Source organism: Populus alba, chromosome 1 (assembly GCF_005239225.2).
Source record: "Populus alba chromosome 1, ASM523922v2, whole genome shotgun sequence".
NCBI lineage: Eukaryota > Viridiplantae > Streptophyta > Magnoliopsida > Malpighiales > Salicaceae > Populus > Populus alba.
The window spans coordinates 2,408,007-2,478,145 of NC_133284.1; the positions used below are offsets into that span (position 1 = coordinate 2,408,007).

The 70,139-nt window shown below is 34.7% G+C and overlaps 7 protein-coding genes, 1 long non-coding RNA gene and 1 pseudogene across 13 annotated transcripts in view; 4 read left to right on the forward strand and 5 right to left on the reverse strand.

Annotated features, from left to right (window-relative positions):
- Positions 1–1,477: 1,477 nt before the first annotated feature.
- Positions 1,478–5,328, forward strand: LOC118028789 (uncharacterized; annotated as a pseudogene).
- Positions 5,329–5,438: 110 nt separating this feature from the next.
- Positions 5,439–12,349, reverse strand: LOC118028797 (calcium-transporting ATPase 4, plasma membrane-type). Of its 2 annotated transcripts, XR_004684094.2 has the most exons (8): positions 11,851–12,349; positions 9,375–9,429; positions 7,348–9,290; positions 7,109–7,267; positions 6,837–7,008; positions 6,223–6,521; positions 5,714–6,140; positions 5,439–5,602 (listed from the first exon to the last, which is right to left on the reverse strand). XR_004684094.2 is itself a non-coding variant. In XM_035032499.2 (7 exons), the coding sequence occupies exons 1-7, from the start codon at positions 12,022–12,024 to the stop codon at positions 5,826–5,828; spliced, it is 3,117 nt and encodes a 1,038-aa protein (XP_034888390.1). In that variant the 5' UTR covers positions 12,025–12,349; the 3' UTR covers positions 5,439–5,825. The 2 variants fall into 2 exon arrangements, 1 of the variants encoding a protein (XP_034888390.1); XM_035032499.2 differs by having other exon boundaries at positions 5,439–6,140.
- A 4,708-nt stretch (positions 12,350–17,057) lies between these two features.
- Positions 17,058–22,022, reverse strand: LOC118028798 (uncharacterized). The gene is made up of 3 exons (XM_035032500.2): positions 21,681–22,022; positions 21,293–21,589; positions 17,058–17,391 (listed from the first exon to the last, which is right to left on the reverse strand). The coding sequence occupies exons 1-3, from the start codon at positions 21,905–21,907 to the stop codon at positions 17,322–17,324; spliced, it is 594 nt and encodes a 197-aa protein (XP_034888391.1). The 5' UTR covers positions 21,908–22,022; the 3' UTR covers positions 17,058–17,321.
- A 1,011-nt stretch (positions 22,023–23,033) lies between these two features.
- LOC118028799 (probable glycerol-3-phosphate dehydrogenase [NAD(+)] 1, cytosolic) lies at positions 23,034–26,475 on the reverse strand. Of its 2 annotated transcripts, XM_035032501.2 has the most exons (5): positions 25,393–26,471; positions 25,068–25,289; positions 24,360–24,607; positions 23,537–23,676; positions 23,034–23,393 (listed from the first exon to the last, which is right to left on the reverse strand). In XM_035032501.2, exons 1-5 carry the CDS (start codon positions 26,030–26,032, stop codon positions 23,267–23,269), a joined length of 1,377 nt encoding a protein of 458 aa, XP_034888392.1. In that variant the 5' UTR covers positions 26,033–26,471; the 3' UTR covers positions 23,034–23,266. The 2 variants fall into 2 exon arrangements, with proteins under 2 accessions (XP_034888392.1, XP_073265054.1); XM_073408953.1 differs by lacking the exon at positions 23,034–23,393 and having other exon boundaries at positions 23,669–23,710; positions 25,393–26,475.
- A 3,997-nt stretch (positions 26,476–30,472) lies between these two features.
- Positions 30,473–39,066, forward strand: LOC118028802 (uncharacterized). Of its 2 annotated transcripts, none has more exons than XR_004684097.2 (5): positions 30,473–30,584; positions 31,159–31,317; positions 33,224–33,413; positions 37,084–37,159; positions 37,571–39,066. It is a non-coding gene; the product is annotated as an uncharacterized lncRNA (long non-coding RNA). The 2 variants fall into 2 exon arrangements; XR_004684095.2 differs by having other exon boundaries at positions 30,475–30,572.
- On the reverse strand, positions 35,715–38,173 carry LOC118028801 (cytokinin dehydrogenase 6). Its single transcript, XM_035032502.2, has 5 exons — positions 37,555–38,173; positions 37,076–37,203; positions 36,698–36,958; positions 36,320–36,582; positions 35,715–36,234 (listed from the first exon to the last, which is right to left on the reverse strand). The coding sequence occupies exons 1-5, from the start codon at positions 38,171–38,173 to the stop codon at positions 35,913–35,915; spliced, it is 1,593 nt and encodes a 530-aa protein (XP_034888393.1). The 3' UTR covers positions 35,715–35,912.
- Positions 39,067–48,588: 9,522 nt separating the features above from the next.
- LOC118028795 (protein IQ-DOMAIN 11) lies at positions 48,589–51,390 on the reverse strand. The gene is made up of 6 exons (XM_035032494.2): positions 50,962–51,390; positions 50,710–50,828; positions 50,272–50,628; positions 49,931–50,149; positions 49,600–49,731; positions 48,589–49,498 (listed from the first exon to the last, which is right to left on the reverse strand). Exons 2-6 carry the CDS (start codon positions 50,782–50,784, stop codon positions 48,887–48,889), a joined length of 1,395 nt encoding a protein of 464 aa, XP_034888385.1. The 5' UTR covers positions 50,785–50,828; positions 50,962–51,390; the 3' UTR covers positions 48,589–48,886.
- A 2,826-nt stretch (positions 51,391–54,216) lies between these two features.
- Positions 54,217–58,109, forward strand: LOC118028794 (uncharacterized). Of its 2 annotated transcripts, XM_073409380.1 has the most exons (3): positions 54,217–54,833; positions 56,296–56,463; positions 56,648–58,109. In XM_073409380.1, the coding sequence occupies exon 3, from the start codon at positions 56,743–56,745 to the stop codon at positions 57,736–57,738; it is 996 nt and encodes a 331-aa protein (XP_073265481.1). In that variant the 5' UTR covers positions 54,217–54,833; positions 56,296–56,463; positions 56,648–56,742; the 3' UTR covers positions 57,739–58,109. The 2 variants fall into 2 exon arrangements, with proteins under 2 accessions (XP_073265481.1, XP_034888384.1); XM_035032493.2 differs by lacking the exon at positions 56,296–56,463.
- An 11,092-nt stretch (positions 58,110–69,201) lies between these two features.
- Positions 69,202–70,139, forward strand: part of LOC118028793 (uncharacterized) — a 979-nt gene continuing 41 nt past the window's right edge. The window contains exons 1-2 of one of the 2 annotated variants that reach the window (XM_073409660.1): positions 69,202–69,714; positions 69,790–70,139. The exon at positions 69,790–70,139 is cut by the window's right edge and continues 41 nt beyond it. In XM_073409660.1, coding sequence (XP_073265761.1) covers positions 69,540–69,714; positions 69,790–70,061 — 447 coding nt within the window. In that variant the 5' untranslated portion in view covers positions 69,202–69,539 and the 3' untranslated portion in view covers positions 70,062–70,139. The other variant, XM_035032492.2, reaches the window with a different exon arrangement.

Genomic DNA, 70,139 nt, shown 5'->3' on the forward strand with positions numbered 1-70,139 from the left:
AAATACCAAATTAACTTTTGATTTTTGCCACGATCACTGCCATGCTATGCTAAATGGAAATATAGCTTTTGATTTTTGCCGCAAGAAGAGTGTAGATTACTAAATTTCTAGTGATAGATAATCCAATTTTAGCAATTTTACCATGCATGAACCACATGCAGTCATGTCAACAAACAGCAAAGAAAGCTTTCTTCGGTGCCTGGTTTTGGAATTTAGGTCCAAATCCAATTCTTGATCGGCAAGATTTTCAATCACCTGAATGATTGAGATTGCTTTTTCCCCCCTCCTCTCTATTGCAAGGGTGCGGTGCCCTGTCATTGTCTGCTGCAAAAAGAAACTTGTTTAGCAATAACAAAATTTCATGTTTTTTTTATATATATAATATGAATTAAGTAATCATATGTAGCTGAGGAGTACCTGTCATGCATAACTTATAATATGAACCCTAATCATATATATATTGATGCTGTCTCTTCATCAGTAGTCCAAGCAATCCCAAGTCCATCCCATCTACCAGTCAGGCAGCAGCAGCCGTAATATTAGACTATACGAACAATGTCATCAAGTAGAAGCACACTAAGCTGTTTTTTGTTCTCTTGTATTTGTTACTGTATGTGATTCAGGGGGGTGTTTGATGCTGTGGTTTTACAGAGCTTTTTAATGCTTGTTAATTGTATCATATTAAATTTGATAATTGAGTTTGAATTATATTAAAAAGATTAAGCATACTCCATATGGTTATGTTATCTTATATTTATTGAACATGAAATAGTTTCTTTTTTAGTTTAACGTGGGTGTCCGGGCAAGCTTGCGGGCACCTCGACTAATCCCACGAGCTCTGAAGTTAACGAACATGAAATAGTTTCTTAATTAATGTATATATATGTTAGGTACTGTTTGATTACTACTTGAGACAGAAAAAACCTAAGAGAACTCATCTCCATGTACTTTATTTTCAAATTCCAAGATTCTCCTGAAAATATATTTATATTATCTCAATATCTTTAATCAAATATATCTTTATTTTTTCATGTTAACCTAAGAAAACCAAGCACAAAAACCTAATATTATACAGAACTGGACCTCCTACAAAAGGCAGCCCAAGCGAGTACCCAGGCCTATAATTGTTATCTAGAACCATGTTGAATCCAAATGCAGGCGGCCCAGTGAGATTTAGACTTCATTTATTGGAAAGATTAAAATTGGAGACGGACCCATTTCTCTCTTGTAAACATGATGATAGTGGGATCGCTCCCTTTGGCTTCGGGATCAAGCTCTTAACCTCACTGGCTAAAACGCTAGCCTGCTTCTGGAACCCTGCAAGGATAGGATAAATGTTCCTCAAAGCAGTGTAGAGGGATTCTGAGTACTCTTCGAATTCTACTTCTTTCTCTCTCAAAAACATGACAAAAGTTAGAACACTCCTTTTGGAACTGATCTCTAGCTAGTCTGCTTCTAAGAGTACTCTTGTAAGGACATGGCGGATGTTATTGAAGGCAGTGTGAATGTCTTCTCTCGTTTGACACAACTTAACGCACCATGACTGGTTCTGAATTGCTCGAGTACAGGACACTTAACATCGTATATTGCATGCATGCAACAATATTCTAAGCCTTGAAGTTTGTAAACTTTACGGGAAACTCGACTTCTTGAACAATCCCTGAAAACTTTCGTTTCTTGTATTGGAACTCATTTCTTACACCTGCAAGCTTTCCTGATCGAATCATTAATGTTGTTGTTTTGGGTCGCAATTTGACTCTCCTATAACAATAGAGAAACGACTAGCTAGGGTTATATTTTTGAGATTGCACCATAACGGGAAAATCCGATAATTGTTCATAGCAAAGATCCTTGTGCAACTTGTGAATGACCATCTCTTCAGGTTTTGATTGCTCGACAAATGATCTGCCAAAGCTGTGTGTAGTGTATCAAAAATAGGTTTGACAAGTAATGTGGCCAGGGTACCAGCATCTATGATGCATCCTCTGCTACTTTCTTTTCTCACAGCAAGGTCGGTTTTGGTGATGTTGAGGTTCACCCCATTAACACTTATGCCTAGCAAATTCACATGATAAGCTGCACAGGGCTTGACTTGCATTATTCTTGTAGTTCGTAAATTTTTTGATTTCACAACATGTTTGCCAAACCTTAAATAGGTATCGTGTGTGTTGTTTGCTGTGATGCAATATGAGAACTTTCCATGATCACTGATTGAGCCTAATTGTGCTAGAAAAGATCGAGGACCCCATCCCATCCCCAAAACCCCACTCACCGGATTTTGGTCAAGCAAGAAAGCATAGATCATGTTTCTAGTATCGGTGCTGCATCCAAAACTAATGCTCTTGCGAGCTGTGTGTTTGCCATGGTTAGAATAGAAAGTTGAAGTTTCATTAGCAAGATTCCCACTTGTATAGGGACCTGGACCATATGTTCCATTATAGGCACATAAGCCTTCTTTGCATTGGTTTGGCTCGCAGAAGGAGTGTTGATTACAAGATGCAACTTATATATATTGAGTGACGGATATTTCATTTGTAGTAGTTTTAAAATCTAGACAGGTGTAATGAGTTAACCTGGAATTTGGATGATTTGAGGTCTAGATCGATATAGGTTAAAAAATAAATAGAAAATGAAAAAAACACAAATGACTTGGTTAAAAATCTAAATTGACTTGATCTTCATTGATTTATTACACTAACTAGTTATGAAAAATGGGTCCAATGCATCATCTAATTATTAAGTTCATGCCAAAATATCACAACTCGATTCCTAGCACATAGATAAGGTTTCCTTCGAAGATTTCAAATCTATACGAATCCAAACTTACATATAAACTTATCATTTAAACAACTCAATTAGAGTTCAATGTAGCATTAATAACAAAAATAACTTCATAATATAATTTGATTGTCTTAATATAAAAGTTAATACAAATTTATAATTGTGGAGCCCTAACTAGACATAAAAAAAAGTATTAATTTTAACAAAACAATCCTTATGTTTTTTTCAAATTTCTAACTCAAAGTTTATTATTTACACAAATCATAACTCAAAATCATCATCTTTTATCTACAATTTTTCATAATCAACTAAATTATCCATTACTCATAACAATTAACCCATAACATTCAAATTAATTTATCAATCAAACCCAAAAACACAATCTTCAAAACCCTAACATTCAACAAAATATAAATTTAAAGGTAAAAGAACACACATTTATACATTTATAAACCTAAATCTTACCTTTAAATTTATTTCTCCAAATCTCTTTTTTTCCCCTTATTTTTCCCTCTTTTCTCTTTCTTCCCTTCTCTTTCACGATTTACTCTCAAGAACACAGCTTTCTCTTTTCTTTTTTTCCATTTATATTTATAATTATTATTCAATTACCACAATATCCCTCATTTAATTATACTTACTTCTAAGCCTCCAAAGGCTTGGTTGTCTTTTCCTACTAATTTATTTTTAAAATATCACACAAAAATCTCTTGTTTTCAACTTCTATGGTAACAAATATTGATATTAAAATTTGATTAATTTAAGTTTAATTTATTTGTCTGGCAACATATACTCGTAAATATTGTCTTTTCCATCCATCAAGTGAGGGTTGGAGATTTTGCTGGAGAATTGTATTGTGCTATTCATGTCCTCCTTTTGTTTTCGCATTAACCCCTTCAATTATTTATTGATAATATTTAGGTATTTGTCTGCCAAACTGGTTCTTTAATATATATTTATTAGATTCACCTGCTAGACAGAGGAAAATAATTAAAAAAAAATGACCCAATGCCTAGAAGTTTGATAAAAGACAATGAAATCAATCCCAACTAATAATTATTGTTGTTAAACCTAATTTGGTTGTAACAATTTGATTCGGAAAATTCAGGATAAAGAGTTAAACTTGGGTTGAGTTAAACTTGGGTTGAGTTTCCCTTGAAAACATCAAATTTTGATCGATGAAATCAGGTTTTTAGTAATTTAATATATTTAGTAAATTTAATCAAATCAACATCAAATAAAATAAAACACTATTTTTTTAACAAAAAATGATTAATTTGACTTAATAACACATCAATTGAATGGTGTTCATAAATATAATAAATATAATTGGATTGGATTTAATTCTATATTTATATTTATATTTAATTTAACTTTTATTTTATAAATTTTAAACCCAATTCTTTTTTTTTATAAAAATATCCGAGTATATTAGATATAATAAGTATCTTCTAATGGAGTTTAAAAACGTATTTGGTATTGTATTTCAAAAATATTTTTAAAAAAATTAATTTTTTTTTATTTTAAATTAATATGTTTTTGATGTTTTTAAATTATTTTAATGTATTAATCTAAAAAATAATTTTTTAAAAATAAAAAATTATTATTAATATATTTTTTTAAATAAAATATACTTTTGAAAAAAGTAAGTGAAACCACGATTCTAACACACACTAAACCTGACTACCCACGCTTCATACTCTGCTTTCATATACAATCTTGCACGTTGTCAGGATTTTGAAGCGGTTGAGGAAGTTCTTGGTTATGTGCAAGATAATACTATTCATTGTGAAGAATCATTGCTCTGTTTCAACATTATGGGAAAGCCCATCTGGTTGATAAGGCTGTTGAGCTTTTTCATAGAATGACTTGCTTTAACCGTGTCCGTACGCGTCAGTCTTTGAATAGTCTACTTAATGTTCATGTTGATAATGATCGGTTTCTTGTGGCCATTGAATTGCTTGATAAGGCTTGTAAATTGGGGTTTCGTTTAAATTCGGTCGCCTTTAATGTAATGATCAGAGGGTAGTTTGAGAAGGATGAGTGGGAGCAAGCTTGCAAGGTGTTTGAAGAAATGCTTGAGACGAAAGTGGAACCCAGTGTTGTGACGTTTAATAGTCTTATTGGGTATTTGTGTAGAAATGGGGAGTTGGATAAGGCAAAGGGCGTGTTAGAGGATATGATTAAGAAAGGGAAACGTCCAAATGCGGTAACATATGCTTTGTTAATGGAAGGCTTGTGCTTGATAGGCGAGCATGATGAGGCTAAAAAGATGATGTTTGATATGGAATACAGAGGGTGTAAACCTACAGTTGTGAATTTTGGTGTTTTGATGACCGATCTTGTGAAGAGAGGGAAGATTGAGGAAGCAAAATCTTTGGTTCATGAAATGAAGAAGAGGCATTTTAATTAAGGATGTTGTTACTTACAATATATTGATCAGTCATCTTTGTAAGGAGGGCAGGGCAGCAGAGGCCTATAAAGTTTTGTTTGAAATGCAAGTTATGTAACATGATACTACGTCAATAAATTGTTATTTTCCTTCCCCATTTGCAGTTTACCGTCTGCTCCATACTTTATTTCTCAATTGACCATAAGGAGTTCAGAAAGTAAAATGATTCTAGCATTCTTAAAAAAAAAAGGTTCAAATCCTTCAGTTTCAGCATTGCAGATTTATTATTTTATCATGTCTAACAAATTTCATGAATTGAAACTTGCCATAAAGAATATCAAGTATTTGCAAACAAATCGTAAGTTTCCCACTCCAAAAGTACAGTTTATTGCCTTATCTCCCATAAATTCTGCAGACAATCCAAGCAAACTGCAACGCAACAAATATTGAGTCATCGGGAAGATGTTAGTTTGGTGCTTGTCGCTCATTTACAAGACCTTACTTTCAAATAATAGAAGGAAATATTTGTTTCAGCTCCACCTGCGAATAAGGGCAAGCCACGTCAACAGTAAATACAGCTTGATTTTGGCTGCAGATTTCAATGCATGTTGCCTCCGGTATTTTGCTTTAGACCCTTCACAAGTCAAACACTCTACGCCAAATCCGGACCGCTAGGAAGAGGCTCATAACCATCGTGATGCTTGGCAGTGTCGTCATCTTTCTTAGTTTCAACAGGGATGCACTTCAGGATGACAGCAATGACTAAACTTGCAGCTCCAATTAAGATACAGGCCAGCCATAATTCCCAGCTTAATGGAACAGTATTAGCAAATGTGCCCAAGAATTCAACTATCACAATCTGGAAAACCACCGTGGAGAACATGACAGCCAAGAAAATCCAGCTACTAAAGATGCCTTTGAAGACATTTATCTTCTCCATATCTCGGCTGTTTATTTCGTTGAACACCTAAACATTTATTGGATATTTAGCAATGAAATTTCTATGAGATGTTGTGATGCTAAGGCAGTTGAAGATCAAAGTATGGTACCTGGCAGAGAACAAAGGTATTGAATATGAATGTATTCAGGATTTTAGTAGCCTCTGAACCCGAAAGCTTGAGGAGATGTTTCCCATCAAATTGGAGGATGACAAGGACAATTATTTGATAGATGCTTTGTCCAATGATATTCCTCCACATGGTCTTGGTGATTATGCTTACATTCCTTCCGATTGGAGGTCTTTTCATCAGTCCATCATGAGGTGGTTCTGTAGCCAATGCTAAAGCACCAAGAGTGTCCATGATTAAGTTCACCCAAAGCAGCTGAACAGTGGTCAATGGCGCATTGCCTGCAAATTATTTCACCAATTTTAGTCATGTATTTTGAAGTGCACCTATCAAGCTCCAGAAGAAAGTCAGTAGCAGGATATTATCCAGTTAAAGTTCTGCGAAAAGAGGGTCCTGAAAAAGGAGAATCTAGGACATTCTTATCCTTCAAAATTTTCCATGAATTGACTGCTCTAGATTCTCAAAGCTGCACCCTTTTTACTGCAAGTTTATGAATCATCTATTGCTTCAAACATTGGTCCCTAAGGCCTTGAAAGAAAGATCAATAAAAGCTTAACGTTTAGAACTTAGCGGGTTAGGGATGCTAAGGAACTAACCAGAGATGCATGCAGAAATAAAATTGATCATCAGGGCAACAACGTTGACCGTTAACTGGAACTGAACAAACTTCTGAATGTTGATATAAACTGCTCGACCCCATCTTGCAACATTCACTATGGTTTTAAAGTTGTCATCCATCACAATAACATCGGCACTTTCTTTTGCTACCTGCGGGAAAGAGGAGAAAAATGCTGAGCCACTGCCTACTGGAATTACCTAAAACAGACATTGAGGAAGTTTATCCAGGAGGACCAGGACATTAACAAACCTCTGTTCCTGCTATACCCATAGCAAGCCCAATATCTGCCTCTGCCAAGGCTGGAGCATCATTAGTACCATCTCCAGTCACTGCCACAACTTCCTTAAATACATTCCTCAATTGAGTAACTAATTTATGCTTGTCTAAAGGCGATGATCGCGCCATAACCTGCATTGCCATTTAAACATTTTAGGAACTTTTCCACTTGATTAAGAATAAGTTATTCAAGTTTCGAAGAAGTTACAGACCTGAAGTTTTGGTATTATTTCCTCCAACTCCTGAGGACTCTTGGTACGGAAATCTGGCCCTTCAATTGCCAGGCCAGTATCTGTCAAGATGCCACATTCCTTAGCTATGGCTTTTGCAGTGTTGATATTGTCACCAGTGACCATCCGCACGGTGATTCCAGCAGCTAAGCAAGTCTTAACAGCTTCCTTCACCCCAGGGCGTACAGGATCCTTGATTCCAACAACAGCAATTAGTGTATAGTTGTTGTCAGGTATACTATCTGCATCAGAAGTCTTCTCTATATCCTTGAAAGCGAAGCATAGAGTTCGTAGGGCTTCACAGGCAAAACCATTTATGACATCTGTGATGTTCTGTCTTTGATTTTCAGATAGTGGCACAGATTTGCCATCAGCAGTTAAAATCTTGTCACACATTTTCAAAATTATTTCTGATGCACCTTTGCAGAATGCTCGAAATCTACTGTTGTCAGGAAGAGAAACGAGCACAGACATCTTCTTCTTTTCTGAATTGAAGGGCTCGACTTTCACTATCTCAGATTCGATGTGATGTGTTTTAAAATCACCTCCCAAAAGCAATCCAAACTCTACTATTGCTGTCTCTGTCGGCGTCCCCAAAATGTTAGTCTTTCCATCTTTTCCCTTGGTCACCTCTGATCCTGTGTTCTGAAATATAGATTGCAAAAGGATTCCATGCACATCTTCAGAGACAGAGGACATCAACAGATCTTTATTGTCATTCGTTTGTATTGATTTTGTTTTCTCACAGATCCATATTTTGTTCACCACCATATGATTTGTAGTCAATGTTCCGGTTTTATCTGTGCAAATGCAACAAGCAGAACCCATTGTTTCACATGCAGAGAGATGCCTCACTAGTGCTCTATCTTTCATTAATTGCTTCATTGCAAATGCAAGACTAAGTGTAACTGCTAATGGAAGCCCTTCAGGAACGGCGACAACAATTATGGTGACAGCAATGGCAAAGAAATTTAGAACCTGCAGAGCATCCCTACTAGACCATTTTGTGATCTCATGGTTGTGTGCCTTGGCCACTAGAAACCGTGACATCAGAACCAAAAATGTCATGACAGCAAAAGCCAAACCAATTTTCCCGATAATAGTTGCAACCCCATTAAGCTTCACTTGCAGTGGTGTTTCATCTTCCCCGACTTCGCTCAAAGTAACCATCAGCTTACCCCATTCAGTCCTCATACCAACCGCTGTCACCAGCATTTTACCGGACCCATCCTGTACTTTGGTTCCTGATAGAAGAAAGGGCTTCTTTTCATTTATGTTCACCGGCTCACTCTCACCTGACAAGCTGGATTCGTCGACTGATAAGCTGTGGCCTGATATAAGAATGCCATCTGCAGGAACCACATCTCCGATTGATAGATGAACAACATCTCCTACCACCAAATCAAAGATAGAAACCTTCTGTCTTCTACCTTCTCTGGTAACCTGAACAGTAACATTTTTCTTCTCCTTATCCAAGACCTTAAATTGCAAGGACTGCCTGTAATCACTTATTGCAGTGACCATCACTACTAGCAAAATGCAAAGTACTATTCCCACCCCATCATACATTCCATTTGGCCAACCTTCAGTTGCAATACCAACACCAACAGTGACCACAGCACATGCCATGAGAATAATTAATGTCAAATCATGCAAAGCATCCCAAACAAACATCCATAAGGATCTGGCAGGTTTCTCAGCATATTTGTTAGGGCCATATATATTTTGCCTAATAGATATGTCACTTGAGACAACCCCATCATTCAAAGACACAGAGACTTCTCTGGCCAATCCTTCAACCCCCCCATGAGATTCCAAAGCCTTGTTATCTTGGGACCGAACGATGGCTGAGAGTTCATCCGGCTCAATGCCGAAACCAGTTTGCCTGACATTGTCTGAGAGCTTGTGCTCAACTCGATTAGCAGCTGTATCAAATAAAACCTCATCATTCAGAAAAGGACAGAATTGAAATAAATTTTTTTTTTTAATGAATCTAGTAACGATAGTACCCTCGATGAAGTGCAATGCTGCCTTCTTCACATAAAGAGCTACCCGTATCTTTTCCTGGCCAAACATGAGAGTATGTTAATTCTAGGAACTGTCAAAAAAAAAAGGGGGGGGGGTGTCTAAAATTTTCAAAAAGTCATTAGCACCCAAAAACTTTATGATTGATTAGATAGACCACATAATTGGCCATTAAATCCTAGGCCACAGTCTCACTAACCACTCGAACAGTATTTTTCTGGATGGATGTCATTATTTATGAAGCAAAATCATCTAGTTCTGCTTCTGTATGTTTTAGACGGATTAGCTACCCTTGTCTCAGCGAAAAACTCTGGCTGGTAGTTCTTCGTTTGGAATATTTATAACCCAAAATTTCAGTTTAGAATCATACACTGATGCACTGATAATATTTACACATGTGTGATGAACTTGTATTTAAATTACTGAATTAAACATACTTGAAATCGGATCAAAATAAAACCTATGTCCTACTCGAAAATTAAGTACTTTCATCCTCACTGTAACATCAGCACAATCAAAGCAAGCTATGCGATTGGTCTGGCAGTCTTTCGAGGATAAGTTTTAGCTCTATCAAATAGAAGCTAGTCATGGATTCGTGGGTTATATATAGTGTTAAGTAAAGACAAGAAATGACTCCACTATTCATTGTTTGAAGTACATAAAGTACATCAATAATGGGAAGAAAAGAGATGATGAAAATTCTAAAAAGTTGGATCATATTATTCTCTAGGTATATATATATTGACTAAGATACCTGTGTGTTGTACACGTTTGAAAGTTCCAGAACTATATCATTCACATTATCTGGTCTCAAGTTGATAATTCTTAACGTAGGTTTCCGGATAATATATTGCCTAGTCTTTCTCCCTAAGACGACTTGTCATTTCAATAACTGGGACCAGCCATTGGGTACTCGTCGTGGGACACCATCAAAGAACATGGCATTGTTCCTTATTTCAACGTTAATAGTCAAATGAGATGCATGGTTCGTGGGGGTTGCTAAGAAAGCTGTAAATTTCATTGGTTACCATTCGAGTCTTTGAAAAGAATACCTACCTGCTTTATGGCTTTATCAGCTATTTAAAACACCATAACGACAGAGGAAAGCAACATTTCTAAACCTTTTAGCTAGCAGACTCTTGGAAAAGAAAGCCCTCCTTATCGGCTATTTAAAACAAGTTACTAGCTTAGGAAACGGACATTCAAAGCTTTGAAACTTTAGGAATGCTGATGCTACAGGGAAGTTTCCTAAGATCCATATTACTTTTTGTTACATGACCAGTTGAACACAAGGCAAGATTTGTCTGAATAATGCTGAACTCATATTTGATCAAAATGCTAGTTCACAATTTTTGGTTCAAACGGAGGCCCAGTAGTTCTTACACTCCAAGGATTTGAACCTGAAACTTGTGGAAATCCCAAGCCTTAGTATGTGTTTGGCATTGTTATAACTTTTGCGGCTAAAGTTTTCAACAAAATCATGCAAAACTATGGTGTGTGATTAACCTATAAACGAAATGCTTAATTTTCAACAACTAGCAACCAGTTTAGAAAAGGAATTCAAACTGCCATTCAAGAAAAACTCCAGCTTTGAATGCATGAATAAGTCAACAAATTTCTCAAAAACAAACAGGATACAAAGACTTGAGAGAAGGGGTATCCCCTTTGGTAAGACCTTTCCAACAGAGGAAAAGAAAGAAATATCAGCAGTGGCTCACCTTTTCTTCTTCATGAACATCCAATTTACATATGACACTCAACCTAAATCAAGAGTCTTGGCCCACGAAATAAAGATTTAGATGACCTTTTCCAGAAGTCAAAAGGTGTAAACAAAGGGATTCTCACTTTTTTTTCTGATTTGAATATTTCTATTTGCTAAGAAAACAATTAAAACATCTCTACCTGTGTAAGAATGTGGGCAGCATGAAAGAGAGTTTGGTTAAAATTAATAACGAGAAAATTGCTTCCTCGTAGAAATCAGTAAAAATTGAGCACAAAAATATTTTGGTTTCTGCCAAAACAAATTTCTTGAAAGATTGTTTAGGATTTTTTTACAAAGTGATTAATTGCTCGAAGATTTTTGGTAAAATCAACATGCACGATTCGATTTCTTTCCGATCAACTAACCCCATTGGACCCATAATTTATTTACAATTTGTAGTAACATATGGTAAAATCTTGCCATGTCTTGTCTCAACGATAAGAGGTATTCTAGTATATATCAGTTTCTATGCAACAATTCGATCTCCTAGGCCTCCTTGGATTCGATCTTAAGTAGGTTATCCAAAACATCTGGACTTATGCATTTATATTATATATATAATTCTTATCAACAACTTAATTTCTGATAGTGACATTAATTATTTGTTCAAAAACATTCTGGAAAAAAATCAAAAGAAAAGGAGAAAGTGTGAACCTAGATCACAAGAAACATGGCCACCAGGCATTGTAAAGTCTGACCTGGAGATTTTGACGTTTCTTTTCGGCTTCAGCTCTTTTGGCAAGATCAGCAACCATTCGGAACCTCCGGCGAGGATTCCTGACGACGGAAACAGCAGATCTCCATCTTCTTAAAGCCTCGTCAGAGGGTCTCTTTGCATCAACTACGAAGTTTTCTTTCAAGTATTTCTCCATATAGAAAGCTTGTCAAATCCGAAGATCAAAAGAGAATAAAATGGTGTATCAGGAAATTAAAGGGTTTCAATAACATGGAGCTAGCAATACTCTTGACGAGGAAAGATTCAAACGTAGCCGATAATGGCGCGCGGGAATCAGGAGAAACAGCAAGACTGGAGGAAAAAGTGAGGCGAGAACATTTGGTATTCAAATATTTATAAGCATAGTTACCTCCTTACCGTATCCTACCCGAGGGTCGACCAAGGACCAATCTAAGGCTCAAAATCATTGATCGGTCGAACACAACTTTTTCTTTTTATAAAAATCTCAAAACAATATTAAAAAAAATAAAAATCATATTTCTATTGATTCGAGTCGAGTCGGTGAAGTTGTAGACAAGGTGGTTACCAAGAAACCTCGCCGATACGAGTCCTATAGCTAGGTTAATTTAGAACAATAACTGTCAAAATGGACTTGGTTTCTATTTATTCAAAGAAAGAATTCAACATATAGGAAATTGAAATTTGATATAAAAAAAAAACCCGAAATGGAAATTAATGACATTTCTTATATCAATATTGAGATAAATTCCATGGGGATAATCAAAGGTGTATCACGTGATCATAAAGTTTATGTTGACAGAGACAAATATGGAGAAAAATAAGGTTATACAAAGAGAGAAACTGGAATCAGTAAAGGAGAGTAAAACAAGAATGTCGATCAATGCACAGGATTTTTACAACGTTTATCGAAGTTAATTTACACGTTTGATTTTATAGGATTGTAGAGCTTGGTACTGATCCATGGAGTTTAAAAAGTTTGTGGAGTTTGTCAAGAGGATGGAGAGGAAACTAGAGGTATGGAATGTATGCATAAATTATGTTCTTCTTGCATTTACAAGAGGTTAAAAATTAAGAAAACATGTCTTATGTGTATATACTAATGGAAGTCCAAGAATATAATATAGGGATTTTAGAATTCAATTTTTCCTAGGTAAATTTTTGTTTGATCTTGATTTCTTACTATCAAATTATATTATTTGAAAAGCATAATTATACATATACTAAAAGAAAATGATATTTTTATATATAAATAACATAATTATAAATTTTGTTAATTTTTTCACTATAGCAATAGTGTAGCAGTGGTAAAATTATATATATATAAAAATAATTATGAGGAAATAGTGTTTTTTTATACAAATGATATAATGGTAAATTTTACTATTTTTTTTATTACTATAGATTACTGTAGTAGTGCCAAAATTGTAATTTTTAATATTTTTAGAAAACAAATTTTTCTTACAATTTTTTCTCTTTATACTTGGTATTTTTATCATTTTAAACTTGGTCTATTTATCACTTCTTTTTTTTTTTTTTTCATTTTTTGTAATATTTTTTTTAGTTTTTCCTCTTTTTTCTTTGCACTTTTTTTAAAAAATATGGAATGAAGAGTTCATATTTAAAAATAGAAGAGTTATTCAACTAATTTTTTTTTAAAAAAAGGTTTTCTTTCATCAAATATACAAATTAGAGGGACATTTTGCAATTAATTTTATTGAATCTTGTGTAGGGGACATTTTGCCTAGAACGATTTGCCCATTTCGTAGCATGAAGAGCAGAAGCACGACTCCAGACAATCTTGGGTTAGGATGCCGGAGGCCGTCAAAAAGGGTGGCAATTGACAGCGTCAAAAGTATCACTAAAGCTCTCGAAAGCATAATCGAAAGAAATCATCATCATCCACTAGATTTTCTTTCAGACAAGATATTAACAATTTCAAGCTTGTCTGCTTTGGATCATAGCATTTTCAGTGTTTGAAAGGGTTCCCCACGATTAAAGAAGAAGAAGAAGAAGAAGAAGAAGAAGACCGCTCTTTTGGATCCAGCTAATGAATCCACCACAACCATTGGTCAAAATCCGCCAGCACAAACTTTTAGCCGACATGATTTGAAGATAGGAGTTGAATCAAAACGTGTTTTGTTTCAAGAAACAACATTAATTGCACCTGAGGCAATGTTACATTTGAAATTTCATAATAACCTATAGTTTTTAGATCCAGTTCGGTACAAGGTCCAGATTTTGATTTTTAATCGGGTCATCGGATCGCCAAGTTAATTTAAAAAAAATCAAAACGATATTATTTTAGTAAAAATAAAAAAATAAAAGTCAATGGATTACAATCGGGTCAAGCCACTAGATCACACTAGGTTTCTTTTTTCCTATTTTTTCTTCAATTTAGTCTAGTTTCTACCTCAGATCAACCAAATTTTAAATCAACTTGCCGAGCTCATAGATATTCTTACATGTTCTATTGGGAATGACAATTGTATCCGCTTGCATTGGAGGAGATAGATATAAGGAACATTTTTATCTATGGATAATTATGGGTTTTGATCAGGTTAATTTTTTATTTTTTTAATTACTAAAATATAAATAAAATTATAATAGGTTGTTAAGAGGATTTCCTATCGGGTCACTTAGGGTTTTGTCTCTCTACTTTTTTTAAATCTTGCTCGGGTTCGACCCTAAACCGAACAAGGTTTGAAAACTATATTTATCCACCACACAGTTATCAAAATTGATTTGGTTTCATCTAATTTAAATTTTAAGTTACGGATGATATCAAATTAATCTTAAAACTTAATTGTTTTACATCAATATAATTATATTTTATTTTGAAAAATGAGCATCATCAAATGCCAAAATTTTTCCTACGAGAACCCATATCCAGGCAAATGAAACAAATTATAAATGTCAAATCTCAAATAAAATCAATGTAAATAGATCAAATTAAAAGAAAAAGGTTGAGTTACTAGAGAGAAAAAAAAACATATACTTTTTTACTGTACAAATTAGTCTCCTAATATTAGCAAAACAAAAGGAGACTGAATATTTTTCTAAACCTCAAATTTGATCCTATAAACTTTAGTTATTTTAAATCAATGAAATTAAACTTTATTTTATAAAATTGAGTATCAACTCGACATAACATTTCTCCAACACCTCATGATCCCCATGAAAAATAAATTATCAAAAAAATCACAAATAAAATCAATGTTAAGGAACCAAATAAGAAGAAAAAAATTGAAATACCAAAACATAAAAATAATCCTAAAGATTAAAAAAAAAAAAAAAAAAAAAAAAAAAAAAGAAGAAAAAGAAAGAAGAAAGAAGAAGCAGCAATAACAATGTTTGAATGAACAATGTTTCTCCCCGTAAGCTCTAGTGTTTCACAAAGCACTTTCGGTTTTTAAGAAGAGCATGTTTTTATTTTTAAGAAGACTTTGTTTGTTACTGTAGTGTAGCTATGTTTTTTAAAAACATTATTTTTTTATTTTTAAATTCAATTAAGATATTAATGATAAAATAAATTTAAAAAAAAAACATAAAAATATACTATTTTAATGTATTTACAAATAAAAAATATTTTAAAAAACATATTTATAGCTTCGATAATATTAACAACTATGGCTTTCAATGATGATAATCTCATAATCATAAAGTATATATAATGAAACTCAAATTCATATATCACAAGTCACTTCTCAAAATGACACCACTACATATTGTTGTTACTATACTTAATTGATACATATTCAGATGTAGGATGCTGTTTTTATTATCCAGGTCAAAGTCTAATCAATATCCACAAAATCCATGCATATTCTATAACCTAATGGCATCTGCATCACTGAACATTACCCTCCTTGGAAACAAGTAGTTAAGCGATTAATGTTTGTTGAAAATTTAACATGCTAGGATTCAGTTGCTCTCAAGATCGACAAATCTCTTTCGACCGAGTTTCATTAAAGTTTATCATGGGATCAACAATAAGATCCGTAAAAGATGTAAAAAAGGAAACATTTTTTTGTGAAATAAAAACATGGAGAAATAGATAACATCATTAATTCAACTAATATAGGACAGCCTAGGATAGCAAGCAGTTTGATGGCATCCAAGAGACGAGGTAAGTTAATAATGGCAGCCATTGATAAAAAGAAGAAACAAAAACCAGGGAGTGGCTAGTATGAACACCTGTGTTTCAGCCATGAGACCAAACCAAAAGACTGTAAGTACCAAAGAAGGTGAATTTCCAACACAATCAATGGCTAAAACATTGGTACAGAGGCTAGCCATTCCCTAAAAACAAACACTCTGCAGAAGGTCACCCAAAAAGAACCTTGCATTACTAAAAGTTGACGTTTGATAATTGAAAGAAAATATAAACCCATTGACGTACTCACACAAAGAGCAATAACCAAACCAATTAAAGAGGCAAGCATTAAAAAATGTTCCAAGCATGGACTTTTAAATGTCTTGAGTGATTGCCTTCTAAAGGCCATTCCAATGATCATCTCATGATCTGAAAGTTTAGTGAAGCTCAAATTTATATATCACTGTGTTTAAACCTCAAGAGAAACTTCCTGACATGAGGCTCTGATACGCAGTGAATTTTAAACAAAAAAAAAATGCTTGAGAAATTCAGCATACTCTTTGTAGGATTTTAAAAATATGACCCCCCCCAAAAAAAAAAATTAATAATAATAATAATAATAATAATATAGATGAAAATCAAATCAAATAGTAGACCCATCCCTACCTAGAATGAGCATGAAAAAAAATCCGAAAGTCTCAATTGTGATCATTAGCTCTGGCACAAGCTCCAGCCTCCGGGAGCTGTTGTAAAAGATCTTGTTATAGCCTAGATATGCATATAGAGTGCAAATTATCTAGTAGTATCTTGGTGAGCCAAAGCAATGGTCCAAACAGTACACACAAATGTGATTCTAAAAAGCAAAAAAGAAAAAAAAAAGCGCTGGAAATTAAAATGTCATAAATCACATCTAAGAATACATGCCAATACGTGATCATCTGCTTACTTTTAAAAAGGGTCCAGGAAAACATAACAGCAGAAGTTCATTATCATAAGATGCAGAATGCAAGCAATAAATCCACTCTGAACACACTATGATAGAACAATAAGCTCACAATGCCTACAACAAATTCCCTTGTTCACACAACTATGCATGCGGTGTGCAACAGGCAAAATAAACAAAAATGAAAATGAAATTCATTTAACTTTCAATGGAATATCTAGAGGCCAAATGACGTCCATTCTACAAAAATCCCAATCATAGCTATCAGATTGTCAATGAACAAGGTTAGGAAAGTCATGAATTGCAAGCATGTGCTACAAAATGTTTTGCATTTATACAGGTCAAGATCTCAGGATACTAACAAAGATGTCTGTGCCATTATACACAGTTACAGAAATGTCACATGTAATGATACCATCACTGATCTGGAAGCATTTTAGTGAGAAGAGGGTTCTGCATGTCTTCTTACAAACAGCTTCCCAATATCTTCTGTCACAACATTACTCCTGGAAAAAACATAATTCAAATCATCAACAGCATTTTTATTTTCCTTTTCTTTCGCTTATGATATGATCAAAATTGGTGTCTATAAAGTAAAGAATATTGTCAATGAATAACAAGGCACCGAGCAAGCCCTATCAGTAGCAAAAAGACAAGATAAAGCTTAAGAAGCCTCAAAATCAGGTTTACAAGGAAAATTAATAGCCTAAATTTTTCTGAAGGAAATTGATGAATCAAGTATATCTACACCTCTAGATGCAGCTTTTTGCGTGCACATACATGCATGAGACACGGTCACGTTACTATACAAAACCAAATTGCGAAGGATATGTATAATGCAGCTTTTTGTGTGCACGTGCATGCATGAGACATGGTCACATTACTATACAAAACCAAATTGCAAAGGAATGTATACAAAATGCTAACATCTGAATTCCCAGTCCTTTTCAAGGACAAGAAGGAAAAATCACACAGAATCATATTCATCTATGTTAGGATACTGGCATGCAAACCCAACAAGATAAAAGAATAAAATAAAAAATGAAACACACAAGAATTTACGTAGTTCATCCAATTACGCTACATCCACGAGCAAGTATAGAAGGATTTTACTAAGTAATGTGAGAATTACAACCTCTCTCAAATATAGGACAACAACTAAGAATATCTCTATTACTAGGAAAAAACACCCCACTTATTCTCTCACAACTTTGTGAGATTACTCTCTCTTCTTCTTCTCTGTATCTTGGTGTGCAAAAATAAGCTTGGAGACATTGCCTATTTATAGGCAAGAGTGAGGGTACAAAGGCCATAAATCATGGCACCAATCATGCCAACAACTCGTCTCCACCAATTATGCCAACAACTCCACCAATTATGTGGATTTAATTAAGTGACTTTATATTCTCTCACTTGAAGACTTTGATGATTTAATCAAGTCTTCACACTTGATTATTTGTGATTCTTCTATCCTTTCTATACTTGTCATCTTCATGCTGCTTACGTTTCTGCTAGGCCATAAAAGGATCTGCACTATATATACTTATCAGTGTTGACTGATTTGGTTAAAGCATTTGCTGGGTTTTTCTTTGTGTGAACCTTCTGAAAATCCACACTTCCATCTTCCACCACTTCGAGAACAAAGTGATACTAAACATTTATATGTTTTGTTCTTGAATAAAACGCTGGATTCCTTGCAATATGCAAGGCACTCTGACTATCACAATACAAAAGAATTTTCTCTTGTTTGTGCTCGAGCTCCTCCACAAGTTTCTTCATCCATATTGCTTCTTTACAAGCTTGTGTAGCTGCCATATAATCAGTTTCTATTGTAGATAACACTTCAACAATCTGAAGTTTAGAGACCCAGCTCACAGCTCCTCCTGCAATTATGAACACATAACCTATAGTGGATTTTCTTTTCTCAAGGTCACCAGCAAAACCTGAGTCAACATAACATCTGACGGTAAATTCTGATCCTCCATAACATAATACGGTATCTAAGGTACCCTTGATGTATCTCAAGATCCTCTTGATAGTATTCCAATGCTCTTTACCAGGATTTGACATGTATCGACTATCTGCTCCCACTACTTGTGTAATGTCTGGTCTTGTACATATCATGACAAACATTAAACTTCTCACTGTTGATGCATACGGTACTCGAGACATCTCCATCCTCTCTGTTTCATTGCTAAAGGACATACTTGATGATAATTTGAAATTAATAGAAAGTGGGGTGGAAATTGGCTTACAATCTTGCATGTTGAAGCTTCGCAAGATTTTCTTCAAATAATTCTTGTGAGAAAGCCGAATCTTCCTCTTACTTTTTCAAATAATTTGAAGTGTGGATTTTCAGAAGGTTCACACAAAAAAAAAACCCAGCAAATGCTTTAACCAAATCAGTCAACACTGGTAAGTATATATGGTGTAGATCCTCTTATGGCCTAGGAGAAACGTAAACAGCATGAAGACGGCAAGTATAGAAAGGATAGAAGAATCACAGATGATCAAGTGTGAAGACTTGATTAAATCATCAAAGTCTTCAAGTGGGAGAATGTAAAATCACTTAATTAAATCCACATAATTGGTGTAGTTGTTGGCATAATTGGTGGAGACGAGTTGTTGGAATCATTAGTGTCATGATTTATGGCCTTTGTCCCCTCACTCTTGCCTATAAATAGGCAATGTCTCCAAGCTTATTTTGCACACCAAGATAGAGAGAAGAAGAAGAGAGAGCAATCCCACAAAGTTATGAGGTATTTATGAGAGAGTGGAGTTTTTTCTCTTAGGGTGTCTTTGTATTTCCGGGAAACCAGTTTTCAAATTTTCTTGTGTTTGTTTGTCATTAGAAAAGTTGATCAACGAAAAACACTTTCCTGTCAAAGGAAAATTTGGCTTGATTTCCAGGAAAGTGTTTTCCTTTTATTTTGGGCGGAAAACACTTTCTAGAAGTTGTGAAAAATTTTAAAAATATCATATTATTTGTTGATTATGTCAAATTTAGTCCTCAAACTTTTGATTGCTATATATTTTGTTTGAATTTTTAAAAAAAAATCCATCCATTAAAATTTGATTTAATTTGATTTTTATATTAACTTTGATTCTTATTTTTATGATTGTTATTTACTTTTCTCTTATTATTTTTTAAATTAAAATTTTTTATCTATCAAAATTTGGTCCTCATTATTTTTATTGTTACTTATTTTATTTAAAATAATTTACGAAATTTTAATTATTATTATTTTAATTTCATCATTTTTTTTAATTTTTTTTATCTGTTAGATTTGATCTCTATTATTTTGATTATTATTTATTTTATTTCAGATAATTTATGAAATTAGATTTTTTTCAATTCCATTATCATTCAACTTTTTAATTTGTAAGATTTGTTCCTTATTATTTTAATAAATTTTAAGAAAAAAAAAAACACTAATAAGTTATTTTTCCAGCTCATTTTTCATAACATAACCAAACACTGGAAAATATTTTTCAACTTACTTTCTATGACACTACCAAACATCAGAAAATAATTTACTTTCCCGAAAACCACTTTTCATGAAAACCACTTTCCAAAAGAAAACTATTTTCCTACAAACAAGCGGGCCTTAGTAATAGAGATTCTTAGTTGTTCTCTATACTTGAGAGAGGTTGTTATTCTCCACATTACTTAGTAAAATCCTTCTATACTTGCCCGTGACTTAGTCTAATTGGGTGAATCACGTAAATTCTTATGTGTCTCATTTCTCATTTTATCATATCCCTTGCTTTTTGTCTTGTCGGGTTTGCATGCCAGTATCCTAACAGTCTATGCACTAAATAGTAAGCTCAAATGTCATACCTCCATAAAAAAAAAATAATAAATAAATAAAATTAAGTCAAACAGCCATCAGTCCGGTAGTTTCAATCCCAGGACAGAGCAATTCCATAATATGGTAGCACACATTAATGGCACATTACTCTCTACATCGAAGGTCATATACGAGGCTGCTGTTTCCTAATCTTACAGCCAAATACTCAAGTGAGTTGGGAACACTGTATCAATCAGCTGCTCTTGCAAACGCTGCGTTCTAGAGAACTATTAGGTTCTACCTCAAGTGCAAATATAGTAAAACAACCAACCACATTGGTTAAACTCATAACTCTAGCTCAACTTCCACACACTACATCTTTCCACAGCTTAAATTTCACCCAACAACCTTAATCCCACCTCCATAAATAACCTTAAAACATTAAAATGTCTCCAACTAACAATGATTCATACTCTAATTCAACAACCCAATCATTAAAACACGAAGCAAAACCAACTATTTTAAGTTCCACTATTAACTAACGGAAAGCAGCAAAAGGGCAAATCTTATATAAGATTTATACCAGAGAGTCCATAAAAATAACTAAAAATCTCACCTTCCTTTAAGCTGAGGAGGAACTAACAAACCCCCACCAGTATCTGGAACATTCTTGTTAGCAACCAAATTCCCTCTTGCCACTTTCCCACTCCGCGAAGACCCCGCATTTAATTCTCTCTTTCGCGACGCGTTCTCTGCCATTGCTGCTGAAACTCGCAACGCATGATCACTTCCACTTCCATCTAACCCAACTGTTGGCGTATTCAATAGCATTGAAGCATCTGGAAGCTTCGATATCGAAGGAAGAAGACTTGGCCCTGCTACTTGTGGCCTCGACAATGACAACCCAGATGACCTGAAACAAAAATAAAGGTAAGACTTTAAATCATGAAGTGAAAAACCCATGATTCAAAATCTCTTCTTTTGTCTGAAATTTAAAGACTTACAGTTTGTTTTGTGGCTTTGTAACTTGTGGTTCGTTTTGAGGTTTTGGTTCTTCTTCTTCTTCTTCTTCTTCTTCTTCTTCTTCTTCTTCTATGTTGTCTGTAGCATCCTCGTCCGAGGAAGAAGCGTAGTCAACCAAAGACATCTTCTGATTCTCTCTCGGTTTCTGTCTATCTCTCCTTGATCTTAGAAACTGCTGTTTGGATCTCCTTTTCTTGTTTATGCTCATCAAGCCTCGGCCAGTGGCTGAAGAATCCAGACCTAAAGCTAATGACCCTGCATGCCTAATATCAGTGGGCTTTCAATCATCGAATGGTTCTTTGGACCCATATCGATAAATTCAGCTAAAACCCTAACCAGCCCTATCAATTCCTAATAGATTAAGAGTATATTTGCCAATGTAGTTATAGTTATTTTTTAAATAATTTTTTATATTAAAATATATTTTAATAATTTTTTTATTATTTTTTTAAATTTATATTAGCATACATTAAAATAATTTGAAAATATAAAAATATATTAATTTAAAATTAATAAAAATTTTAAAAATTTTAAATTTTTTTTAAAAAATTTTAAAATACAAAAACAAACAATTAAAACACTTTTATTTCCTGGATGAGTGTCAAAATTCCTTCTTAGATTGCTAAATAGTCAATACCAGTAAGTAGAAAGGATCTTTCCCATGGGAAATAAGTGTTACATGGATATTAATTTCCATTAAAAGAAACTTATATTACATGGAGATGATCTAATTTTTTAAAAAAAAAATTAACTATAATCCAATTTTAAATTAAATTAAATTAAATAAAAAAAATAAACCAACCGGTTTAGTTTATTTTTAAATTTGTTAAAATCAGATAAGTTTAATTTTAATTGATTAAATATATTTTGACAAGCTTCGGTTTAATGGGTTTTTAATTCCTAGTGAGCTTGAATTTTATATATATATATTCAGTTTCTAAAATCTAAAACCAAAACCAATTTGAATCATTTAAAAAAAATTTATACTAAATTTATCTATTTTTTATTCAATTAATTTCAAATTAATTTTTATATATATTTCAAATAATTCATTATATATTTTTTTTACTTCCCCATGTATAAAAGCAATTTGTGTGTTTAGTATAATAGAAGATGCTTTTTATTTAAAAATATATTAAAATATTTTTTTTTATTTTTAATATCAAGATATAAAAACTATTAAAAAATATCAATATGATAATTTTAAATGCATCCAATCAGTATATAAGCCATGTAATTTAGCAAGTTAGATATGAATGACTTAAAAGATTTTTTTTTTTTTTATGATGACATAACGCAAAGATTTCTTAGTCAAACAAGCATCTCACAGAGTCTTGAGAAATCAAATGCAACAAGTCTTTGTTCACTGTCATCAACGAAGTCAGAATTCAACAAAATGAGGGAATTGATACAACATTACATAAGTTAACAACTCTAATACACAGAACACAACCTTCTCATCCTAAGAATTTAGCTACTAAGCTGAGGAACTAGCTAGTGGAATCCAACTTGTTACTTATAGGTCGACTGAGGAGTGACAAAAAAGCATAAGAGAGGAGGCAAGCTGTCAAGGTTTCTGACCAAGGAGTGCTGGTCTATAGAAAACATGGGTTTGCGCAATCTCGATGCGATCTCTTGGGTCGTTCATTGTTTCATCCCTTAGTGCTTGAAGAATGGCCTGCACTGTGAACTCCCTGAATGTTCAAGCACATGAAAAGTATCAGAATGCATAATGAAACACATGGATCCAGACAAATGGTGAGCATCCAAGTACTGCAATTCCAAGTGCAAGTGTGAAGACGAACCGTGTACAATTATAGAACAAAGCCTCACATACCTTGTTATAAGTATTCTATACAGCATCTTCAATATGGGGCATAGCTCAACTGGAGCAACAGGTTTGTTTTTGTCAGGATGTAGGAGGCTTATGGAGGACTGACTTAGCAGCTCGTAAAATGCTTTCACTGCTGAAACACCCTGCAAATCAAAAGGGTGGGCTTAACACGCTGATCTACAAGAAAGTAAGAAATATAAAAGGTGGATCTGATTGTGCAAGGTTAAAACCAAATAATACACTGCTGAAAGGACAAAATCGACTGTGGACAACATTGCTGATGTCGAGAAATGACTAGCAAAAGCAATAAACATCTCAAGCGAACCAGTTGATTTTGTACGGGGGCATATTTTTTATGATCACAAGCACTGAAGCCACAAAGTTATTTTTAGCTCCGGTTTAAAACTGATGATAGTTTTCAAATTCAATTTGTAGTAAAACTGATGATAGTTTTCAAATCAATTTGTAGTGGGTCAACAGTCTCCGAGTAATGGAGGTATCATCACTCAGATATTCTCCCTCCCCTACAAACCACAAATTTGTAAATGCAAGTTAAGAAGCGTCTATTATAATCCTCTCATATTATGTATTGGATGACTATATCATGCATAGATTTCAATCAAATTGGCGGTTCTGAATTTGCACCTACTGGAGCATGCTATCCAGTAAATATAAAAAACACATGGATCTTTAAAATGGTGATAAAAAATAATTGACCAGTTAAGTTTCCTCAGAAAAAATTCTGTTGCAGACAACTTCTAATATGATGCAAGTCCAATAAGCTTGAGAATCTTCATTGACCATGTCTATGAGTAGCAAAGATTACCTGAATCATTCCTTTGCCCTTGATGCTGTCTCCCATTTCAAGACTCAGCTCCCCCTTGGCCAACTTTTGACCATACCATGCATTACGACCTTTCAGTAAGGTTACATAAGTGTCTGCTAACAAGGGGCCAGCAAGTTTTTCTGGTTCTTCGGTCAACAAATGTGTAATAAATATCATCTCTGATGTGCAGTGGGCAAAGTACACTGATTTACTGGTTGCACTCTCATTGGTCAGAGCTGCTACCATTCCTATAGAATCAAAATCAAGAGTTAAATTTTCAGATTGAAGACTCAAAATCAAAGAGGAAGCAGGTGCATATAAACAAACTAATGCTTTAAGATAACACGAATGGTGGATCTAAACACTATGCCTGGCTTAATAATTACAATGATAAAACAGTCAAGTTCTTGAGTTGATTTTATGCGACAAAAACCATTACCACATGAAAAATGTCTAAATTCATTGGTGATTTAGATTCATTTCATATGGAAACTTCAAGATGCATGAAGCAATGTACACCAGAAAGCTGATATAAAAGTACTTTCTGGCATGATAAATTATGTGTCATTGAGAACATACAGATCCTTGATGCCAATCATTACTTAATTGTTGAGCATGGAGCTCAAGCATCAACTACTTGAGATATGAATAATATCATCTAATAGTGTTACAATATCGGAATTAAGAGTTAATGAAATTAAGGCTTACCAGCTCCAATTGCATAGACATTTTTTAAACCACCCATAACTTCATGAGTAACGAGATCACCATTATCCCACACTACAAAGTGTGGCTGCCTCAAAAATTTTGCCAACGGTTTCCTCCACTTTTCTGCTCCACAAATCCGAGCATTAGCATATTCCTTATTGTAAATCTCTGACGCGATATTAGGTCCTCCGAGATAGAGAATGTTTTCCATCGGAACTCCAGCTGCAAAGCACAATGTCAACAATTATGATGTGTGAAAGGTTGGCATTAAATAAAGAACTATCGCACGATTACTAGGGGAAAAAACTAAGAGAAGTAATCTTACTTGCACGGTTGATCATTTGGGTGGGGGTTATTATGCGTGGCTCTGGCTCCAACTCAGCCTCTACACCTTTTGCCAAAGAGATGATAATTGGCATTGTAATCCTCTCCTTCCAATACCTACTAATTTCCTCGAATACTTCACGGGTTTCAGTTGATGGCAATCCATTAATAACAATATCAGCATCCCAAACAGCCTCCTGTAAATTGGTCACAACCTTCAAAGGGCAAAGTGGGGTGTCTATCATATTCAAGCAAAATCCATCTTTTAAAATCACATCTGCATGTAAAATCCTATCACCTAATCTTGCCTCAACATACTTTAAATAAGCACAACGTCTAATTAATCTCCTTAGCACATCTTCCCTTGAATTGATAACTTCAAATAAGTGCTCAGCCGTGGCCCTGTCAACCGATCTACCAGGCCTCCTCCATATCCTTATCAGAACCTTATCTCTCAGATGACCATAACTCTCTTGCAATAAGGCAGTAAACACACTACCCCAAGCACCAGCCCCAATGCCAACAATCCTCAACGGATCACCTTCTGCTTTGCCTATCAGAGCACGAAGCTCATCAAGCTTCTCTTCCAAAACCCCATTTAAGTTCTGAACCGACCCATTTGAATGCACAACGTGATTCATTTCTTCTGTAATTTCAACTATTCCCCCCTCTCCTTCAATTATTATAAGCTTCAAGAACTTCAATAAACCAATAAATGAAAGAATACAGCAACTAATACTAATACCACCACAAAAACCTTTCTTGGTGATCTATCCTAAGCTTCAAATGCAAAATTCTAGTCTTTAATTCACTGATTCTGAAGAAACTAAATTTTCAATGGATTTTGAAACAATCTAATTTTAATTGATAAATGGGTTCCATCCCTCAAGCAACTATAAAAGCTCAAATCGGCAAATAACCCTAACAACCACAATTTTATAGGTGGGCTTTGTTGGCTAAATCAAGACAATTCTTTCAGGCCCCCACTGACCATCTATAACACGACAGAACAAGATGCAAAATGGTTTTCGCCACACGAGATTTTTATGGCATAAGCAACATCTATCAAGAAAGCCGACATTAGACACTTGAGGGCTTAGCTGCTGTGGTAAACTGCAAGTTCAATCCTTGCGAACGTCCCGGGTTCGAACCTCAAAGAGTACCCCTGTCACCCCCGTGGTGTCTTACCTGTTCACTGGGCTTGCAGGATGTTCAGTGGGCCTCGCGCAAGCTGGCCCGGACACCGTTTATCAAAAAAAAAAAAAAAAAAAAAAAAAAAAAAGAAAGCCGACATTAGATATAACCAAGAAATGCTAAAAAGATCTTTAAACTTTGGCCAGCTAATCAAAACCAAACCCAATCAAACGTGAGCAAAAAGCAGGTAAACTCGAAAGAAGGAGGAAAAGCGAAACAACCTTTGTTTGTCAGCTTCCTCCGACAAAAAAGAAAGAAAGAAAGAAAAAACACGGAAACACCGAATTTGGTCCTCTGTATTCACACATAAAGCTCCTCGTGTCTTTGGTTTTTCTTACAAAAAAGGAAAACACGTAGAGGAAGAAACTGACGTAAATTTCGAGGTGGATAGGAAAGAAAGCTGCTTTTTGAGCTAGGATTCTTGGTGAAATTTTGGGGAAAATGTCCCCCTTCTCACAAATGTGCTACTTTCTAAAAAAATAGACAAAAAGCAAGGAAGAAAGAAGAAAGAAAAAATCGACTTGTTACATTTTGAAGCTCAAATTATTAACCGGAGACAAGAACTCATTTATACAAGTTTTGGTAGGATTTACACACATGGAGTTGTGGCGGGTGTTCAGTGATTGAAGGGACTTGTTTTCTTTTTTTATATCAGGATTTAAGCTCCATTTATGTATGCTTGTCATCCTTCGGGTGTCTTATATGTTCACTGGGCTTGCAGGATGTTTAATGAGCCGGGGATTAGTTGTGGTGCGCGCAAGCTGGCCCGAACACTTCGAGTTATCAAAAAAAAATTTGGTAGGATTTAAGTAATTTTTAAGTTGAGAAATTTTTGAGTTAGGATATGGTGAAAATTCGAGGAAAATGTGATTCACTCGCAATTGAATAAATTAGATGTAGTAGGTTATAATGGATGTAATATGGTGGAAGAATTTTAAATAAATTCAGGTGAAATTGAGAGCTATGTGGCCGACTATGAAACAAATAGTAGATCAGTTTATTTTATGTTAATTGTTGTTATTTAGATATAATTGATATGTTTAAATGTATGAATTGTTATTTAATATAAAATTTGTTGTTGTATTGAGTTATAGTGAATTATTAGTGTGTCTTGAGCTTGGGTTGGGTTTATGAGATGAAAATGAAAAAAAAAAATGTTGGTAAAGAATTAGAGTAATGTTAATTATGAAGAGTATCATAATAAAAATTAATGAAAGGAGAAAGATGAAGTTTGCCATAGAAGAATTTTTAAGAAATTTAATCAATTTGAGAATTCTTGTAAATGATAATGTAAATAGTTTGTATTTATATTATAAGAATATTTGTGGATGAGTTATTAGTTGGCGTTAAAATGTACAAGTAGTAATTGACATATAAATTATATGTCATGTTAAATATAAAGGTGTTAGCAATGATAAGTAAAGGAATTTGAATAACAAGTGTAGAGAAATTATTTATAACAACGAACACCTATGAATGATGGTTAGTAAGTGTTAGAAAACAAAAAAAATATTATTTGAATTTTTGGATGTATAATATAGAAATTTCTATAAATAAATTTTAAGGTAATGATATGAACATTACGATTATTGCTTGGGACTTGTAAGAGAAGCGATCAAAGCAAAACTCGACTTATCAGGAGCTTGGATAACAAGAATTAAAGTAAAAGAATGACCCTTCATTGCCTTTTTAATTATTTATACATGGTTTTATAATTATTAAAACTACAATGGTAATTAAATTGTACATTGTTTTATTGTTGTTATTATTAATGGAAGGTGCATACTTTCAAGGTAGAAATTAATATGTAATTTATAATTAACCATATAATCGATAATGTATAATATATTATGAGATGTGATTTGCCATAGTAGAGAAAAAACTATTTTTATATTATTTTTGACCGCAATGATAGAAAACCTTATACGTATTACTTTTAACCGCAATAACAAAATTACTATGCAAGAGTTATTATTGACCGCACTAATAGGATCTGATGTATGATCTATTGTTAATAGAAACAATAAAATTCACATGTAATTTGTATTAGACAACTACGGTGAAAATTAATGTTGAGACAAATATATATGATGAGAATTTTAAAGTAATTGCTGTGTGAGATAATCAATATACGAGTGGATATTATTATGGAAAAGATGCTTGACACTTTGACACTTTATTCAACAAATTCATTATATCAAGTAATGGAAAAATATGTTAAATGTGGTATGTTTTTATTTTTATATTAATATGTGTGAAACTAGTTACTGTGGTTAATAAGACTAGTGTCTCGGTTAATGGCTATTGGAGAAACTGGCTATCATGATTAATGGATTAGTGCACTGACTAATGAGCAATCAAAGAAATTAACTGCCTTGATTAATGAGACTAATGTCTTAGTTAATGGGCAATTGAAGAAACTAGTTACTCTATTTAATAGAACTAGTGCTTTGGTAAATGAGCAATTTAAAAAACCAATGAATTTAGTAACATAATAAATGCTCAGTTTGGGCTAGATAGGGTATTGACATATCTTTAAATTATGATAATTATACTAATTTGTAAGATTAAATATAAAATAAAAAATTATCAATTTGGTAATTAATGTGGTAAATATATATAAAAGAGATAATAGCAAATAATAATTATGAATAAAGCTAATTGCATTTGGTATTAAATAAATTTATAGATATCTCACAGTATTGTGTTGTGTAACAGATCATGTATTTGGTATTAACAATAACATGTAATTGAGCAAGATGTATATTAGTTTAGATGTGTTGATAGGTTAATGAGTGAGTATTTAATTAGCTATATCGATAAAGTTTAATGAAAAATAAAGATGACCTGAGCATGTCTTACACGTATAAAAGTAATGGAAAGTTATTTGATAAATTATAAATAATAAAAATGGACATGAAATAAAAAAATAAATAATAAATTGAGAAAAATTTCTTAATATAACAAGGATATTATATGGACTGAAGTACAATGTATTGTATATAAAATAAATGTCAGGGAAATAAAAAGTTGACATTAATTAAATAATCATGTGAATTAGACATGTTTAAGCAATGAGTTACAATATTTAAGATGATGTAAGAATGATAATGTAATAAATAAAATGACGGGGAAAAAATTATCAGAGAAATAATGAAAAATTTAAGGTATTGAAAATTAATATAAAAATTAACGTTCTTAAAAAAAAGCTTATGAAATTGGTTTTGATGATATAATTGTTAAATGTTAATAACAAGAATTATACAAATATTTAATATGATTTAATTTTTAATTTCATGTAATGTTATTTCATAAAATCACTTAGCTATCAAGTATTTATATCGAAAAATATTTGTATTTTTTTAAAAAAAAATTTGTAAATAGATAATGTGAATGAAATTTTTAATAAGAGATATACTAAATTGTGTATATTTATAAAACTATTCAAAATTTGTTGGGATTTTCCTCCTTATATATATATAATTTACCTAATTTTTTATGTATAAGATAATAAAAAATAGATGTAATTGTATTGAAAAGATACGGGGTGTTACACCATGACTATAACAAAAGTGAGACGCACCAACCATGAAGACTAAGCTTGCGTTTCCGTTAATGTTTTATAATAAAAGATAATATAAAATAGAAATAAATATATTTTATATAGAAGATATAAAAATAAATATATGTTTTTAAAATATATGGAAATAATTCTTTTAAGCGTTTAATGGGCTTGTCCTCCAAATGCAAAAAAAGCTAGATGGGTCTCAATAAAAAAATTATAACCGAAAAAAACCAGTACAAGATCTCAATCGAAGGCCCAGTCCAATGTTACCCAAGATGGGCTACACCGACGACGTCAAACTTATATTCTAGTTAGCTGTGATGAGCCGTGACTGCGCGGACAAAGTTGGTTTTGTGAAATGAAAGATGGGTTGCAGAGAAAGAGACCAATGGAATTGCATTTAGCTCAACATCTGATCACAGGTCCTTCTTCATGTTAGTTCTTGTTTTTTTTTTTTTTTTTTTTTTTCTGGGTTTTTTTTTATTTTTAAAGTGATCATGTTGTGCTGCTTTTTGAGCAAGAATTGATGTAATGTAGGATAGGACAATGCAGGGAAACAAATATGTTGAGGGTTGTTGTTTTGAGTTTATTTTCTTCGGGCATTATGTCTTTTCCCATGCTGTATGCATTTAAAAGAGCTTCTTGGGGTTTGTTTTCTGGAGATTGAGATGTTTTTTTTTTGGCGAATATGAGCTATAATATAGGTGTTGTAGTCTGTTTAGGAGGGTGTTGTTGGTTGTTCTTGTGCTGTTCTTGTTAAATTTCTTAGCAGATGCCAATCCTTGTTATCTTGATAAAAATAGTCTTTGCTACTAAGTTTTTTAAGAGTTAGGACTATGTTTCGATTCGGCTGTCCCATATGTTGAATGGTCCTCTGTATTTCTTGGATGATATTGGTCAAGTAAAATTGATTTACCTTTTATCAAGTATTGCACTTCAAATCGTCAAATGGCTTAGTGGGGAACAATAGAGAGCTCTTACTAAGCGTCAATGGAATTTGGGTTTCAGATTCTCAAAGCAGATCATTCTATTATAAGAGGAAGAGGAAGAATCTTGTTTTTTCAATGATTAATTGGGATTTGCGAGCTAAGTTGAGTCTTGGTTAGCAGAAACAATGAAGGGATACAAGAAGCAGAATGCTAGGGGTTTATTGGCTTAACTTCAAAGGTAATTAGAACATCTTTAATGCTTTGTAAGTGGTTGGCACTTGGCACCGTTTTTTTTTAGCAAAGCTGTAGTGTGCGTCTTGGTGTCACAAGAGGCTGGTGCATTGTGATTGCATTGTAGAACTTTATTTTTAATGGTACGAGTCACCTCGTCCACCCTGCTTTTAGCTTGATTCTACTCGACCACCAAAGTTTTTCATTCTTTGAAATTGGACAAATTAGGTCATGTCTTGTCCATGGCTGATATCTACGAGAGAGCTTACTTTCCATTTGTTCAGGTCTGGTTGTACCGCAGATATGTTCTTGGTTGGTTTTTTTTTTTTTTTTTTTTATCTTTCTCTGATAAGCTGGCTTGACATTTGAAGTTGATTGGACAAGTTTTCCAAAAATGCAACTGGGACAAGTTGAGCTCTCCACAGTTGCTTGATCCTGCCATATCAGGGCCCAGTTAGATAACGTTTGTGTTTGGTTCTGGAATTAAACCAATGACACTTTGGAAAATGGTTTTCCCTTGCATTGGAAACTTCATCAATTAGAAGACTTTTTTCAGGCTTTTAAAATAGTTAGCTTTCCTAATATGAAAACAGTTTTTCTTAGTGTAAAAGAACTTATAGAACTAAAATGAGAGGCATTCTCTTCTTCTGAAGTTGTATAGTGATCTACATAAAACCAAATTTATTTTGGATTTACAGGGAAAACATTGGTTTAAGTCTTAACCTGTATGAGACTGAAGCATCCAGTATTGCCTAATTTATTTTGCACCTTAAAGATATAAACCTTACCAATTCTTGCAACATGCATTTGTCTAAAGTCACGTTTGTCAACATTTATATTCTTTACATTGATATGGAACTTGTTTTGTGCTTGGTTTATCACAAGGCATTTAAATCAATGTATCAAGTAATATTCTTCAGTCTCTCCCTACAGTGAAGATCTCAACAGATTAGGCTTTTTGGTTTTATCATTTTTGAATTCCTGTTCCTTTTTTAATAACATAAAAAGCTCTCGCCTTAAAAAAAAGACCAAAAAGGTCCTTTACCAATTATATTTTTAGATGTATTTCTTCAGTGCCACTTCATTAGTATAAAGAAGGGGAAATAAAAGATCAATCTTTTTTTACATAATGGAAATATATTGCTCCTTTTTAAAAGAAAATTCAGAATATCTCAGCATATTTTCTCGTTAGCATAGAAACATGTAAATGTGGAATGATTCAACTCTTAACCCTAAGGAATAGAACTCAACAATGAATATTCTTGAAAGCAGTTTGTGTTCGAGCTTAGATGAGTAGTGGTGGCCTAGGTTTGGCTTATGCTAGTTGATTCTATGTCACATCACATAATTTTGTCATTTATGCTATTGTTGTTCTGTGGTTTAGCCGTTTAATCTGCACATTGAGGCGTGTTATGCTTGGTGTTTCCTTGATGAAGTCTATATGTTAAAATGATGCTAGCTTACAGATGTTGTTTTTTATGTATCTTTTCAGATTTATAGAAGACATTATGATGTGTTTTCTTTATTCATATGCTTGTATTAAGTGCATATCCTGGTAACATTTTCAGCAATTTAATAGCTATATCAGATGACTATCTTTTTCACTCCTCTATCCCATTCATTTCATATGCTTATTCTTATAGATCTTCACTTTCAAATTCTCAGTAGCCTTGCTAAGGTTTCAAATTTTAGTTCTGTGGATTGAATTGCTGAAAACCAGTTTAAGTTCTGATTTCTATGTATTTCCCTCAATTGACAATTTTACTGCTGTTTTACATTTTCATATTCTATTGTTGAGGAGCTGTTGGACTGTAGCTCCTGTAGTTACTATTTATTTAAGGGAATGCATAAGTTCTACTTGTGCCATTTTTCTTATTCCAGGATAACCAAAAACAGAACTTGTCCTTTTGCAGTTGGTGGACACATGTTGATGTTTATATCGCCACCAAAACTTTTCTGTGGACTTGGAAGGTCATAAGAAAATTTGGCAGAAACTGCTACTTTGGATAGGTGCTCTGTCAAAATTTGGCAGTAACTGCTACTTTGGATAGGTGCTCTGTCAAAGTGATTTGAAATTGAATAATGCAACCTCTTACAAGCCAGGTACAGCTCTAAATATATGCTTTATGAATTAAAAAAATGATGTTGAATGATATGCTTTTAATTAGTAGGAGATTGTCAGTAGCCACCATCTTAGATGGAACATGGAAGAATACATACAGTATTCCAAATTTTAGATTTTATTGTAACATGAAGAAAAGAACCGGGAAACATGACACACTGTGTGTATTTTTTTTTTTAAGAAAATACTAGTACTCAGTAGTGCCCAGGTGTTGTATTTTAATGGTGAAAGATTATCCTTTTTGTAATTTTCTATGAATCTGTTTTCACTGTTCCAATAGAATTTTATGGAAACAAAAAAACTCGGTGCGCTTGCTACTCAGTTAGCAATATTTGTGCTTATAGGTGCTTAATTAGCATTTCAATGTTAACAAGATGAATACATCCGCAGGTATTGGTCATTTAGAATTAATTTTGTTTCCCAGCAGGAAATGGTTTTCTGTGCAATCTCCAACAGAAACTTATTGGAATAACCAATAAAACAGGAACTTTGATGTATAGTTAGTAGTACTGTACCATAATGTCATTATTGGATTTGGGACCAAACACAGCCCTAAATTTAGAAAATAAAAAAAAGCTCAGCACAGTGGCTATACATATGCCATTGACCACTGGCTAATGCTATCTCTTTCACTGGGCAGTCTTTACTACTTGATTTCAGTTCTTGAGTTCAGAGAGAAGTTGCACAACTTGTTTGTTGTTTGTTTTCTGGATTGTTATTATGAATAACTGTTGCGTAGTAATGGGCACCATGTAGGTCAAGTTTTCACTGATGAAATGCTTGATTTGAAGTTGCAATGTCTCCTAGCAGAGAAACTGTATACTATCTATGATATGTCTTGGCATTTTATTGTTGACAATTTGTAATTTTCTTATAGAATCGTATATCTGTAACTTCTAGTTAAGTGGTAATGTAAATTGCTTGCAGCATGAAAGATTTAAATAGTTTATTTGATATGTCAACTCCCGTCATATGCATGCCGTATTAAAGGTTGGCTCCTTATAGTGCAAATATTCTATATTAAAGGTCTTTAGTGTTCAATGGAAAATTAGAGATTCACTTTATTCTGTAGCTACTGGAATTTTGCTAGTGTCATCAGTTGGTTGAGTGCTTTTGAAAAACAAAAGCAGGCATTCTGGACCTATAAAATTATGGAGATGTCCATGTCTGCCTCGTAACTTTTTGCTTGAATATGCAAGTACAGTGATTACGCAGAGAATGAACTGCATGAACCATTGAGAGTTATTTCCTAATAGTCTGACATGTCGATATGTTAGAATCTGTAAACAGCATGTTGCTCCCTTTTGAGTTTGCTTTTCTCATTAGATCTTTTCTCTGTGGCTGACGTTGGTTGAATATAAAATGAAAATGGGAAAGATTCATCACACTAACATTCATTGAGAAAGCAAGTATTAGAGAATCATGGCAAATGATTTGTAGGACCATTAAAGTACAAACATCGCTCAGTTTTAGGGAACTAAAGGACAAGTATATTAGGTTTCAATCCCACATCCTTGGCAAGATATGTATTGAGGATCCTTTACCTGTGTGTATGAGACAGGTCTATTGGACAACACTAACAGTAAACTCTTAGCATTTTCTGATGTTATTTATGATAATTGTTTTCCTTTTGTTTTTCAAATTGTTATTACGGTTCAATAAAGATCAACCTTGTATAATGCACACTTCTGAAAACAAATAATTTTTTTGTGCTTGGCTGCCAATGAGTCAAGTTTATGGCTGAATAGTGGCTGAATAGTCATGTGGAGGATCCTGTTTAATGATATTTATTTGTGATCGTTCTCTCCAGAACGATCCCAAAAAAGAAACTTGACTTGTTCAGGTTTTTCTGCTTTTTTCTCTCGCTATACACCCTGCTTGCATCTTTTGCCCCTGGATTGCAGTATTGCACCTAAGACGGCAATGGCTGTGGAACAGTTTCACACTGCTATATGGCATTCTGTCCTTGGTGTAGACTGAATGCTGCAAAAGGGGGTTGAGACGTCTGAGGTATGTCCATGATAGACCACTATACTATCTACTGTTTACAGTCCTTTTACTCTCTTATTGGTTCTCTTTGCTTTAAACATTTGGAGCAATGGGACCTGGCTCTTCTTTTGTCATACATCAGCTAACTCTTCTTGCAAGAAAAGATATCACTGTTGTCTTTAGAATTAGATTCACTGTAGGAATAACCGACACTTAATTGCAAAATGATTACTATATACATTTCGTCCACGGCTGCTGTTTTCAGTGCCTTTTACTATAAATAATAGTTCATATTGGAAATGTTTGGCTTGTTTGATGGAAAAAAAATTCAACTAGCCCCTGCAGCCTTCTAGTTACACTTGCTGTATATGAGAAGACAGGAGACCATGATAGTTATCTATTTACTCGGGTTAAGGCATCCCCCTCACATGCAGCAAGGGCTATTTTTCTTTTAAGATAAATAGCTATGATAGTTATCTATATGGCTAGTGTCATGAGAAAGATATTCCCTTTTGAAAAATTCTCTGGCCAGGAGCAAGTATTGCCAGGGGGTCGTAAGTAGATTTTCTCTGGGCAAAAACTTCCCATCGTGGGCCAAAGTGGGCTCTCCATTCTCCCTGTGTATTGTAGTGGGGCAGATATTGCTTCATCCCAAGGCGTGCTGTTTCACAAAATTCTAAAATTCTTTTATTCTGAGTTAAGATATGTTCTAAGCCATCAGTTCCCATGGACGAGGGCATTGCAGAGTTAAGGAAAGCCACCAAGTAGAAAATATCTTCCTCTGGAAGAACAGCAGAAGTTCTGTTGTCCCATCTGAAATCAGAAACAGCAAGTCAATCAGTCAACAAAACTAGGAGAAATCACAAAATTGAAATTAATTCTTTTGTCAAACAGTTACTTTGATTTGTTAACTGGGTAGATTAGGATTGGACCGTTGCTCGTGTCTGTTAGGATGCTGCCAAAGACTTCATCCGCAAAATCGTTTATTTTGCTTTTGGGGATAAGAAGATTGAGCCATGGATGCGGAACTTCCCACAAGCCCTTAGACCGTAGCTTGACCTCAGACACATGAACTCTATCCAAGAATTCCAAGTATGAAACTTCTGTTAGGAAAAGTGTTGATGCCATGTATCTTAGTTGAGACAACAAATTCCCAACTTCCTGCATGAGAAAAAATGGATTTGTGAGTAAATGCCATTTTATTAATTAGTTTATGATTTCCTAATTATTTTTGCTGATATATGAAAACCAGAAGATAAAGGACCATGTGCCTCACCTCATTTAGTGCATCTATCCTGTCTCGGTTGAAGTATTTGGCCAATTCTAAGCAGTACAGAGTTCTTCCATCCGATTGAAACTGGCTAGCTTGAACCGGGTCCTGAGGATCGAAAGATGACCTCCAGTTATTCAGGAGAGAAGTCCTGTTAATTATCACAAATCCTTCAATGTAGTCGAATGTGCTTTCTGCACCTATTAAAAGCTCTTGGTCTGTGGCAAATGTCGTAAAGTCCGAGTAGAGAACTCTAATCCATTTCACCTATTCAAAATATGAAATTGTGCTGTGAGAAACGAAACTTACTGCTAGAGGCATTATTTCATTATCTTGCTTTGATTTAGTAAAGCTTCTATGTGGACCCAATGGCTATAATTTTACCATATCAGGTGCAGGTTCCAAGGATATTCTTGCCCGTGTTATGATGCCAAACTGACCAAGTCCTCCAAGAACGCCGTGAAATAGGTCACTATTCTGCTTCTCCGAGCAATTTAATACTTCTCCCTTTCCTGCACGGAGTTTCAGTTATCTTACAGAAGGATTTGTGAGATGCACATGATATTTTTTTCTTGCCATGTCTGCATATTTGTGTGTGCTCGTACACTCTAATTTTTGTACTTGAACATCAAATTATTGGCGATGGTCGAAATATCTTTTGTGGAAGCAAGGTCTAGCACAGCATGCATAGCAAGGACAATGTCATGAATACTTCACTTGACCCTGGTCCCATTTGCCTAGATGCAAATTATCCATGTGTGTTGCCTACTGTGTTTTTGTTTTTTCTCCCTTCTTTTTTTTTTTAAAAAAAAACAAAAGAAAAATCTTTTCTTCGCTATTTTACTAATTTTACTCAAACGAACCTGTAACAACTTCCAGCTGATTGACATTACTGATCTGAGGGCCATGCCGGAACGCCTGCCCACTAACCCCAGCATTAGACAAAGTACCGCCAACAGTTAAATGTAAGTAGTCTGTCCATGATTTTGGTGCTAATCCATACTTGAGGCATTCACGCAGGATATCTATCCACAACTCACCGCCAGAGGCATCCACATATGGATAGTTTCCACTGTAAACATGCATTTTATGAACTTGGAGTGATTCCATATTGATTACAACTCCGTGGTGGGCTTGTGCCTGACCCTGGAGTGAGTGGCTGTGGCCTCTAGCTGCAACTGTCAGCTCTGAATCAGGACCCATCTGCCAAATATGCCTTATCGTAGTGGCAATATCAGAAACTGACTTTGGATAGAGTACTGCCAAAGGGAGTAGATGAAACCTGTTGCCGAAGTCTTTGGCTGCATGGTGAACTTCATCAAAGCTGAAATGCCCGTCAACGGAGAGGGTTCCCAACGAAGAAGGGTTGCTGGAAAGACAAAGGTTTATTGTTATGGTCATGCAGCTCAGGAACAAAATCAAGAAGCTTCTTACGAAAAGCATATTGGTTTGCTTGAGGATACTCACGGGTGGATATCTCATTTATTTTTTCGGTTGGAAAGTTGAGGAAAGAAAGGTGATTAAGCAGGTTTTCTTTCACGTTTGTATGCAAAAAGAGCAAAAGAAGTGGTATGGAGGAGCCAAGGGTTGGGGGGGGAATTTAAAGGTGAAGATTTTGGGTGGCTGAGTCAACCAATATTCAGTTTTAAGAATCCGTATGAAGACTGCCTACTTGTTATGACTTTCTTTGGTTCTCCTTTTTGTGCTCTTTCATTTATTAACAGAAGCCATCAAACACAGATGCCAAGTTGAAGAGAAAAGGGCACAGGAGAGAAAGATTTCACAAATCTTTGCACCTTTTCCCAACAGTTGCAACCACAATCTCACCTTTTCCACCAAAGACAAACATGCCTCGAAATTTATCTCTCTTACCATGTTGAAGGGAACTTTGTCTATATTTAGAAAAATGAGATACTCAATGGCTTCGCCGGTTTGTGTATCCCTCCGCCTCTGATGACAGGTATGCCATACCTTTGTCTCCCATACATGAATTATTATAGATTATGTTTTTCTCATATCTATGGCTGTCGGAATGTAAGCATCGCGAATCTGCTTTGAGATCAGATGAGAGGCACTATGGGGCCTCCCTTTGATTTATTTGAAAGGGAGGGATGATCAGGTGGGGCTTTTTTTATGGGTCCATAAGACACGTGAAGTGCTAATCCATGTGTGCCAATGTGAATATGTAAGAAGAAGAGTAGTACTGTGGATGGGGATGACAGCTTGAGGGATAGCACTGAAAGACTCCTCTGCTACCTCTCTATTGTTTCTTGTTTTGAAGCCTTAGTTCCCAGCAAAGTGACAAGTCTGGAGGATTCTCTTGTTTATTTGTTTGCAAGTGCAATTAAATTACAGTAGTTCAATTATTGCCCTTTTCACTTTTTTGCAAACTAGTTGCATCACAGCACCTCTAGTTTGAGATTTGCACTTCCAGAGGGAAGCATCTTTCACTTCTCTTAAAAGCCTGTTTGTCTTTGCCGCCATGCACTGGTTTTCAAAAAATTTATTTAGTTTTTTTCCTTTTTCAATGTTTTTTTTATATGTTTTTATAACATTTTAATGTCTTAATGTTAAAAATAAATTAAAAAAATTATATACTTGCTATGTCTAATTCTGTGCTGCTGAAGAGTGGATGCCGGGTAAGCACTTGTGTGAAAGGAAAGGAAAAACAACACTCAGATTTGAGCAATGGACTCTTTTTTTTTTCAAGCTGGTTTGGACTGCCTAGGGTAATCAACTCTCATGAAAACTGAAAGGAATCAGCATCTTGATAATTGCAACCCTAGATTTGAAATACAATCTTTGTGTACTTGCTTGGAACAACGTGCTATGGAAGTGCCAGCTTATGGGCATCTGTACTTGTATTTGATCTTGCTTTTTATTTTTGCAATTTATAAATAATTTTAAAGAAAATTGATTTTTTTTTAAATTAATATATTTTTTAGTATATTTAGATTATTTTAATATGTTGATATAAAAATAATTTTTTAAAAATAAAAAAATATTATTTTAATGTGTTTTTAAATAAAAAATACTTAAAAAAACAACTGTTATCGTATTCTTAAACACCCCGGGTAGGTAGTGTAATAATTTTCTATCATTTAGTTAATATATACAAACTATTAACATTTTTGTGCCTGTACAGGGAATAATTTAGTTCACATCAATCTTAATTACCTTGTAAGGTAAGGTTAATTCGGATTATTTTAGGGTTTTGTTTTTTATTTTTAAAAAAGATGAATACAGTAGAAAGGAGACTTTTATTGATATAGAGCGTGCGCATACACGTATGCGTACAATGTATTTGTATATGTATTCTGGAATGGTGGGGTGAGTACTTTTTACTGCTAGGAGTTGTTTAGGTAAAGTGAATAGAACTTAAGTTCAAACTTTAAGAGGGAGAAAATGACATAACGCAACGATACGAGAAGGAAAACAACATGAAAAAGACTGCATTGACAAATCCAACTACCGACTCGCCTTTAACTCCAGCTTCCTTGAGGTGGTTTTGACAACATCTTCTAATAAAACAAGTAAACATTGTCTCTAGCGGAGTAGCATCTCGATCAGAATATATGTTTGCTTTTGTGTATAAAAATTATTTTTAAAATTTTAAATTAATTTTTTTTTATGATTTGGAATGGTTTTGATATACTGATATAAAAAACAAATTTAAAATAATAACAAAAATATTTTATAAAACAACCATTTTATACCACAATCCAAAACGTGACTGGACTCGAGTCTTGTTTTGATGGATTATAATAATGTGATGTCTTTTGGTTTTGGAGTAGAAATTGCAGTCGAACACGTACCTCTAGTTGTGGGATATGGTGTGAAAGTATAGCCGGTGTGAATGTGTTGTGTGACATGTATTAATTTGTGGTGAAAAACCTAATCTGTGATTACATGCAATTAATTAATACTCTAGAAGGAGACCGAGCATTAATAAAGAAAACAAAGCATAATTAAGATAGGTTAATAATGATTACGCGAGCCACCACGAAGGCCATAAACACGTATCAAGGGGCCTTCATGTCCATTGATGCTTCGTTTTTGCAGAGCAAGAAGCTCTTTTTACAAGTCAAGAATTGTTGAATTTCACTCGTAACAAATGTCATCCAAGAATCAAGAGGACGGCTAGAGTGGCTCCCATGTCACTTTCCAAGATCATGCTAATGTAAAATCACTAATCAAATCACCAAGCATGCCACGTCACTATAGCTAAGCGATTTGGTTGGCTCGGCGAGGGGCTAATAATAGCTCGACATGTGGGGGAATCGCCACTAGGCCGGACGTGATGGGTGGATTACCACCCTAGGGTTCACCTTATCCTTATGATAATACAAATCATGCCATATGGGACTCAAGAAAAGCACCTCATCGGAGGGGATGGTAGGGCACGGATTTCGTATAAAACTTAGAGGTTATAAATTAATCATACTTATCATGTTTTTCTTCGAGATTTTATTCCACTTTAATCAATGTTTCCTTGTCTCTCCTCTCATCATATGAGGTTACCATTAAAAAAACTGTGATCTCTTGTTTTGTCGTTTATGGCCTTTAGCACTTTCAACCTAGCTAATCGATTTGCATTAGCTAGCTACCTAGCTAGGTTAAAAACTATGATTGGAAACCAAAAAAAAATAAATCTATCCACAGGGTAAAAGCCAAAACTCAAGAAATTTGTTTTGTGCCCTTTTTCTTCCAGATCTATACGATATATCCATGAATGACAAGCTTACTGACCATCGATCTGACTACAAGATTCTCAGACGTAACATTTGTTGTTTATGTGTGTCGACATTGCATGTTTCATGCATGATCACCCTCAGAATAACTTGCCACTGTGTTTGGAAAATCGTCTATGTTAACATAGGATCTTGGTTAAAGTTTTTTGGCATACATAAATGTGGTTGCCATATGATATGCTCGCCATCATGATTTAATGTCGACCAATAAATATCATCTCAAAACAAATTAGATATTTGTGTTATACACACACACATTACTCTTTATTTTGATTTTAAATAATACATAACACTTGGGTAATGAATTAATACCCATATGATCAATACAAGAAATCAGTGTACAATATGAATATCTAGATTTTTTATAGTAAAAATCTTATCTATGTGTCATAATTTAATCTAAACTTGATTGATACCGATTTAAACAGAATAATTTTTTATATATATAATTTTAATCCTTACCTAATAAATAATGAACAGAACATAAATATTATCAAAATCGAATCTAAAGTCCAACCCCAACATAACTTGAGATATCTGCATCTGTAATATATATACTATGTTATTTTATATTAAATAATAATAAATACTCCGATAATAGATACTCAAGACTATATCGATCTTAACATCCAAGTTTCTTACTCGTTCTATAGACATGGTGTCGCTATAACAGAAACTCAGATATATATCCATTGCCATCTATAACTACAGTGGCCGAGAGATACCCTAATTGTTAAAACTAAAAGTAATTAAATTGGAACTTTATCTCTATACAAGTTGAGCTTCTAGCTATGAATATCTTACTGGGTGATGCAGGTTTAGGGGAAGCAAATTAAGACAAAAAATGAAGTATAATGCCAACATGTTTCCGGGGCATAACAAATTAACTTTTGTGGAATATATATACAAAAAGAAAAGGTAAAATTAACCCATCAATGAAGAAACCTAAGTAACACCTTTTAACATGATGATCAATGTTCTGTGCATCAATCTTTGCAACTCCTTTTCTTTATATATGTTTAATTTTTTAATATTCTTTTAGTGTATTAATTTCTTTCTCTCAAAAGTTGGGCAAAGTTCATTGCAGCAAGGCTTTTTGGTTTGTACAAGTGAAGAGATGAACTGTCCAGCATTAGAAGAAAACATAGACTTACTCAGCCTGTTGATTTTTAATTTGCTAGGCCATCTTTTCCCTTCATTTTGCTTTAATTTGTTCACAAGCAATGATGTTCGTTAAAATAAATTAAAATATGAAGACAGCTAGCTAGCTAGGGTTCTATGTATGCCTTTCTTGCCTAGATTTCCTTTTGACGGGTGTGCATGTGTGTGTGTGTGTATAGCTTTATGCTACCATATTAATATTATAGAGATAAATTAAAAAAAAAAAAAAAAACTTGCTTATGCCCTGCGGGGCGTGCCTATCATTTCACCTACCTTTTGTGATAATAAATTGGATTTTTCTTCTCTAGCCTAGTTATAAATTAAAAGTAGATTCATAATTAATGTCGTCAGAGAATCAAAGCAATTATACTCGGGGATCTATGAAGGGTACTGCTTTTTTATTTGACACATAAAATAAGAGTACTTTAAAAAGTATATAAATAGTGTTTAGTTACTGTTATATGATAGGAAAGATGAAAACAACAGGGACAAATATGATATGATTTTTTATATTTTTTTGTTTTAAAAATTTAAATTTTCATTTTAAAACTGTTACAATAACATATAATATATTTTTTAAGTCTTTATCTTTATCTCTTTTTTTTATTATACTTGTTTCTTCTATTAATAAGCATAATAAGTTCTTTATGGGTAATAAGGGTGTTCATAGATATAGATGACTTGAGTTTACGCTCATAAATATATCTAACTTAATTTTTAATATTTTATAAATTATAAATTCAATTCATTGCATTTTTTTTTTATCCAAGTGAGACTTGGATATATCATGTTAAGTTAGATTTTTTTATGAATATTATATATGCCAATATGTTGGGCTTATATTATTAATTTTTATGGATTCGTATTTAGAGATAGATATATAATATGAACTCTAGGTTCCATAACATCTTTAATGTTAAGTTTGATTTTCATAATTTACACTATAAATTAGCAATTATAAAGATAAAGAGAGTTTAGGTATACAAGTTAGGTTTGATTAACCGGGTTTTAAAATCTTTATCTATCGCCCGACTCATAACTTACAAATTAATGGGTCAATTTTTTTAACAACCCGAACTAGTATATCTCAAAGTGCCATTGTACTTGAAATCCCAAAGGCAGGAAAATCACTCGCTCTTACTTGGTTTAATATATTCTACTCAACTAATTCATATCCAGCATTGTCTTTTAAGAATATTCATATCTAACATTAGGTGATATATGTCTATCAACAAGTAATTAATTACCTGCATAATTACCTGAAAATATCATGGCCTTAAACTAGGAAAATTAAGAAAACTTGCATCCTTCCCTTCTAGAAAAATAACGTGAGAAAGTACACTAGCAAATGAAGATGTTATTATCAATAAATAATATCTTTTAATTTGCATGATTAATAATATTAAATTATATATTAAGATTTTATTATAATATAATTAACACCCAAAACTCGTAATTCGAGTTACGAGACTTAAATAATACTATAAAAATCAAATTAAAATTTAAAATTTGATAAATTTAATATTAAAAAATAAAATAAAATAAAAATTAAAAATACACTAAAACTTTTCAGGAATGAAATGAAAAATATCTTAATTTTTCAACAACAGTGAAATGTCAATGTTAATGTTATAAATGATTTTTGATTATTTTTATTTTCTCTGTTCTTTGATCTTCACCACGAGATCAACTTCTTTTCTTCTTCTTCTTCTAAAGTTTTTATAATGACAAGCATAGTACATATCAATATATAGTCAACACCAACATTATCTTATAAAGAGGTTCCATGTCTACGTGCGTAAAACCTAACTTACTCGATTCTCTTACCTTTTGGTTCACATTTAACTTATAAATGATGAAAAACACTTCAATTATGATCATTTCTGACTGTCTAGCTCCTGGTGGGTTGAAGAAATCTCCAATCTCAATAATATAAATTGACTCGACGATAGAAAAATGGACTCCACCAGTATACATATGATGTTTTTAAATTTGACTTGAAAATATAAATAAAGAAATCTAATCTTATAATATAAAAATTGACTCTACAATATATGATATTTTAAAATAAATTAACTCGAAAATATAAAATTTGACTCAATAACATATAAGCAAAGTTTATTTTATTTTTTGAAAATTTGAGATTCTTATCTTTAAATGCACTTTTAGTTTGTGTGTAGTATATAAGATTAGAAAATTTAATTACAAGTCAAGGATATTTAAAAAAAAATTTAATTAAAATGAAAACCAACAAGATTTTGATTTTGATTTTGCTTTTGCTTTTGCTTTTGTTTTGGTCCAAAATAGAATGGGTGGAACATATGATATTGGACCGAGATATTCAGGACAAACGAGCTTGAATATTGTTTTTTTTTTTTTTTTTTTTTGTATTCTTTTATTTGAAGTGGTACAGGATATTTCAATTATTGCAGCTTGAACATGATCAAATTGACAACTGTGATATAAAAAATAGAATTATGGAAAAAAACGTTTTTCAAATAGAGTTTTTCAAAGATTACAATAACATCATTGGGAAGCAATTCTTATTATTTGTTTATGTTTCTTGGGCCGATTGTGTTTCATGTTTCACTTTCTCCTTGTTAAAAAAGGTTTTTCAAATAGAGTTTTTCAAAGATTACAATTACATCATTGGGAAGCAATTCTTATTATTTGTTTATGTTTCTTGGGCCAATTTGATTGTGTTTCATGTTTCACTTTCTCCTTGTTAGCTTTTTCTAGTCGTCGGTCGTGTCTTGTCATGCTTGAGATTATAATATAACATGTTTTTTAAAATATATTAAAATTAAAACCATAGAAAAACATTAAAAAACAATAACTTAATAGATTTTCAAGGCAAAAATATTTTTGAAAAGCATAGTAGTAGACGCTAGGGGAAATACCCTTATTGAAATTATTTGACTTATAAAAAGAGAAAAAAGAAAATCTTAACTGGAACAGTTTCTTGATGCATAATATTTTCTTACCTACTGCATTATGATCATGGTTAACAATAAAGAGAGAATATATCATATAAAGGTTAGACTTTAGAGATTTATTGCTTCTAGTAATTAATCACTCAGCTTGATATAGAAACATAATATATATATATATATATATAGAGCACCAAAAACATAAAGATCTAGACAATCAAGTTGATATGGACTTGACTTAAACACACCTTGACTAACTCATGAAACATTGGTCCAATACAACATTATCAGACGAAGCTATTTCAATTTTCAAACTTTGAATGTCATTTTCTTAGACCAAATTAAATTAAAACGTGTCATTCTCTAAAGAGTTAAGTGTAAAAGAGAATGATTCCCACAAGTCTCAAATTGAATATTGTCCTGAACATATATATATATATATTTGTTTGAATGACTTTTGAAAGTATTCTGCCAGCTTCAAACTCCCTTTGAAGCCATCAATTATCTCTCACGCTCAAGTCAATTTTGTGTTTTACAAGTTATATGTGCCATACACACAGGATATGTATTTGTTTTGGGAATCTATGTGCTGCCATGAACATTGGTTTAGGTCCAAGACCATTGCATAAATAATGCTGGAAATCAAGGTCATATTGAATATAACAACTATGGTGGTAGACCTTCGCTTTCACAAGTGGAAGCAATGTCCTTCACAAATTCTTTAGATATCTAAATTTTCTTGATATATCCATTTACTTTCATTGGTAAAGTTTGATGTCATAAATTCTGAGGGGTAGCTCAATAAGTTAGGTATTGTGTTTACTCTTGATGATTACGAGTTTAAATTTTTTTAAAGGCTATTGAAATTTTATATGATTGTTAATTTTAAGGACCCGTGAGATTAATTTAAATACACGCAAGCCATCCGACATTCCATATTAATAAATAATTAAAAAAGTTTGATGTCATAAAACTTGAAGTGTCCAAATCCTCCCATCCCCAAATAGTCCACAGCACTAGAAGAGAGAGCAAAAGAGGTGTAGAAAAGGAACAAATTCATAGCTAGAATTCTTATACACCTCTCCCCGTCAAGAGGAGATGACTTAGTTGCCACTCTTGTGGTTCTTGCGAGACGCCATAAACTTGATAGATACCTCTCTTTGGCTCCACATGAATGTGAGTGAAGAGGAACTACATATTAATTAGTGGCATAAATGATCTTTCCACCACTCATATTGCTTACTAAAGACCCAATAAATTCCCAAATAAAATAGAAAAGAGAAGAGGTGCATGAAAAGGGTGATTGATGCATCCCCTTCACCAGCCGTGGCTGGAATTGTTAAAATGGAAAGGACCTTAAGAGCTTTTATCCAATATTTCACGCACAGCTGGGCTGGCAGATGAAGAATCAGGCCGGGCCAGGCAAGAAATTGACAAATTTCTAACTTGATTCTTTGCCCGTAAGAGCATTAATTGATCAAACTTTTGCACCAAAATGATTTTTCTTTGTCTTCCACTTTCGTTCTTGGAATCCCACTCTGTGGAAACCTTCTTACAGGTCACATCACGGGCTCTGAAGAACAGTCATTGATCAATCATTGAGAGCCACGAAGGCGTCCCTGAGCTATAAGCTAGCTGTTATTGCTTATGAGCACACTATTCTTGTTCAATGGCGTAATGCCTTTATGATCCTAGTTGAAATGAGGGCTGTCAGGACATAACTACGAGAAAGTGACCAAAATTTTAGTTTCAAGAGAATGGATTTCAATTAATGACCAATAATGGAGCTGTATGTGCTTGTCACTTGCATTTCCTTCTCGATCCAGTGATAAAAAAAGAGATCTGGGCCAGCACTTCTAAATGAAAATACTAACATCATTATAAAACTGAAAAAAAATAAAATAATTTGTAGTAATTTTAGGATAAAAAAGATGAAATTGATGAAATATTCAGTAGGAGTACTTATTAATTTGTAGTAATTTTAAGAATTTATGAAATAAATAATACTTTTTTCCTCTCTATAAAATACCCCCTTTTTTCTAATCAAAATTATACTGTTCATTGATGAATTTATATGGTATAGTAAGTATGCTTGACAATTCAGAATCTTATGAATTAAATAATTTTTTTTTTCTTTTAAGGTGATAATACTTAATGAATTGCATAATTACGAAGTAGTTAGTTAAATTTTATGGAGTCATGAGATAAATATTTACACCATAGTCAATAAATATGTAGGATTTTATTTAAAAAAGAAATTAAGGAATGACAAATTCTTTATTTTTATTTTACTCTTTTGAGAATGAACAATTAAGATTATTTACAATCTCTTCAAATTCTATACATGTTCTTGCAACACATATATGTAGGATTTTATTTAAAAAAAAATCAAGGATTTTTTTTTTATTTTAATAAATTTAATATGTCAGTATTTTACTTTTGCAAGCAATAAAATCATCCACCAACCCTCTTTTCTTCAATATTTGGATTTAGAAGCTATCAAGCCATACCCGTTGAAACGATGCATGGTATAAGCCCAAGCTTACTTCTTTCTGGTAAAATAACAGGCCCATATTCTCAAGAGTTTCATAATGGCTCAAAATCATCTGCAAGTCCAAGCAAGGTTTTTTTTTTTTTTTTTTTCATAATCTTGGCCACGTAGGTATTAACTATTAACCAGGGTTTTTTTTCAATTATTTTCATACAAAATTTAAATAATTTCCTAGTAATTCTTATATAATTTATCTACATACAAACTAATATATTTATAAATAGAAAGAACAAATAAAAACAAAAACATAAAATAAATATATTGCTAAGACAATTTTGAAATTAATTTGTGTCATTTTAAAACATGAGGTAAAGAAAACATGTTTTTTTTTTTTTTTGTCTTCATGTCTTTATGTTTTTTTGTCTCGAAACAGTAATTTAAATGTAAAAAATGAATCAACTTAGACTCTGTTTTTTTTTGTTTTTTGTTTTTATGTGTCATGGCTCATCAGATTGAAGCAGATGGTATGTATGTGCTTGTAGAGTTTTCATGGACAGAGATATATTATTTACAGGTTAAATCCTCCAGTTTATATGCCTCCAGGAGAAGAAAAACTCAGATTTCTGCATATTTCAGAGTGCTGATTAGCAGGAAGGGCATGAACAGAATCGAGTCTACCAGGCCATTTGTTCTTTCTGGAGAAGAATCCTAGATGTTGAAGCTACACACCAGCCATATAGCTTCAAGAACAGTTAATTGCTTTAGGAGAACAAATTGAATGAGACACACACATATCCATTCAAGTTGTATGTGTTTACATCTGCATTCAAAACAACTTGCACTTAACCACTCAAGTCTGAAGTCATCTAAAGGAACTTTGTTTATCCCAAGTCTTTAATGAGCAATCTGAATCAAAGCTAAGATCTTTCGACGTTGGCCGGTTACATTTTATCGGACCCGGAAGGCCCTTCAAGCTTGGAGACCTTTGCTGATAAGCACTAGGCCTTCCGTACCTAGCACTGCTCGGCACTTCAGTAGTTGTAGATGATATCAGAGAAAGCTTATTCTTACATGGAGAATAGCTGTCAGAGTAAGCATCAAAACTCCCTGGCCTTAGCTTTGGTGAGCTCATTGATCTTGTCTTTGCCTTGGCAGATTCAGTTGCTGCCATGTAAGTTGGAACCACAGGAGATCTAGAAAAGGAATTGTCTTCTCCCAGCGAGCATTGCTTTCTATGGAAGGATTTTCTTGGAGCTGAAATGGGAGAATCTACACTGTCAAGGTGGTACAGTCTCTGCAAACCTCTCAGTTTAATCTGCTTTCCTCTATATTCCACTCCAGGCTTTGGATTTGAGGTTAAAACTGAGTCCAAATCTTCAAGCTCTTTACTCTTAACAAGTTGAGTATCCACCCATTGATCTAACCAATACCTCCACCTTCCACTTGGCTTGCTTCGCTCCGATTCAGCTGAATTCTGATTTTTGTTTTTTTGTTTTTTATGTCATCCATTCTCAGAAAATACTGCTCAATGAAAAGCTATATAAAGAGTGAACGTGCCATGATAGAGAAGCTTACCCGGCGGTTGAACCAGTATTCTCTTATCCGTTCTCTCTTAATCGCAGCCTCTTTCTTGCTTAGAAACGAGGCATCTGCCTCTTCCTTTGTCAGAAGGCTGCTATCCCATCTTCTTTCACTATTCATATCCATCTGAAAACATAAAAAGAAGAAGAAGAAGAAATCCTTCCATTATTCAGATATCATGGCACAGACCTGATAACTTCAACATGTAGTTAGGGTTGTTAATTTGGGCCCAGATAGAGTTGAAGTGGTGACACAGACTTAAGATACAAAGATGTTTTGTGTTGATTGGGTTGCTGAGATGACAACAAAGATCCTCTATACCTACCTTTATTATCTTGTCACTCAAAATTTCCAACTGTTTATTTTCACTACAGGTCCAAGCACCTTCCACCATTTGGATCCTTTTTGCAGAGACTTGTGACTGGATATTTACAATGGATTGCAAGCATTTTAGAGTAGTCATGGCTTGGCGTCTCACGTTTCGCCCTCGGATAATTGCTTGAAGCTTCACTATCCCCTTCAGCGCCCGCAAAGCTTTCCTTGCCTGCCGAAAAGAACAGTTGAGATTGTTGCATGTTCTATGAAAAGCTTTCAATAATCAATGGACTTAGCTGATATGAAAGGGACTTTGATGTCAAATGGAGAGAATAGCTTGAACAGACTCACAAGGTAACCCCTAAAGGTAGCTTGAATTTTGATGGCAGCCAGTTCTTTGATCCCCCTCTCACGTTGATGAGTGGAATGAGGGGCATCACCTTGAACTTTGAAGGCTAAATGGTCGGTTTCTTTCTCATATTCATTGATAGAATGAGGAACACCAGTGAGCAAAACCACCTCGGCCGCAGCCTGAGCAGCCACAACAGCTGCCTCAGCAGCAGCTGCAGTGGCAAGAGCAACACTTAGAGCATGCTTGCTCTGCTCCTTCTCTGCTTCTTCTCTTAGTGGTGATGATGGTGCTGCAATGGAGGCCAATCTATTCTTGACCTTAAACTTTCCAAAAACCATCCATTTTCTTCTCCTTTCCTGATGATAACACACAGAATACATCAAGTCATGAATTTTAACAGACATCGAAAGATGTTACAACGGAGAAAAACTACCTACCTTTTCTTGTCTTGACTGTGTGTCAGAAGTAAATAACCTTCTCACTCGATAGAACCAACTTCTCTTCTTAGCCATTGAAGCACCACAACTTCACACAATATTGTGAGATCCTCAATGATCTGAAAAGTTCTCAGCAAAGCACTTGTATATTACTTTTTTTTTTTATTCAACTTGCATACAAATCTTAAACTAACTAGAAAATGCTAAATTTCATGAAGATTTTCGATGTTGTAAAGTAGGCCAATTGCTTACCATCTCCTGAAATCAAGGTATTTGGTGAGTCAAACAAGAAAAGCTACTTCAAATAAAGATCAAGTCTTGAGGGCTTCGATCACAGTTAAGAAACTGAGGAGGAATGATTTTCCTTGAATTCTCAAAACACAAACACCAAGAAATGTGATAGTAAAGTCACTAAGAAACTAATGAAAGTAGACTGAAATCACGAACACCAAAAAAGTTTGTTAATTCCCTAGTTGGTGGCATTCCTGCTGGTATGTTTTGTATTTCTATGCAATCATTCATCTTTTCCATGATGAGTTTCATCTGTATAAAGTTGTGGGCCTTTAAGCAAGAACTGTGCAGAGGGGGAAAAAGAAAAAAGAAAAAAACTTGGAGCCATCCATCTTACTTTCATGGAAAATACCTCATATAAACATCCTTCTCAAGACTCATGGGACCTCCCATCTTTTTTCCAACTTTCATACTCCTCAACTCTGATAGACCTGACATGTACACATGTTTGTTGGGGTTGAAATTATTGAACTACCCTCTTTACCTCTTTTATATATATAAATTATAGTTTTTTTTTCAAATTAAGTTTCAAGAAAGAATTCGCAAAAAAAACAAACGGAGTATTTAATGTAGAACTTTTTAGTGAATCCATAAAGTACCTATATTTTTCCCAAAAGGAAGAATTGAGCCCTCAGTTTTTCCAGGTTACTACTCTCCACCCTCCATGCCATGTCTTTTATTGCTTCCAAGGTCATCATCACAAAGTCCTTGTGAAACAGAGGAATGTGGCTGCTCCTAAAATGACAACAAAACAGGGAGAGACTGTTAAACGGGCAGTGTCCTGCACATGTGCACACTTCTGCTCAGGCATACAAGAGTGAGGGGGCTATTATTGAGCAAAGTGGAGATGTTATCAATGTGCAAAAGCTGAGTGGGAATGTGCAGATGAGACCAAAACACACTTAGCTTGTAAGATGGAAAGACAGCTGTGTAAGGGCCCCTGGAGGAGAGGACATGTCATAATTCTACTCAACTTTTGGGAAAAAAATAAAAAAAAAATGAAGGAAAAATCTCCTTCCTTTATGGAGCCTCAGTTGCCCCTCTCTATCACTCTCTTAAAACCACTTGCATGACCTTAACTCCTCTGTCTAGGTTTTGCTCTGCCCGGCAAGGTGGAATTAATGGGCTTGAAATGGCGCTGGCGATAATGTTAATGCAATCACTGTCTCACTGGTTTCTTCCTGTTTCAACTACAGTGTGACTTAATGACTAGTGGAATTACAAATATCAGAACACAAACTTGGAGTTTATGAGCATACCTTAACTTTGATTATAAATTTCAAATCAAGCAGGGATTGTTTCACTTGTTAACGAGTCAAAAAACTCGGCGATAACTTGACTACTCGAGCAAAAATATGATCGAAGAGGAAATTCCAACCCAGAAATTAGACACTCAATCATTAGAGTCCAACCCAGAAATTCCATGGTGACAAACAGGGCAAGCCAATAGACTTGCATCATTACAAGAAAGGGAGTCAAAAAAGCTATGGGAAATAGATGAATGATTAAAGCCATTGGCGAGACGCTTGCATGTTTAACACAAGGCCTTTGATCATTCAAGGCATATAATTCATTGGTCCTTTGGAGCTCATGATAGCAATGCCTCAAATTGAGTGGTTTTTGACTCATGATTTCTAGCCATAGCGCTAGGATTCAGGATAAGACAGTGTTTAATTACTATTTTGAGATAAAAATAAATAAATAAGAGTAGAAATAAAAAGAACATATCTTCATATTGTCGAGCTATGTTCTTATTTTTGGATTTAGAAAATGGTGCCTTTTTCCATGTTACTTTCAGAAAGAATCAACAGTCTTTGGAAGTCAGAGCTTGCCTGGCATATTCTATCAGCCTGCAAATGACAACCGAGGATCAGTACATGTTTCCCACTACCATCTCCTACTTTTCTAGTACATTACTTCTCCAGTAAGATATTTAAAACGGGTATGGTAAAGCTTTCTTCTTCCAATATGTTACTTCATTGGGAAGTAAGATTCTGCCCCTCTTTTGAGTTTACATTGATCTTCATTTTTTTTTTTTTTGAGATTTCATGTGACAAGCTATGTATATAATCATTTGCCGTAGGCTCTCGAGCTATAAATAATATAAATACATAGATAAATATTAAATGTTTAATCAGTGAAAAAAATTATAGATATTAACCCTGAATTTATATTTTTATTGTCTTAAAATAAAATATATAGTGATTATTTTTTTAAAATATTTATAAGACCTTTAAATAAATTAGAAGACCATACATCTTACAGTAAATAATTAGAAATCCTAGAAACATAAAAGGAAAAAAAAATTGAATTAAAACATATAATCTAAAAAAATATAGGTAAAATAACAAAATTAACCTAATATAATAGCATTTTTAAGATGTTAAACTAATTCTCACATATCATTCATTCATTCATAAAAATATATACTATGTTTTCCACATAGTTTATATTTGTTTGTGTCAGATTCTCATCTAGTAATGTTTAAAAATTATTTTTTTATAAAAAGAAAAAATTAAATACTTTAACGTGAGAAAACAAATCATAGCAAATTTGAACCAAAGACCTTTCATGGTTTTCAAACTTGTTTTAGGGTCTAACTTGGTTTAGGATCAAGATCATTGAATTGAATTATTTGTTTAACTAAAAAATCATGCATTAATCATGTTTTTCTAAAACAAATATAATTTTTTTTTAAAAAAAAAAAGTTCCTGGAAGTGGACCTTGTCCAACTAGGTTGTAAATTAACTTGTAAAATTAATCTTTATGTAACATATTTTTAATAGTAAATAATATTTTTGATGTTTTTAAGTAAAGTATCTCCTTCAAAATAAATTAGTGTACTAACGAGAAAAAATTATCTTCTCAAACAGGCACTTTAAGTTACTTTGTTCATGATTTTGCAGGTTCAGAATTCACAGGCTTTAATGGACATGCTATCTTTCCTAGGATCCAACTAAATTCTAGGCCCAGACTCCCTTAAGGCCCAATAACTCTGTAAACTGCACAGGAACAAAAGCCCATGAAATCCTCTAAGAACTGCACAGCCATGTTTCAGGCCTGTGAGCTTTCTACCTTTGAAATGACCTTTCGTTTAGGGCCTGGTTGGTGGTGATCTCTTCTCGCGAAGACACCCTCCGTCACGTGTGAAAGAGCCTTTTACCTTTTTATCAGAAGAAGGAAATAAAAAAGAATATTGTGCCCTTTATATAAAATTGTCAAAACCCCCAAATTTCTACTCAATTAAAAAAAAGCCCAGCTCGAGTCTGGTTTTGTTTTGTAATGTGGTATGGTTAAAGATGTTTTTAGATTAATTATAATTTTAAAAATTATTTTATTTTTATTGTTTAAACTTGTTTTTCATCTTAAATTATTGTAAAAATTTGTATTTGAAAAAAATTATAATTTATAGCTGTTTTTAAATATGGATAATTGAATAATAAAAAAAAGTCTCACAAATTTCTTGTTTTTGCAAGGGAAGTATTCCCAACCCCACCTTTATAAAGCAAAAACTCTTCCTACGACCAGAACTAAAGCATTCTCTTATGCCCCTGTGTCTTCTCGTTACATACCTTTACACGAAATCCAACCTTCTCTGTTCCATTACCCCCTCCTCTTTCTTCTCCTTCAAGCAAAACCAACAAATTCACTGTTAAAGTAATTATCTTTGTCGAATAATGAGAGAGTGAAAAGACAGAATCTTGATTTGTTTTGGAGGTTGTTTGATTTGTTTAGTGTAATGGGCAATTGGAGAAATCGTCCATCACGTAGATTCTTTAACAAAACATCAACAACGTATTCTTATGACTACCCTGAATCTCCTCCTCACTCAAGTAAGTATTGTTTCGATATGTGATTATGTTTGTATAGGTTATTGGTTTTTTTTTTTTTTTTTGTGCATATATTTAGTTTTTGCAATTAAATTTGAATTGGGTTATGTGGGATTGTTGGACTCTTTATTTTTCATGATGGGTTTTTGTTAGAATCTGTTTATGTTTGTTTGGTTGATTTGTTTAGTTGGTTTTTGTTTTTCTAGTTGGGAGTTAAAAAATTGTTGCTTTCTTGGTGTTATGTTTGGTAGCTGAGAAAATGGTGGTTAAAGGATGGAAATTTTGATAATTTTTAGTGTTGCATGCTAAGAGAAAAAGAAACTTTGATTGGCAAGTTGTTTATAATTGGTGCAATATTAGTTAAAAAAATGAATCTTCATGTCCTGTTTGGTAGCTTAGAAAATGGTAGGAGAGATTGGACATTCATATCTTTAGTGAATGCTGCATGTTAAGAGTTTTTTAAATGCAGAGATGGTATAGTTGGTGTAGTTTCAAAATAGGGTTTTTCATTCGAGGTAAGGTAGATAAGAACAAGAACATGACAACAAGAAAGCAATAGGATTAGGTTTGGATATGCTCGCTATGCTTGTTAGTTACTATTACTTAACATGGAAAGTGATATATATCAAAGAGGCATTTATCACATTACCAAATCTATATCAATTTCAATTTGTTTTCATCCTAATGCATAGTTGTTAACTGTATTCATGATTCGTGATGGTGAGAGTTACATGTGGTAGCTTTTGGGAGAATACTAGCTCTGTTTATACTTGGATTTCTTAGCTGTTCTTCGTTGGCCATGATTTCTTAGCTGTTCTTCTAAGATTTCTTTCTTTTTTCCTTTCGATCAGGTGTAGTACATATACAGATGTTGCTTGTTAGGAATTTATTCTTAGAAGCTGACAGCAGTTAATTATTCTTGAAGCAAATATTTTACTCTTTTTATGTTCATTGCTTATGTGGCTATGTTTACGCATGTGCTTGGCTGTTTGTATGAAGAATGCATTGTTTTGGAGGGTGAAGATTTTGTAGCTAGAACTGACGAACGTAAAAGGAAACCTCTTGGGTTGATTATCTATTATGCTAGCTAGCATAGTAAACAAGAAATCACATGATATTACACCGGTCTTCTTGAGCAAGGGCAGATCACGTCCTCATTCTGTTGAGTTTTGGCCCACCCATCTCTAATTTGCTAAAATTTGTGGTGTTTTGGACTTTGGTTAGGTCCAACACTAATAGTGTAATTAATGGTGGAAATTGATTAAGCAAAACAGCTTTTATTTACTAACTGATTTTTGGAAGTCCATATTTGGAGGATCCTTTTGACCTAATTGGTGTTTTGCATATAATGAGAAATTTGGAGATAAGAATGGAGCAACATGCTTTGAAAAGATTAGCATTATTCTATGCATTTGAATTTGAGCTTATTTTCATCTCCCTTTTATCCCTTCTTGTAAATTGCTAGGCTTTAGTGCTGGCAATTATTCATGACTTTTCTCTACCTTGGACAAAGCCTCGATGGAATTTCTTATCCTAGCTTCAGTCCTTTACTTCATTGGTTGAGTGGGACTGTGAACCACCACTCTCAGTGAATTCAGAACTCTGCACTAGCAGCTTTTTTGTGGTTTCATAGGTATGGGGATTTTTGAATTATTTTTTCTTCATGTTATGTGGTGCATACAAGATTTTTAAATTATAGGCTGTGTATGAGATAATGCTTGGATAGTTTTTTCTGTTTTGGTAATAAATTCCTTTCCCCTTTATGTTATATACTCTTTTAAGGCATGTTAATTAATTTATCTTTTAACCTTTTGAAGGCTTTGTTGATGATGGTATTCCTTCATGGGAAAAGAAGTTCTGCTCTTTGATTGGATCAGTACCGTGGCGGAAGGTTGTAGATGCTAAGAAGTATATGTATTGCCATGGTAACATACTCAATTGGGATGACTCAGCAGGTGAAGAGGCATTTTATAATGCTAAAAAACGCTTCTGGGCAGAGATCAATGGTGTCTCTTGTGGCATCTCTCCACCTGATCCAAATTTATATATTGATGAAATAAAGTGGAATGCCTACATTGATCCTGAAGTCATCAAGGACTTGGAACAAGATCTCTTTGTCCCCGATGAGGGAGATACAGGTGGCAAGGTAGGGCGTAAGAACAAAAAAAGAAGGAACTTTGTCTCCATTCCTTCAAATGGGTGTTATGAGAATACAGATGATGTTAAAAATCCTTGGGAAAGTAATAACAATATGCAAAGCAGCTTGTCTTTGATTGATAAAGCGAAGAGCTGGAACCAATGGGATTCTGATATCAACAAATCTAGTAATTTAAATAAAGTTGATAACCCCTGGGAGCGTGGCTTTTCTCAGGAATCTGAAGCTGTGAAGGGCAAGACATGGGGTGTCTCTGGTAATAAATCACGGGGATGGAATCATAGTGGAAACCATGTTGATCAGTCAAATGATTGGAATAACAACAGTAACCCCTGGCAGCATAGCCGTCAAGGAGTTGACCCTGCAAATGACAAAGGGTGGGGCAATTTGAGGGATAGTTCTCGGGGCTATAACCAGCATGAATCAAGGAAATGGAATAATGACTGCAAATCTTCGGGAAACGGGTTTTTTCAGGGTAGTGGAGCTTCTAAAGATAGAAAATGGGAAGACAACGGCAGCAATTCACAGGGTTGGAAACAGTGGGATAATTATGGTAAAAATACAAAAGGTTTGGATTTCAGAAAACATGGTGGTGGTTGGGAAACCCGGAATGAGGGTTCCTGGCAGAGGGAAGGTGCTCACCAACATATAACCGGCTACGAAAGCACAAGGTTTCAAGGGGATGGTTTTCAAACAGGTCATTCCTGGAGTGGAGGAAGAACTAAGAGGAGGGTTAGTTTTGCTTTTGAATAGCCAATGTTTGTAGAATATTCTTTCTTTTTCCTTTTTCCTTTTTCCTTTTGCCTGGGAAACAGATGCCTGTGCTGCCAACTCATATTTCTGAAGATGACAGAAATTCACAGCATCAAATGGAGCAGATTTTTGCATATGCCATCAAGCTTTTAGATTTCTGTTTATTTCTTTGACTCACAAAGATATGCTTCTTACAAGCAGATTAATTTTATTTTTTTTGGAATTCGTCATCAATGACGTATTTAGGCCTCTGGATTGTATCTTGTGCAGTATCATAAATTGAATGTGAACCTGCCAAAACAGTCGTCTTTTGGGTGGTTAATTCTGTACTGACATCTGATTGTTCAAGTCAGGTGATTTGATTATCTCTACTGTTGAAAGTACTTTTGGTAAATTTCAGAATTGTGAAGCCAGATGGTTATGCTGGACTCTCAGGAGATGACATAACCTAGGTATTTTGGTAATGTGTTGTAACCGAAACCAAATGTATCATCACATTTTTAGCTTCAACTTGAGCAAATGGTCAGGTACTTGTCTTGGTTGCTCCAAGGAACCTGTAGATAACCCTGAAAAATTGTGGGAGAACTCAAACATATGAACATGGAACCTTGCAGACAATTTCTTTGAGAAGTTTACAGCAAACAGCTGGTCAAAGGTCAGGAAGAAGCAAGCAGAAAGGGAGGTAAACTGGCAATTATAGGAGTGCTATCCACCTATAACATGGAGTATAATCATCTGAGTATAATCTTCCCCTTCTTTTGCTGCAAAATGTGGCAGTGAGACCAAGTATACAAGCAATGATCTAGAAAGGTATATTCATGTCTGGCTGGTTCAAGGAATGGCAATTATAGCTTCTCTAAGCTAAAATCAACACCCCTAGATTTGTTCAAGAACACCCAGCAGCCATCTAAAGTAAAAATTACACTCAGTAGCTCTCAATTTTGACACAAAATGTGCTCTGAAGAATTTCTGGCCTATTTTTTTTTCGCAAACTCTGCAGCTCTTCTTGTTCTACACAAAATGTGCTCTTCTCTGTCGTTCTTCTAGTCTTCTTCAATTTAGAGTCTTCTGGTTGGCCTTAGATTAACAATACAGATTGGTGTCTCTTTCAGTTCCGAGTTGGGACGGCAATGACAGCTTGAATACTCGGTTAAAGATGACAGACTCAGTGTTCAGGGTTTTCAGTTTCAGACAAACTGACATTCAAAGATGACAATCCAACAGTATCAGGATTCTGGAGCTGATCAAGGTGCTTTTTACCATGTAAAAGAAAATACTCAATGTAGAGGAAGTTTTTGTAATCTACTTGTTTGAAAGTGCTACGGAACCAGCTGAAACAACAGATTCAAAACCCTCGGTGCAAAGCATGAACACTACAAAATCTATAAATGACTTGTAACTGAAAAATGTCAAGATATAATCCCTTAATTGACGCGGAAGGAAACAATACAAGAAGGCAACACAAAATTCTACCAACACAGAATTCTACATCACCACATAAAAATCATAATTCAAAATCTTATTAGGAAATATTTCTCTTCAATTACAATTAGTCAGCAGAAATGCAAGCTAGGAATTTTTAAACTAAAGAGAAAAAAATAAAATTACCCATGCACCACTATCATCCTCATTCAAAAGCACCCAATAATTCCTTCACAATACTTTCCCTCACAACTATATCGGTAGTAGTCAATCTGCCCTTCTCCCATGGGAATGCTAAGCCATAAAGAATCCAAACATTTTCTCTGAGCATGGAATGGTCATCATTCCGTAGGCCCTTAATCCAATAAGTTACATTCCTGGGATTATTAAGCCAGTTAAGCCAACTCTCATAAACCATCGAAGTCGAAATCAAATCAATAAAATTACCCAGCTCTTGGTTTCCTGTAAAAACACTACCTCTTAATCCAGACCCCTGCATATTTGCACTCAAAAACACCACTTTCTTTAAAGTTTTAGGCCAATGCGGCATCATTTTCTTTAAAAAGAACATCGTTGTTTCAACAAAGGATAGATCGAACTTCATGTCGAACTTCATGTCGGATTTCAGAGGTATATCTCTACTTCTCCTTGTGCTTGACAGTACCGCAGTTTTAACAGCGAAGATTAATTCACATTGGATACCATCACAATCACCAATCATGCAGTTCAGCCTGGACACATGCAAACTCGAGGAAGAAGGGAAAGAACAGAGCTTGATTTCAAGAAACTTGAGATTTGCAAACACCTTCATGAGGGCAGGGAATGCTGGTGGTGTAACGTGGTGATGAGACTGCAAGCACAAGAGAGTATCTTCATCGTCATCACCACCACCTTCGTTTTGACTTAAGGATCCCGGGGAGACAATGTCGATTTTGGAGAAAAGGAAATGCAAGTTCTTGCAACAGAGGAATAGCGAGTAAGGGGTTTTAGAAAAATCTTGTTCATGGTTTCTCGTAATAAAAATTAAATTTATAAACTTGTTCAATTGTTCATTTCCTATAAATAGGATTTCTGGTTTTTCTTACAACAAAAAAACTAACGGACCGGTTAGATTAAATAAATCAGTTGATAGGTTAAGAAACGGTGAATTGATTTAGTCGTTAAAATACAATTTCTGTTCATATTAAAAAAAAATTATATTAGTTTAATTTCTTGATTTTTAGAATTTTATACCTATAAAAAGACTTGTAATTTAATATTATTAAAAAAACACAAAAAAATAAAAAATTAATAGAGTTCAAAGAAAAATACTCAATAAAAATATACTTTCTTTTTAATCTTTTTTTATTTTTTCTTGAGTATCTAAATTTGCATTACTGTTTTTAGTCTTATACCATACCACATTCATAGCTTCCCACATGAACTGGACTCCATCTTAGCACTCAAAATCACTATGCTACGAAGTGTTGAGGCCTATGTAGTTTTATTTCATCGTAAAAGGAAAGCACAAAACTCTTGAGTGTGTTCAGTTCAACCTCTTTCAATGCAAGACTAAGATACCCGATGGCAAATTATTTAAGATCCCACCCACCATCCTTCTCATGAAGAAAATCTTGGAGGAAAAAAATGAAAGTATCTGAAGGTATCTTTGAAACTGAAAAATCCAACAAGATCTCAGAACCCTCAGACGCTGCTATTATGCCTCCAAACACTAGGCTTCCGGAAGATAGACACCATCTTTCTCAGACTCATCACTCTTCCATATAATGATTCTCTCTCATGCTCAGGACAACACCTTTATCGACATCAGAATTATCTTTCCATAATTAACGAGCCAGGAAAGGGAGTATTTCTATGACTATCTGTCATACTGATCCATACCAACAGCTGGTCCTTGCTATAGGAAAAAGAATCTCAATCTTCTCTGCATATGGGCTTGCCAGTGGCCATTACTTATCTATATCGCCTTTTGTAAGAGATCCAGAAACAAGTTCATGAATATTTTCCATGTCTACTAGGGGGAACCAACGAAAGCGATGATAAATACAAAAGTTGTGGTCAATAAATTAAGAATCATCAATGCACCAAACCATACAATGTGAAGGCAGTTTTCATTGCTTGTTATTCAACTATACAAGTGATTTTAAAGGCTTTCGTGTCTCTCTAAAATTATAATCATGATGAAATCTTGAGTCCCAAGCACACAAATTCTCTATAAATAAAAATAGATAGAAGGCTTGTTATTTGATAGTATATAACATGGCTTAATTATCTTTGTCAGCTAATATCAGTATCTATGAATATATTTTTATGATCTTATTTATCTAGTTTTAGTGTAATTAGAAGTAATATTTAGAAATTTGTTTGATATTTCAGTAACTATAGTAGTCTAGTCTCTCTCTGCTGAAATTTCTTTCAAATAATCAAAATTATATTTCATGTAAATAATAAAAATTACCATGATAAACACTACATTATAGTCTCAGACCTAGTTGTAAATTGTACTTCAAGAAATTAATAAAATAAATAAAAAGGTAAAGTAATATGGAAGAAGTCCGTAGAAATGCAAAGTAAATACCACTTGGATTGGTCAGGATAGTGGGGCAAGGTAAAGGTTTCTTTTCATTAGGGGTAGCTAAGTGTAATCACTCTCTCAACAGGGTTTTTAGATGAAAAGATGAGAAACAATATGTCAGGTACTCAAACATATTCCCCTTGTAAGACCCTCTTGCAACCGTCAAGTTTTAATCTCCAAAATGTTGTCTTGTAGTTTGCTTCACCTTTTCTAGGAAACTTCTTGCAACTGAAAAGGGTTCTTTTGAGGTTGAGAGAAACTTATTTGGCCCCTTTAACTTAGGTGGTGCTGGAAGAAGTTGTGGGTTTAGTGTTGGAGCTAGTGAAGGTTTTTGTGGTGGGGCTAGGGCTAGTTCTGGAGAAATTGTTGGTGTCGAAGCTGGTGAGGGTGCTGTTGGCGAGGCTTGAGACAGATTGAGTGGAGGGGCTGGTGGGTGTTGATTTGGAGGTGTTAGAGGTGGAGGAATATGTTGTGGTTCTGGTGGTCGGCTTAATGGTGGGTTCGGAGGTGGTTAAGGTGGTAGGCTTAATGGTGGAGCTAGAGGTGCATGAAGAATGGAAGGATCTAGGCGATGATGGTGGACCAGGTGATGGAGCTAGTGGTGTGTTCAAATTACAATAACTTTAGATATTGTAATTTTAGATAAATGTACAAATTATTATCACCTGCTCAGGTTTGGTACTATCAATTAATATCAACTCAAAATTACTATCCATGACCGATCCGAACTCGATCACGTACGTACGAATCTTAGATACCTGAACCAAACTTGATTAGATTTCGAGTATGCACTAGGTATTCATAACCCAACTGTATTGGCAGTGATCATCATTAATTGCAGATCTAATGGCTGCCGGACTCCTATCTGGGTGTGCGGATTTAAGCAAGGCTGCGACACCACTTACATGAAGACGTTCCATTAAAGTGCTAGAAAGAATGTTGAATTCAGTGTACTGAATCAATCTAGTTAGACAAATAACATCAGTCCAAGCAGGAATTAAATGAGCATCGTAAACTAAACCTTCACCGTTAGAAATTCCATTAGCAAGAATCAACACCTCTAGCTTTCTTAACAACCAACCCTTTTTCCACTCTTGCACTACTTCCGTGATCACAGACAAGAATTTTCCCCTTAAGATCCAACAAATTTTAGAGTTTTTTTAAAACTAGTTAGATACCGGAAGGGATGGTTCTCCCAGCAGAGAATTTGGGGTTCAAAGAGGCTTAAAACAGGGTGACCCTCTTTCACCTTTGCTATTTGATAATGCAACAGAGGGATTATTTGTGCTTTTCCACAGAGCTTCAGCTTTAGATTACCCCAGGGGTATTGATCAGTTTAATCCTGGAGATTTTATAACCCATTTGCAGTACGCGGATGATACTTTGATATTTATTCCAAATGATTTCAATTCTTTAATTCATGCAAAGAGAGTTCTAAGATGGTTTGAGCTTATATATCTCGGGTTTGAAAATAAACTTTTACAAAAGCTCTTTGGTGGGAATAAACTTGGCTGAAAACTAGTCTGGTTCCTTGGATCATATTTGAAGAATATGGCGAGATGAAACAAGCACTGGAGAGTGAATCGGCATGGTTGACTAACTTCGTTGATGAAATTAGACCTTGGAATACAGTGGATTATGCCATTGACAGATTGGGCTTGGATATCGATCATAAAACTACCAATTGTTGGGTGGAAAATGGAATGCATTGGCAAAATGCTACATGGCTTTGGCAGGTTAGTTGGCTTTGATAAGACAAGCGTGCAGTCTCCAGCGCTGTTTGCATTGAGAATTCTAGTTGGCACCAAGAATGTGGTAATTTTAAATACAGTAATCAAGATGCATCTCAATGGAGCTGATTTCAAAATCAAAATTGGTGAAATAGACTCTACTCATTATCCACTCCCTGAATCTATATCATATTCCATGGCCAGTCTCCCAACCCACATCATACAGGATAAAGATGAAATCTCAACAGAAACCTCAATTGGAAAAAGCAATGTGGAATTACAGCTTTCGCAACAGCACCTTGCCATATCCAGTTCCAAACTTTGTCGTTAATAAGATATCCGAGAAGTCTATCGGATCACTGCCAATTCGTGCTTCAGTCAGGTCAACAAGATTGGGGATGGAGGCCATTCAGATTCTTCAACTGCTGGATAAATCATCCAAGCTTTATGAAGGATTTTCATGAGTTTTGGCAACAATGTTGCCATCAATTTCTAGGGGATTTCACTTTGATGAAAAAACTGAGTCTGCTATCGCACAAGATTCGGGTTCGGAATAAACAGCTTTTCAGGAACCAGGATAGTAGTTTGTTTGAGTTGCAAAGGAAGATACAGATCGTTGAGGAACACGGTGAATTAAAGGCATTAACTGAGGGTGAGCAAAGCAATCTAAATGACCTTATCTCTCAGGGAGGTCAGTAAACATGCAGAAGCTATTTGGAGACAGAAGTCTAGAGAGAATTGGTGTAATCTTGGAGACTTGAACACGGGATTTTTTCACATGGCAACGAAATTCTATCCGGACTAGGTTCAGGTCGCTATATGTAGAGGCGAATCTATGGAGGTGTTGAGGAAAATATGGGACTGCTCAGCAAATCAAGCAACTGCAGCTATCAACAAGAGGAAAATCAGGAGGAAGATTAAGAAGACTAACTGAACTGATCTGCCCACGTCTCCTGCTGAAGATTTCAAATGTTGATAAGATCTTTCTGTTAAGATTATTAGGCTGTATTCAAACTCTATAAAGAGTCATCCAATATCTGTAACATTTATATGTGAAAATACATTCTTAACTTCACTGTCTTCTAAGCTTATATGGTATCAGAGCCTCAAAAAGACTAGCGTCTCATCATGTCTTCATCTCCTTCCTCATCCACTACAATTCTTAACTCCTCCTCTTCTTTGCTTCCCACAATTATTCCAATCTCTAACATTGTTTCACTCAAGTTGACACCTGATAATTATCCTCTTTGGAAGACCCAACTACTACACTATTTTCGTGGACAAGATCTGTATGGCTACCTTGATGGTACCATCATTCTTCCTCCCTAAATGATTGATACTCTGCATCCTGATACAGGATCACTCACCCAAGTTCCCAATCCTGCTCATTTTCAATGGTTGCGACAGGATAGTCTAATCCTTAGCACTCTCATGTCTTCAATGATTGAAGGTGTTTTAGCTTAAATAGTCTCTTATGACACCTCTCATTAGGTTTGGCGTGCCCTTGAAACAAACTTCTCCTCACAATCTCGGGCTTGTACCATTCAGGTTCGGACTCAACTTGCTAATGCGAAGAAAGGCAGTCAATCTGCCAATGATTATTTCTTACTAATCAAAAAATTAGCAGATGAACTTGCTATGGCTGGCCAACCTCTCAAATTTGATGATATCATTTCCTATGTTCTTGCTGGGTTAGGATATGAATATGACAGCTTTGTCTCCTCTATCTATGCTCGTAATGATCCAGACACCCTTGAAGAAGTATACTCTTCTCATTGTTACAGAATCTCGTCTCACTCGTCATCATCAATCTACTCCTGCACCCCCTGTTGAAGCATATATTGTCCAGAGACAATCACCACCATACAACAATAGAAGTAGAGTAAATTATCGGGGAAGAGGTCGCCATAACACCTATCGTGGAGGAGGTGTTTTCTCCTACACTAAAAATGACAAATATAATTCTTCTGCTATTGTGTGTCAAGTCTGCGGAAAACATGGTCATTATGCTCGCAAGTGCTATCATCGTTTTGATCTCACCTATCAACCTTCTTCTTCTCCTTCAAATAAACAAGCTTTTATTGCAGCAAACAATGGTGGCTGGGAGAGTGATTGGCATGCCGACACAGGTGCTACTCATCATATCACTCATGATATGGCCAATCTGAACCTAAAGAGTGATGACTATACTGGAACAAATCAGCTTCAAGTTGGCAACGGTGAAGGTTTGCATATCTCTAAAATTGGCACTTCCTCTCTTCATGCATCATCTCATTCCTTTGTATTGAATCAAGTTCTTTTAGTTCCTCAAATTCAGAAAAACTTACTTTCTGTCCAAAAATTCTGCACTGACAATAATGTATATTTCGAGTTTCATGATCAATATTTTCTTGTGAAGGATTACTTGGGAACCGTCCTTCATCGCGACCATGTTAGTAATGGATTGTACCATTTTTCAACCAAAAGTGTTCCTCCTCGTGCCTTTTCCAGCGTTCGCATTTCCTTTGATCAGTGGCACCGTCGCCTTGGTCATGCTGCTTTTCAAGTTGTTCAACGTGTCCTGTCTTCAAATAAACTGCCAGTTGATAAAATAAAAAGGCACTCCGTGTGTTCCAATTGTCAATTAGAAAAAAGTCATGCTTTGCCATTTTCTAAATCAACTTATGTTTCCAAATCTCTATTGGACTTAATCTTCACCGATGTCTGGGGTCCAGCATCTGTAGCCTCCACTACTGGTGCTCGATACTATGTTAGTTTTCTAGATAATTATTCTAAATTCTTATGGTTATTTCCAATTAAATTTAAATCTGATGTTGAGCGTGTCTTTCTTCAATTTCAATGTTATGTGGAAAAACAATTTGATTATAAAATCAAAGCTGTCCAATCCGATTGGGGTGGCGAATATCGTCGACTTCATAATTATTTTCAAGCCAATGGCATAGCTCATCGTATTGCATGTCCTCATACTCACCAACAAATTGGTTCAATTGAACGACGACATAAACAAATTGTTGAGGTAGGCCTTAGTTTATTAGCACACTCACATTTGCCTCTACTTTATTGGAAGATGCTTTTACAACTGCCACTTTTTTAATTAATCGTCTTCCAACACCCATGATCAATAATTTGTCCCCGTATGAAATGCTCTATAACCGGGTCCCAAACTTTTCTTTCTTACGTGTCTTCGGATGTGCATGTTGGCCTAATCTAAGACCTTATAATAAACATAAATTAGATTTTCGAAGCAAATCCTGTATTTTTATTGGCTATAGTGTTAATCATCACAGATACAAGTGCCTTGATTTATCAACTGGTGGTGTTTATGTGTCCCGTCATGTAGTTTTTGATGAAAATATTTTTCCTTACCAGCCACCTATTTCCTCTACTCTATCATTAAATTCAAACTCGTCCACACATGTTACATTGCCTTCCCATCTTCCAGTTTCACCGCCTGCCAGCTTTACTGATATGCAAACTCAAAGTTTGTCGTTTACCACTAATGAACCTGTTCCTTTAGTGTCTCCCTCTGTAGGAACAAATGACGAACCACATGTTCGACATGCTACTTCTATCTCCTCACCAGACGTTGTTGCTGCTGACCAGCCCATCTCCTCCAGTCAATCAGAAAGACCTCTTCTACCCATCAACACTCCTCCAGTAGTGCAAGGCAATACCAGCACCCATGCCATGATTACCATATCAAGAAACAATATTTTTAAACCAAAAGCTCCCTCTGATGCTTTTGCGTGGTATCCTCTACCTACAGCATTACTTACCTCTCTTCACTCGTCTTTTGTAGAACCCACATGTTATAGTGATGCAGTCAAGTCACCCCAGTGGCGAATAGCAATGAATGCAGAGTTTGATGCTCTTCTACGCAATGGGACTTGGTCATTAGTTGCACCTCCTTCTAAAGCCAATATCGTTGGTTGCTGATGGATATACAAAATAAAGAAACATGCTGATGGTTCCATAGAGAGGTTTAAGGCCAGGTTAGTTGCCAAGGGCTTTCATCAACAAGAAGGAATTGATTTTAATAAGACATTTAGTCTTGTTGTCAAGCATGCTACAATTCGAATTGTCTTGTCCTTGGCCGTCTCTTATAACTGGAAGATTAAACAAATTGATATCCAAAATGCATTTCTACATGGTGAATTGGAAGAGGAAGTTTATATGGCCCAACCTCAAGGCTATGTTCATCCACAGTATCCTAATCATCTTTGCAGGCTCCATAAATCTATCTACGGCTTAAAACAAGCTCCAAGAGCTTGGTTCTCTCGTCTAACAGATAAACTTCGGGTGATTGGATTATGTGCTAGCAAGGCCGATCCTTCTTTGTTTATTTGGAACAAGAATAATGTTCTGGTTGTGGTCCTTATTTATGTTGATGATATTATCATCACAAGCAGTTCTAGTACCGTCATCGATCTTGTGCTTCATGACTTACATTCAGACTTTGCTGTGAAAGAACTTGGTGATCTTAACTATTTTTTAGGGGTGGAGGTATTGCGATCATCTGATGGTATGTATCTCACTTAACGAAAATATGTGACTGAACTCCTAAAACGCACTCACATGGCAGAAGCCAAACCATGTACAACTCCTATGTCAACTACATGTCATCTATCTGCAACTGAAGGAGCTAAGTTTTCGGATCCTTCTCTCTATAGACAGGTTGTTGGCAGTCTGCAATATTTATCATTTACTCGACCTGATCTTTCATTCTCAATTCACAAAGTCAGCAAATTCATGCATAACCCATTGGAGCCCCATTGGCAGGCCGTTAAAAGAATACTATGTTATCTTAAACATACCATATCAACGAGTCTCTTTCTTCGTAAGTCTCCTAACTCTGCAATTCAAGCTTTTTTGGATTCTGATTGGGCAGGTGATCGTGATGATCGACGGTCAATAGGTGCTTACTGTATTTTCATGGGCCCAAATCTTATCTCATGGCGATGCAAGCAACAATTTATAGTTGCTCGTAGTAGCACAGAAGCTGAATATAAATCTCTTGCAGACACTGCCTCTGAACTTCAATGGTTGCAATCCCTTTTCTCTGAACTTGGCCTTAAATTTCCAAGCCCCCCAGTGTTATGGTGTGACAATATTGGAGCCACATACTTAACTGCAAATCCTGTATTTCATGCCCGTACCAAGCACATCGAAATTGACTTTCATTATGTGCGTGATCAAGTTCACAGAAAGCAACTTACGGTTTAGTTTATTTCTACTAAAGATCAACTTGCTGATTCCCTGACCAAACCGGTGTCTCCACGTAAGTTTCAGAATATTTTAACCAATTTGAATGTCCGAGATCTTCCCTTCAGATTGAGGGGGTGTGTTGAGGAAAATATGAGACTGCTCAGCAAATCAAGCAACTGCAGCTATCAACAAGAGGAAAATCAGGAGGAAGATTAAGAAGACTAACTGAACTGATCTGCCCACGTCTCCTGCTGAAGATTTCAAATGTTGATAAGATCTTTCTGTTAAGATTATTAGGCTGTATTCAAACTCTATAAAGAGTCATTTAATATCTGTAACATTTATATGTGAAAATACATTCTTAACTTCACTGTCTTCTAAGCTTATAGGACGTAACTAGGCACTAGAACCCTAAACTAAAGATGCAGTTGAAAGTAGAGCAAAAATGCATGCAAATAATTCTGGATGTTTAAAGTCAATAGAAAAGGCAAAAGAAACACCCACTTGGATTGGTCAGGATGAGAAGGGCAGGGTTAAGGTTTTCCTTTTCAAACGCGACAGCGTATGCCTTAACAACTGTCTCAACACGGGTTTTTGGTGAGAAGATGATCGAAATTTAAGACTCTCAACCATATATACTCTGCAAGTTCATCTCTGTAAAACTCTCCTTCAACCCTCCACTTTTGATCACCGAAGTGCCATCTTGTATGTCTTAACTGTCTCGACACGATTGGTTGATGAGAAGATGAGCAAAATTTAAGACACTCCACCGTCACTTGCACGTACACCACTATAAACCTTCCTTCAACCCTCCACTTTTGATCACCAAAGTGTCATCTTGGAGTAGCTTGCTATCAGAACTTGGCAAGATGGCTTCTAAATTGCTTCTGTTTTTGCTTTTTAGTGCTCTAGTTTGCTCCACCAGTGCTAGGAAACTTGTAGATGGAAAGGGTTCTTTTGAGGACGAGAAAACTTTTTTTCACGGCCCCAAGTTTGGTGGAGACCTAGGCGGCGGCGGGTTAGGAGGTGGAGGAGGATTGGGTGGTGGAACTGGATTTGGTGGGGGTGCTGGTGGTGGGGCTGGAGGTGGATTAGGAGGAGGTGGTGGTGGATTTGGAGGTGGTGGAGGAGGAGGAATTGGTGGAGGTGCCGGTAGCGGTTTCGGTGGTGGGGCTGGAGGTGGATTAGGAGGAGGTGGTGGTGGATTTGGAGGTGGTGGAGGAGGAGGAATTGGTGGAGGTGCCGGTAGCGGTTTCGGTGGTGGGTTTGGAGCTGGTGGTGGCCTTGGAGGTGGAGGAGGATTTGGAGGAGGAGGAGGAGGTGGGTTCGGTGGAGCTGGTGCTGGGTTCGGTGGTGGTGCTGGTGGAGGACTTGGAGTTGGATGGCCTTGAAAAACGATCATATTTATTCCAATGTATTATCTATTGCTACTAATTAATCATAGCTTTAATGGAGAATATGTTAAGACA

Bases quoted from the DNA above. Each gene is read 5' to 3' on its own strand.
- LOC118028797 (XM_035032499.2), bottom strand. From the start codon at position 12,024: ATGGAGAAATACTTGAAAGAAAACTTCGTAGTTGATGCAAAGAGACCC. The intron at 9,430-11,850 runs GTCAGACTTTAC...ATGTTTGGCCAG, and splicing joins AGAAACGTCAAAATCTCCAG to GAAAAGATACGGGTAGCTCT. The intron at 9,291-9,374 runs GTACTATCGTTA...TATTTGATACAG, and splicing joins AGCATTGCACTTCATCGAGG to CTGCTAATCGAGTTGAGCAC.
- LOC118028798 (XM_035032500.2), bottom strand. From the start codon at position 21,907: ATGAGCATAAACAAGAAAAGGAGATCCAAACAGCAGTTTCTAAGATCA. The intron at 21,590-21,680 runs GTAAGTCTTTAA...TTTTTGTTTCAG, and splicing joins ACAAAGCCACAAAACAAACT to GTCATCTGGGTTGTCATTGT. The intron at 17,392-21,292 runs GTGAGATTTTTA...TGTTTTTTCCAG, and splicing joins CCTCCTCAGCTTAAAGGAAG to GAGTAATGTTGTGACAGAAG.
- LOC118028799 (XM_035032501.2), bottom strand. From the start codon at position 26,032: ATGAATCACGTTGTGCATTCAAATGGGTCGGTTCAGAACTTAAATGGG. The intron at 25,290-25,392 runs GTAAGATTACTT...TGTGCTTTGCAG, and splicing joins CCAAATGATCAACCGTGCAA to CTGGAGTTCCGATGGAAAAC. The intron at 23,677-24,359 runs GTAATCTTTGCT...TTTGATTTGCAG, and splicing joins AGGGCAAAGGAATGATTCAG to GGTGTTTCAGCAGTGAAAGC.
- LOC118028801 (XM_035032502.2), bottom strand. From the start codon at position 38,173: ATGAGATATCCACCCGTGAGTATCCTCAAGCAAACCAATATGCTTTTC. The intron at 37,204-37,554 runs GTTCGTTTGAGT...AACTCCGTGCAG, and splicing joins TCAGCTGGAAGTTGTTACAG to GAAAGGGAGAAGTATTAAAT. The intron at 36,583-36,697 runs GTGAGGCACATG...TTTCTCATGCAG, and splicing joins GGATAGATGCACTAAATGAG to GAAGTTGGGAATTTGTTGTC.
- LOC118028795 (XM_035032494.2), bottom strand. From the start codon at position 50,784: ATGGCTAAGAAGAGAAGTTGGTTCTATCGAGTGAGAAGGTTATTTACT. The intron at 49,732-49,930 runs GTAGGTATAGAG...TTATGTTTTCAG, and splicing joins TGAGTGACAAGATAATAAAG to ATGGATATGAATAGTGAAAG. The intron at 49,499-49,599 runs GTAAGCTTCTCT...AACAAAAATCAG, and splicing joins AATACTGGTTCAACCGCCGG to AATTCAGCTGAATCGGAGCG.
- LOC118028794 (XM_035032493.2), top strand. From the start codon at position 54,740: ATGGGCAATTGGAGAAATCGTCCATCACGTAGATTCTTTAACAAAACA. The intron at 54,834-56,647 runs GTAAGTATTGTT...AACCTTTTGAAG, and splicing joins TGAATCTCCTCCTCACTCAA to GCTTTGTTGATGATGGTATT.